Source organism: Syzygium oleosum, unplaced genomic scaffold (genome assembly GCF_021117445.2).
Source record: "Syzygium oleosum isolate NSW1041296 unplaced genomic scaffold, Sole_v2.1 Sole_v2.55, whole genome shotgun sequence".
NCBI classification, from domain to species: domain Eukaryota; kingdom Viridiplantae; phylum Streptophyta; class Magnoliopsida; order Myrtales; family Myrtaceae; genus Syzygium; species Syzygium oleosum.
The window spans coordinates 263,614-334,816 of record NW_026607539.1 but is presented as its reverse complement, the minus strand read 5'-3'; the positions used below and the strand labels follow the sequence as shown (position 1 = coordinate 334,816).

At 41.3% G+C, this 71,203-nt stretch overlaps 5 protein-coding genes across 5 annotated transcripts; 4 read left to right on the top strand and 1 right to left on the bottom strand.

Annotated features, from left to right (window-relative positions):
• Positions 1-20,650: 20,650 nt before the first annotated feature.
• LOC115687731 (protein DWD HYPERSENSITIVE TO UV-B 1-like) lies at positions 20,651-38,639 on the top strand. The gene is given in 11 exon segments (XM_056307572.1): positions 20,651-20,864; positions 20,866-20,934; positions 22,597-22,663; positions 24,819-25,072; positions 26,388-26,973; positions 28,185-28,835; positions 32,155-32,595; positions 33,384-33,578; positions 36,641-36,697; positions 38,122-38,184; positions 38,280-38,639. Coding segments are annotated over 11 exon segments (2,487 nt in total). The 5' UTR covers positions 20,651-20,844; the 3' UTR covers positions 38,364-38,639.
• A 2,047-nt stretch (positions 38,640-40,686) lies between these two features.
• Positions 40,687-41,744, top strand: LOC115687740 (peamaclein-like). Its single transcript, XM_030613405.2, has 2 exons — positions 40,687-40,847; positions 41,223-41,744. The coding sequence occupies exons 1-2, from the start codon at positions 40,766-40,768 to the stop codon at positions 41,405-41,407; spliced, it is 267 nt and encodes an 88-aa protein (XP_030469265.1). The 5' UTR covers positions 40,687-40,765; the 3' UTR covers positions 41,408-41,744.
• Positions 41,745-42,722: 978 nt separating this feature from the next.
• On the top strand, positions 42,723-45,928 carry LOC115687767 (thioredoxin domain-containing protein 9 homolog). Its single transcript, XM_030613424.2, has 5 exons — positions 42,723-42,759; positions 43,980-44,059; positions 44,169-44,444; positions 45,205-45,363; positions 45,468-45,928. Exons 2-5 carry the CDS (start codon positions 44,036-44,038, stop codon positions 45,645-45,647), a joined length of 639 nt encoding a protein of 212 aa, XP_030469284.1. The 5' UTR covers positions 42,723-42,759; positions 43,980-44,035; the 3' UTR covers positions 45,648-45,928.
• Positions 45,929-50,494: 4,566 nt separating this feature from the next.
• On the top strand, positions 50,495-53,633 carry LOC130136932 (uncharacterized). The gene is made up of 3 exons (XM_056307557.1): positions 50,495-50,717; positions 51,136-51,185; positions 53,469-53,633. The coding sequence occupies exons 1-3, from the start codon at positions 50,495-50,497 to the stop codon at positions 53,631-53,633; spliced, it is 438 nt and encodes a 145-aa protein (XP_056163532.1).
• A 10,451-nt stretch (positions 53,634-64,084) lies between these two features.
• Positions 64,085-67,101, bottom strand: LOC115687737 (uncharacterized). Its single transcript, XM_030613400.2, has 8 exons — positions 66,806-67,101; positions 66,535-66,660; positions 66,377-66,433; positions 66,122-66,214; positions 65,320-65,398; positions 65,037-65,161; positions 64,757-64,900; positions 64,085-64,678 (listed from the first exon to the last, which is right to left on the bottom strand). The coding sequence occupies exons 1-8, from the start codon at positions 66,860-66,862 to the stop codon at positions 64,499-64,501; spliced, it is 861 nt and encodes a 286-aa protein (XP_030469260.1). The 5' UTR covers positions 66,863-67,101; the 3' UTR covers positions 64,085-64,498.
• Positions 67,102-71,203: the final 4,102 nt, after the last annotated feature.

Here is a 71,203-nt window from a genome sequence, read left to right as displayed (position 1 = left end):
ATGGAAAGAAAAGGAACAAACGAACAAAAAATAATAATAAATAAGCAAAAATAATTCAGGACTGAATTCCACTAGGGAATTCGACCAAGAAAACGAATTCCACTAGGGAAGGGAATGGAGCGGGGCTTGTATTTTGTCTAGGATGAATCGATGTGCACCCTACTCATCCCACTCTTAGCGGGCCCATATGATCTAATAACTCACCCGACACTAAGTATGGGCATGATTTCAAGGTAAAACCCGAAACCTGAGAACCAGATTGATGGAAACCTGTCGATTCCAAGTTTAAACTATGCAGGGTAGGTTTTAGGTTTCAAAAATTAAGGAACATGTTTCGACGAGTAGGTTCCAATTTCTAAGTAAGTAGAACTTGGAACCTAGAACCAGTAGCAAATTTTTGTATTCTTCTTGGTCTATGTCTTCACGCGATCCTATGATATTTCGTGGCATCCGATGATGAGTGTATAATCTGGAACTAATAATCTGAACTTTTATATTTTTTTACTGAGACTTTACTTTGTTAATGTTTCATCTTATACAGAACCTGAAACCGTTCTTCCCTATCTAATGCTAGCTTTGAAGGATGAGGGGTTATGATAATTGCTCCGCTTGGGATGCATGTGCATACTTGTCGCATCACGGTCTATTGGATCAAGTTAATCCCATGTGAGACTTGCTGTGCTCGGGAGTTAAGATGTGTGATCTTGTACCCAATCAGTTGCATAGTTTGTTTGTTATTCCGACCAAAAAAAAATTCCATAGTTTGTTGGCGGTAGTTTAGGATGCTCTCGAGAGTATGAATCGGGTGAACCCAATGGGAGTGGCCGGTTTATATGAATTGTTTATGCGAATGTCAAACATATCCCGACGGTTCAAGCGATTGAGCTCGCATAGATTGCGTTCACTCATCGAGTCTAAGCAGGACAACTTGGCTTTAGCATGTGATATTTGTTTGAAAGATTCTTATGACTAACAAGTTATGGTATTAGGAATGTTTTAGAACACAATTACATTGTGATAACTTATAGGTATATACATATATATATATATATATATATTGAAAAATAAATTGCCTTTTTGAATTATTTAAATTAAAGGTCATCAATATAAAAGTGTAATATCACCAACTTGATCAATCAATCACTCCATCCCTTTTCTCCCATTCTTCTCCCACTCTATCTTTCTCGCTAGTGATGTAATCAGAGTCAAGTGAAGCCAATATACCCAATATACTGCCTAGCTCGAGCTTGACTCAAACTCGAACTCGAGCGACTATTAACTTTCCTGATGGACTAGATCATGAATCATGATGCACAAGCTCAAATAAACTCGATTACAATCAATTTATAATTGAACTTGCGTTTGACATCAAGTTAAAAAAGCTTGAATATGATGTCATTTTAAGAATCTTATATCTAATTTTGCAACTATCAAAATATTATCAGAAATATATATATTGTTTAAAAAAGCTTGACGAGGCTTGCAAGCTTGTTGAGACAGAAATTGACGAATTCAAGCTTGAAACTAGATGAGTCAATCTCGAGCAATCATGAAACCAAGTCCAAACTACTTGAGAGTAACTTGTCCTAACTCGCGCCTGGCAAAAATTCAATCAACGGGTGAAATTAGTATTGATTACAAGATACAAATTAAGTTATGCATGTTTCTGTTAATTACGTGTTTCATCCTCATTGGATGAGCAATTTAAGAAGCTCCAATACAAGTTAGGGAAGAGAAAGAGAAAATATCCAAAAATCAAAGTATCTTAACTTTTATACGGTTCACATTAAATACGAAATATACTCGAATCGACAAAGAGAAGAAAGGTAAAGGTAGAATGAGGTAGTAATGGAATTATTATTAATCAGTCGTATATCCGATGTTATTTTCTATGGAAATTTCTCGATTTGCATTTTAATTCGCACAAATTATTGTATTCGAAATAGGAACCCACGGTACATTCGAAGAAAAAATCGCAATTTATTACCCAAAAAGATATTTGAAGAGTAATTGATGTAGTTGGAGCTCGAGGAGAAATGTTTGTATTACTAATGTGCCATTTTAGCAAGAGTGATCAAGTTCCAAAAATGAGAAGGTATCAAGGTGGAACCCACTAATTTTAATTGATTCAGATTCAGTTCGGTATATGCACTACGTTCATGTAATAAATTCTCGGAGACATGACCAAACAATTCTATTTCTTCACTTGGAAAGGCTTCACTCGAAAGATTAATGGGTTATTTCTTTGCAAAATTGTGCTCATTTTTATATTTGGGAAAAACTCACAAAAAAGGCCCCAACTATATCCGTTGTAACACATTTACCCTGAACCTTTTTTTGTGACATAAAAAATCTCAAATCATGTCTACCGTGACACATTTACCTTAAATTTTTTTTTTGTGATATAAAAACCCCAAACTTCTACTTATGCCACACGTTTACTTCCATCAATGCTCTGCTAAATAATTTTTAGCCAAAACAACGCCGTATTTATTCCACTTAAGTCAAGTGAGTGCTCTGTCAACACTGTTTGCTTATCTAGCGTCGATTTTTAGCGGTTCTCATTGACAGAATTTTGACAGAGGGTAAATATGTCAGACAGATACAAATTTGAGATTTTTGGTATCATATAAATAAATTTTAGTGTAAATATGTCACAATGAATATAATTTAGGATTTCGTTATAGCTTTTGCTCTTTATATTTTTGGGAGAAATTCATGAAGTTAGGGCAAATAAATAAAGTTGACTAGTATAATGGACGCTTTTGTAAACTTCATGACTGGTCAACGACACTTTCTGTGTCTTCCCAAACCGAGTCCCATCATCATTGGTGCTATGCAGGCAAAGGGCCTCAACTTTTGGTACATGATGGCTGGATTAAATCAAATGTTTTGGGCAATTAAGGTGGACAACTCAATGGCCATTGGCTTGTCTGACATGCTGATGCCTTTGAGAGGCAAATCATAGGAAATGGGGAGGAAAAAGATGCATATGTTGCTTAAACTGCAAGGATGTTCTTGTTATGGAGAGAGAACTTTGTAGTACAATCATAGATGCCATTTTGCATCATCTTCAATGATCATCCTCACTAATGGGACTCCGCAGTCAACACTTGATGGGTTTTAACCCATTTTACTAACCTGAAACTAAGGTTGTTTGACATGGGAATTTTCAGAAGAAAAAATGTAAATTAAACTATCCGATGTAGCACGAATTTCGATTGGATAATCGTTCGTTCGCATTTAACTGATTTGATCGACCGGATATTTATTGAACCTGTTCATTTTTATAACTTGCGACACGTGTTTGAAATTTAATTGAACATGGTGCCAAGTGCATTATAATTGGTCTAATTTTTTTCGCTATTTATAAATGACCCCTCGAGGCACGTTCACTCTTTTTTTTGTGAAGTGAACTTGTCTCGATCTTTTTGCAATGCTCGCCGTAGGAATGACTATTTCTTTTGCTAAAGGCTGAACTTCGGCTCGAGTTGCAATTTTTTTGTGATTCAAGATGTCTAGATATATAGAGATCAAGACCATTAGGACTCTAGAGAAGTTCAAAATCTATTGAACTTTCATAAGAAACAATAGACCTTATCCCAACTCAAGTGCAAGCGGGAATTTGAATCAAGATGAATAAGTGAAGCATCCACGAAGATCGCTATACAGAGATCTGGAGCACCATCACTGTCTCTGATCAAACATGCAGGTGTGTGTTCCTACAGAGATTCTGGCGACGTTCACCTACCATGCAGAGACATTAGATGTGTCAAAACGGGCCTTAAACCCATATATGACCTATTTAAAAATAAATGGATCATATATGGGTCACTTTAATTTTAAAAAGTCAACCTTAAATGGGTTATAAATTTTAAAGCTTAAAGATAAATGGGTCTAAATGGGTTGAGTTTGGAACCCATGTCCAACCTACCCACTAGACCCATCCACACACTCTCTCCCTCTTTACAAAAATATTTAAAAAAATCGAAATTTAATTATTTTATTTTTTCTCCTTTTCTTTTATTTTTTCTTTTCTCTTCTTTCTTTTTTTTTTTTTTTATTTCAGCCGGTGGTCGGCCACGACGACCGGCCACCGGGGCGGGACGACCTCGCCGGAGGCCGGCGAAGCTCGAGCCTCGTCGATCTGGCGACCTCGAGGCTCGCCCGATCCCGGCGACCTCAAGGCTCGCCCGATCCCGGCGAGGCCGAGGCCTCGCCGACCTGTGGTGAGGCTGGAGCCTCGTCTGAGGCCGGCGAGGCCTCGTCCTCGCCTGTGGTCGGTCGCCAGCCACGGCGGTTGACGATCGGCCAAAAATAAAGGAAAACGAAAAAAAGAAAAAAACTAATTAAAAATTCGATTTAAAAAATAAAAAATATTAATATTATTAAAATGAATGCACAAAGTAAAATCAAATCAGATTTTATATACCAAATATCGAAAAATATTTTCTAGTTTATTTTCAGGTTTCAGCCAAACGTCAGAATTTTTTTATTTTCTTGGATAATGACTTTATGGAAAATATTTTCTAGAAATGTTGCATTTTTTGTAAAACAAACAGAACCTCGATTTTAAAAAAAATTATAAAAATTTTTCACTAGCTTTGTATTGCATAAAATGTTTTAGCAGTATAATTTTAAAAAAAAAATCATAAGAAACAAGTATTCCTAGATTAGGTTAAATATAAAAATGTTTTAGCAATATGGGTCGGGTTGGGTATGAGTTGGGTATGGGTCGGGTCGGGTATGGGTCGGGATATTTATATTATGAATAAATGGGTCATAAACGGGTTAATGGGTCAATTTGGGTCGACCATTTATGACCCGACCTAAACCCGACCCGACCCACCCGTTTATCAAGTCAATTCTCAATGGCGTCGTCTTCCCGCCATGCAGTCAATTTTGTTTATGATGCGAAAGCAACTCTTTCTCGTGTTGTCATTTCGCACCCGGCTCCTCGAGCTATGTCTCGGATTGGTGGATTGTAAGTTATGAACATGAACCACGTGCAAACTTACTGAATATTAATACGGGTGATATCTGTATTTGTAGCGCACTGATCATCTCCGATTAGAGATGGTGCAAAAAGATGACATGCATCCGTACTAGTAATTTGCCAGTGGACCGTGCAAGAAATGTAGGTCATCCTGAAGTGCATTTTTCGCGTGTGATTCGAAACAAGCTGCTTCATGGAGAATTGCAGCTTAATATCAGCAGAACTCGGTTACACTACTCCAGGCTTCTTTGGGAGCACATCAAACCCTCCCGAAGATGCAACTTCACAAGATAGATGCGGTAAATCGAAAAGCGGTCTCCACCTCCTTCGGGGCGTTATCGAAATGGATCGCGGTGCTGCGACTCGTGGGAAAGGGGCCGCCCATCACCATTTTAGCTCACGACCAGGATGGGTCCTGGATATTCTCGGTCGGGAGAACACTGGCAACAATGGATCCGGAATCGGCTGAAAGCCGAGGCATGACGCCTTGCGGGCCTTGAAGCATTGAAACGACAGAGCTTCTTCTGCGACATTCGACAGCGACTGTGTCAATGTATATTGAGCAAATCGCGTGCGCAAGGAAAAGGAATTGAACCTTGGCAAAAGCTCCCACGTCATCTTTAATGGCATACACGCACTTTTTAAAGCCTTCATTCTGCTTAAACTAAGAGGCCATGCTTGAAGAGCTCGGAAAGAAGTCTTCTTCTTCCTCTCATCAGACGACGTTTGACAAAGGTTTAATGGAGTTCCGCTTCGGCAAAGATATACGATAATCAGGCACGGTGGAGGACGATCGGTGTCCTGAGCACCCTCACGCCCACCGATATTTTCCTCCATCTCTGGTTCGAGCCTCAAGCAAGGCAACTTTCCTCTTGGCCCATCCCCGCCTCGCGACGACATTGGGCTCTCATCTTGACCCCGGTATCATCCCTGAAAATTTTATTAAGGAAATACGGAAAATGATCGCCATTGGAATCAATTATTAAGGAGTATTTGATAAGGATTCATTTCTTAATTTGTAAGTAGTAAGAACCACACAAAAGATTAAAATGAATAGGGAAAATGACACCACTAGTCCCTGAACTTTGTCCAAATATTCAATATGGTTCATGAATTTTTAATTTATTCAATATGATCCTTGAACTTTTAATCGAATGTGCAATGTGATCCATAAACTAAATAATACATAGATCATATTGAATCCAGAGACATAATAATTCGGGGACTAGATTTAACATTTATTAAAAGTTCAATGACCACATTGAACAAATTAAAAATTCAAGGCCACATTGCACATTGAGGTAAAGTTCGAGAACTATTTGTGTAATTATCCCAATTGAATACTACACAAGATTTGAAAAACATGGTATGTGATGGAGGAGACTTGTTTGAGTCATTTAGGGCGCGAATGGTAACCATTCTGCTCCAGAAATCAAATTCTTGCCAGAAATTGATTTCCGGAATTCTTGCCAGAAATTGATTTTTGGAGGAGAAATCTGTTTGATAAAACATGACTAATTCTGCTTTAGAAATTAATTTCTGGAATAGAAATCTATTTCTATTTTTTTATTTTTTTGGGCACCTCAAAAAAAATAAATTTCACTCAAAGTGGGTGCCCAAAGGTATTCTAAGCCATTTTGTGAAGTTTTGAAATTTTTGATTTTTTTTATTTTTTTGGGCACCTTAAAAAAATTAAATTTCACTCAAAGTGGGTGCCCAAAGAGGTATTATAAGCCATTTTGTGAAGTTTTGAAATTTTTGATTTTTTGATTTTTTTGGGCACCTCAAAAAAATTAAATTTCACTCAAAGTGGATGCGCAAAGGTATTCTAAGCCATTTTGTGAAGTTTTGAAATTTTTGATTTTTTGATTTTTTTTGGGCACCTCAAAAAAATTAAATTTCACTTAAAGTGGGTGCCCAAAGGTATTCTAAGCCATTCAGTGAAGTTTTGAAATTTTTGATTTTTTATATTTTTTGAAAAAAATTCACCAAATTTCCTATTTTCCCGAAATTTGACTTTTTTTTATTTTTTGGAAATTTTTATGAATTTTTCTGGAATTTTTCAATTTTTATGCATTTTCTGAAAAAAAAATTAGTGAGAAAAAAAATAGAAAATAGGGAGAATGCATTCTGGAAGAGAGAAGCTACAAAAAGTAGATTCTCTTTTTCTTGCCCAAAACTCATTCTGGAATAAAAAATGCATTCTGGAATCAAGAATATATTCTGGAATTAAGTATTTTTAACAAATGCATTTTTATTCCAGAATGCAAAAATTGCTCCAGAATGCATTCCGGAAATTTTTTAACAAACGCATTTCTGTTCTAGAATGCATTCTGGAGCAGAATTTCTACTTTAGAATGGATTCCATACGCGCCCTTAGATGCACAACGGGGCTCAGATTTCTCAATAGACTTTTTCAAATGCAAACAATTTCGTATTTGAGCCATTTACTAAGGCTTTCGGTCAAGCTTTATTTGGCTTTGTTATTAGGGGAATATTTCATAAGTTCTGTCATCTATCTAAAGTGGCATCATCATCATAACAAAAAAAATAGTAGCGCTAATTAATAGAAGAAATAAGAAATCCAACCAAATTTATGTGTTTGGGAGAGAGAGAGAGTCCATTGAACGAAAAAAGGAAATTGTTCAATTAGTCCTAAACCTATTATACGGACGCTAATTCAGTCACAAACTTTTCAATATTGCCAATTTAGTCTTCAAGCTTTGCGCAAATTTCTAATGTAGGCCTTCCGACAAGTTATTTCCGAAATCGCTGACGTGGCAGTGTACCACATAAGATGGTTGACAATGATTGGATGGCCATGTTAGTAATTTCCAAAGAAAATTAACCGGAAAAACGGTGACGTCCCTGAGTGTCGCTTACTAGCGCTATTTTTTTAATCTTTTCACTTATAGCGCAAGCGGCAATTAAGACACATCATTAGACAATTTTACCCTGAACAACAAATGGGCAAAATGAACATACGATTTCCATTCATCATCTTCTTTTACATTAGGTTTACATACATAACTGTCATGAACAAAAAGTTATCTAAAAAGGCGCCCGGGAGGTCAAAAACAGGTATACTTCTCTACCGTCAAACTACGCCATTTCCCTAAAAAAATAGTCTTAGATGTACATCTTTACGGATCGCTCACCCATCCCCCTAATCATGAACGCTATCATCGTCGCTGCTCCTGCTGTCGGGAAGGTATGGTATTGGGCCCAGAAGTTGCCCGTCACGACGCACATACAGCGCCACGAAACAGCGTGGTACCCAATCCGTCGCCAGGCCTACATCAATCCATCAAGTGGACGTGTATTTGGTAAACACAATGTCAGGAAAAGGCGGGGTCCGTAAAGTCGTCCAAGGAACCTTCGAAATCAACAGGGCTCCATATAGTATACTAGGGGTGGCGGGAATTGCGGCCATGCTAACTAATTATCTGAAAGTTTAAAAACAATAGAAATGAGCTAACGCTCAACAAATGAAATAACCAATTCCTATACTGATCGATCTGTATACCTCACAGTCATGGTACACGTCAAATATCAATAAAATAAAATGAGCACGACAACATGAGACCAAAGACAGTACCCACGACTCGCACGCCACCATCCATGAATTATTTAAGTATTATTATTATCAACTTGCAGGATACGTCGGTTTGTTGTCCGGCCTTCCAAGGTTTGCCGTCCTTGGGCATCGCACTCCGAGACATCCCAGACACACAACAGGGGCATCCCAGACACACAGCATAGGGGCATCCCGACTCCTCCGGGGCATCATCGGCGCTAGGACCGATGGCATTTCTTATAGTAGTTTCATATCAAACAATTCATGCCCTTTCTTTTATTCATACACAATAAAATCATTTCACGCCCTACGATTCACCATATCTCGCAAGAACATTGAATAACATATGCCATAAGATTAATTTAACATCTGACTATCACACACTAGACATTTATAACCAATATTTCCAGAATCTAGCATCACATAGGTGATCCTATTTGCCTCATCATTTGACATCATATCAAGACCATTCATACCTCATTGGAAAGCTCAAAGTGTGTATGTTTTATCTTCAGAAGACATCAAATTGAGTTTTGAACGTTTTCACATAAAAAATAGTGCATCTTTGCAATTTGGTAAATCTAGGCAGTCTTACACAGTAGACAAAATCCATTCTAAAAACATAGTAAATGAATCCCAAAAATTCTGAAATTTAGATATGTCATAGGAAAGCCTTTGATAAACATTTCTTATGAGAACACGAAGCCTAGTTCATTTTTTAAGCATGTCTTTTTGTCACTCAAAGACATACCAAAATTAGTCTGCTGGAACAGATTGCATACCCCTCAAAAGCTACTCATTTCTCAACTCATACCAACTCTAAATGCTTTACAATTTTTATATGTTGTAGACATGGTTGTCCCTAACAACTTTTGTGAAGAAAGTATACTCATATTCGAATTATAGAATTTTTGAGAAAATCAAAAGTAAAGATTGTAGCTTATCCTCCAGTGACCTAGTAAAACTGGTAATGCTCAAGGGCTTCGTACCAACCCATTCTACTCCAAAATTTTTGAAATTAAAGTATGTTATTGTTAAAGATGTTGAACACAACTCTCATGAAGGAAATGTCTCACAGTTTTGAACACAAAGAACCACACAAAAATAGTAAACAACAATGGTCAGGCAGCTTCTAATCCAGAATAGCAGTTCGGATGTTCCCGGTTCATCCCAATTTAGACTTTCCGAAGATACCATCCTCATAAATCCACCAATCTAAGAAGGAACATCTCTCAGAAGGTGATGAAATCAACTCTCTCGCATGAAGATCTTTTCTCTACCATCTGGGTAGCTTCCCTTACATCATCAAAACCCTAAACTAAACCCTAGCGTCTTCTACTCACAGAAATGGAGCAATCAGTTTGCCCTATTCGTTGTGGGTAAGCTTTCCGTCAACCCTTTATCTCTTTCCCTAACCCTAAACTATATCCCACCCCCGATCGCTACAGATTTCCACATATACATCCTTCAACCACAACAAATTTCCACAAATACACATGACAGCATCACTCAAGGAGTGCAGAGAATAGAATGTTCTCGGTATTGTTGAAATGTTCCTGTCGTGAATGGATGCTACTTGAAACATTACTGGGTCGAAGATCTCTGGCCAGTTGGTAAAGGATTCTCCATTTGGGTAAGTATATTTAAGAAGAAATATTTTGGCAAGAGCTTCCTCTGGTATTTCTGTAAGTAAATTTCGAAGTTAATGCTGTGAGTAAAATACATTATGGGAACTGAAAATGAAGCAGAGAGGCATATGGCTGCCCTTTGTAGAAGATTAGGGCATTTATGGCTGAACATGAAGAAAGTATATTTGGATGATGTGATTTCAGAGGATAAACTAAAAGAATGTGAACGTACCTTATTTGGTCGGTTGTATGGTAACCTTAATGTGAACTTCCAAGCCTTCCAAAATACCATGTTAAAAGCCTGGAAATCAGGAAGTGTGATCTGTAAACACCTTCAACCAGGTTTATTTTCTTTCGAGTTTCCTTCAGTTGAAGAGAAAACCAGGATTTTAAAGTCTGGCCCATGGTCCTTTTCGAGTCATCTCTTGGTCCTCAAGCCTTGGGAGCCGAGTACACCTCCTCATTGTATTGCATTTGACTCTTGTGATTTTTGGATGCAAATTCATGGGTTGCCTCTAGAAGGAAGGACAGAAGAGGCTATTAGAAAAATGGATGAATCCGTTGGAATTGTCTCGGAAGTTAAAATTGAAACAAGAGGCATTGCGTCAATTGTAATTGGAAAAGCAAGGGTAACTTTGAAGCTGTCCATGCCTTTAATATCTGGGATGACTTCTAGGTTTCGGGGAAAGGAGCATTGGATGGATTTCAAATATGAGTGACTCCCCCACTTTTGCTATTCGTGCGGGAGAATTGGACATTATGCAAAAAACTGTGAGGTGGTGCCTTATGATGAGGCTTGCTTTTCTGCTAATGAGTCTATTCTGTATGGTTCTTGGCTAAAAGCTGAAGCAAATGCCTATAGTCCATTTTGGGAGGCTTTTTATGGAGAGAACACTGAGGAGGAGGAGATGGATGAGCTGGTGCCTGACAATCCAACAAATCCTGGACAATTAACTGCAATTGTGCAGGAACCAAGTAGCTCCCAAGTGCAACAAGAAGCCCCACAAGAGGATAGAGGAAAGAGGAAAATAGCAGAAGTTGAAGTTGAACTGAGAATGGAGGAGTTACCTTCCAATTCACTGGCTCTTATATTGCCTTTAGAGATCCCTTCACCACATGGTGTTGAGGAACAATTACAGAAAAAACAAAGACAGACAACCTTGACGATTAAAAAACAAGGTAGAAGATACTCTCCTTATGAACAGCAGGTCAAAACAATGCAGGTGTGGGATGAGAATTCACTCATGGATACTCCGATCCAGATGGTGACTGATTCAGGAATATGGGCTTTGGTGGCTAGCCCTAATAAGCCACCAGATGACAAATGAAGCTTATATGCTGGAACTGTCAAGGGTTGGGCACACCCTTGACAGTCCAGGAATTGAGAGCCATTACGGCTCAAGAAAGGCCCAACTTGGTATTCTTAATGGAGACTAAAAACCAGGAGATGGTAATCCAAAGACTAAAGTGGAGATTGAAGTTTCAGCACTGTTTTGTGGTTAATCCGAAAGGAATTGCAGGAGGGTTGGCTCTCTTTTGGCAGGATGGAACAAATATAAAGGTTGAGTCAGCTGCTGAGGAGTTTATTGATGTCATTTACGAGGATCCTGAGAGAGGACAGAAGAGTAGGTTGACTTTTCTCCATGCTCCAGCTACATTTCAGGCAAGGTTGGCTTTATGGGAGAAAATTCGAAGCCTAAACTTGCAGAACCAACTACCATGGGTTTGTCTTGGTGATTTCAATGAAATTATGTATCACTGGGAGAAGGTGGGAAAGAGAAGGGCTGAGAATTATAGGTTGAATGCTTTTAGAGAGTTTCTAAATGACTGCCACTTGTTGGATTTAGAGAGCAAGGGATGTGCTTTCACTTGGGCGAATAATCATGAAGGAGATGAATATGTTAAAGAGAGGCTGGATCGGGTAACTTGCAATATGGAATGGAGATTTTTGTATCCCGAAGCAGAAGCCTTTGCACTACCAGCCATCGAGTCGGATCATAGCCCCATTCTATTGTCATTTTCAGCAGAACCAGCGAAGAGAGTAAAGCTGTTTAAGTTTGAAGCTTTCTTGCTAGAACATGAAGAGTGTGGCAGTATAGTAAAACAAGTTTGGAATTCTACAACCTGTGCTGACTTGAGCTTAGCAAGAAAGCTAAAAGTTTTAACAAAGGAGTTGGACAAGTGGAGCAAGAGGACGTTCTCTAATAATAAAAAGAAAATTACAGCTTTAAAAGGGGAGCTCCAGCTTTTGATGAATACACAAAGTATAAACTTTGAGAGAGATGGAGTGAAACAGATAACTGACCAAATCGAACAATGCTGGAGGCAGGAGGAGATGTATTGGGGGTTGCGTTCAAGAATTAGTTGGCTGAAATGGGGCGACAAGAACACAAAGTATTTTCATGCCACAACTATACAAAGGAGACAGAGAAATAGAATTTCAGCTTTGAAAAAGCCAGAAAATAGCTGGACTCGGGAACCTAAGGAACTGAAAAAGATGACAGCCGATTATTTCAAAGAATTATATAGCACAGTGGGGACTAGTAATTTTGATCCAGTTATACAAAAGTGCCCTATTCTTGTATCGAATGAAATGAACCAAAAGCTGAATACTGAAGTAACATTAGAAGAAGTGAAAAGGGCATTATTTCAATTGGGATCCTTGAAATCACCAGGTCCGGATGGTCTAAATGGTCAATTCTACCAACATTACTGGGAGGATATCAAGATGGAAGTTGTCCAAACAGTAAGAAATTTCTTTGAGACGGGGAATTTCGATCAAGAAATAAATAAAACATATATCTCATTGATTCCAAAAGTGCCTAACCCTGAGATTTTGGATCAGTTTCGACCTATCAGTTTGTGTAATTTTGTGTATAAAATCTTTTCGAAGGTCTTAGCCAACAGGTTGAAACCGTGGCTTCCGGAAATTATAGATGGCAAGCAAAGCGCTTTTGTGGAAGGAAGGCAAATTCAGGATAATATTCTAATAGTGCAGGAGGTCCTTCATCAATTGAGAATACGTAATCGTAAGAAGAAATTTCAAGCAGTGCTGAAACTTGATATGAAGAAGGCATATGACAGGGTAGAATGGGATTTCTTAGAGGCGTGTATGCTGAAGATGGGGTTCAGCGAGATTTGGGTAAACAGGATAATGACCTGTGTTCGGACTGTTTCATTCAGTGTGAAATTCAATGGGGAGCCTTTACCCTTCTTCCAGCCCTCAAGAGGACTTCGACAAGGTGACCCTCTTTCTCCCTATCTATTTATCCTGATGGCTAACACAATGTCATGTCTCATTAAATCAGCAGTAGAGGAGGGAACTATCACTGGAATAAGATTAAACAGGCATTGTCCAATCCTCTCACACTTGTTATTTGCGGATGATTCCATTTTCTTCTTGGACGGTAAGATAAGTGAGTGTCAGAATCTGGCTTTAATTCTGAATCAGTACTGTTATGCTACCGGGCAAGCCATTAATTTGAACAAATCCAGCATATCGTTCTGCAAGGGATGTCCACAAAATTTGAGAAGGAATATGGAAAACGAATTGAGAGTCTCTGAAGTTGAACAGACTGGAAAGTACCTGGGAATACCATCAGAATGGGAGGCTTCGAAGAAGCAAATGTTTTCATGGATATTAGCCCGAGTCAACATGAAATTAGAGGGGTGGAAAGAAAACTTGATATCCAAAGCTGGCAAAGAAATCCTACTCAAGACAGTGGTTCAAGCGTTGCCTCAATATGCCATGTCTATTTTTAAAATCCCAATATCTATTTGCCAAGCCATTGAAAGGCAAATAGCTTCATTTTGGTGGAAAAATAGTCAATCAAAAACGGGACTACACTGGAGAAAATGGGAATTACTGAAACAACGAAAAGACTCAGGAGGAATGGGATTTAAAGATCTTACATCCTACAATAGAGCTATGCTTGGTAAACAAGCATTGAGACTTTCACAGAATACATCTTCTTTATGGTGTAAGATTCTAAAAGGAATCTACTTCCCTCATGGCTCATTTTGGAATGCTGAAAACGGATCCCGACCCTCTTGGGGTTGGCGAAGCATCCTATTGGGCAGAGAAACTATTTCACCTTTAGTAATGTGGTCAGTGGGTAATGGAGAGAGTATTAATATAAGAGAAGACAAATGGCTTAAGAGAGGAATCATTGGCAGACCAGCGAATTGTGGTGAACCCACACGAGTTTCTGAACTGATTCTAAAAGAGGAAGATAAATGGGATGAACAATCTCTTCGTAGACTGTTTGATGAACAAATTGTTAGCGAAATTCTAGCAACTCCATTGAAAAGCCAAGACACACAAGACAAGTTGGTGTGGACAGGTTCAGAAAATGGCCATTTCACAGTTAAGAGTGCCTATAATAAGGATCGACAAGTTGTTTTGCAGAATACAGGAGAGCGTTCATCAACATCGTTTCAGCCACCCCGGGAGTTATGGAACAGAATTTGGCATATGAAAACCCCTCCAAAAGTTAGAATCTTTTTGTGGAGTCTATGTCAAAATGCAATCTCAACCAAGGCGAATTTATGTAGAAGGAATATATTACCTGAAGATTTATGCCCATTTTGCAAATCTGAACCTGAGACGATAGAGCATTTGTTTTTGCTTTGCCCCTGGACCTCACAGATCTGGGCGAATCCTATATTAAAAATTAAAATCTCGCAAGTAGGCTTGTCAAGAATTGAAGAGTGGTTACTGAAATTCAGGGACAGAGCAGAAAACACACCGTCCTTCGAGATTGTTGCAGGAGTCCTCTGGTTTATATGGAGGGCAAGAAACGACTTCATTTTTCGGAACCGACGCCCAAATCCAGAATTTCTCGTGGAATCAGCACAGAATATGCTTAGTAATTGGTGGAAATGGAACAGCAAAGAAAAGGAACCCATAGCAGGAGAAGAAGCCCTACCTCGACGCTGGACGCCTCCAAAGATCGGAACTTTAAAGGCAAATGTTGACGGATCCTTCGTCGAGGGGTCGAATGTAGGAGCCTTCGCCTATGTCGTCCGAGACGCGACTGGAATTTTGGTGGATGGAGTAGCGGATCTGGCTGCGGTATCGTCTGCAATACACGCCGAAACCCTAGGGTTGCTCGCAGCTCTCTCTCTCCTTGAAGTGAAAAGAGACGAAGAGATTGTACTAGAGTCTGACTGTTTGACTTTAGTTAACTCAGTGAATAGTTCAGATCATGGAGTTTGGGAAGTGGACGCACTTATCTTAGAAGTCAGGCGGGTCATGGGCCGGTTCAAGAATATCACTTTAGCCCACTGCACTAGAGAGTCTAATAGAGTAGCTGACTGGATTAGTAAAGCCCATAGATTGAATGTTCTACCTTCTAATTGGGTAGCCCAACCGCCTCACCTCCTTTGGGATTTACTCTGTTTTGATGCCTCAGTAGTGGGCCATGGAAGTTGAGACTTTCGGTTTCAATAAAATTTTGTTTCGACCAAAAAAAAAAAAAGAAGGAACATCAATATTCACGTGCCCATGACTACGATTTTATGTTTTTTAAGCGATTTAAGCGCTGAACTACACCGCAATTTCATCGAACCGTCTTCAATTCGGTTGGCTGTGAACAACTACTTCTGAAAACCCTAGAACCGAGTCGCAAGAAGATCAAGGAGTCTAGGAATTAGAGTTTCACTTGCCTGGAAGTTGAACCGTATGAGAATTTGCCGCGGAATCCTCTTGATTCCTATCGGCGCCAACGGATTTGCAAAGAAAAAGCAAGAGAAATTCTGGTGTTCTCTCTCCAATAGAGTAACCGTGAGTGAGAGTGTGTGTGTGTGTGGGGGGGGGGGGGGGGGGGGGCCGCGAGAGAGAGAGAGGGATGTCTTCATCTTCAGCAACCCTTCATGCATGAAAATCCATGTGTGACTTGGCTGGGGTGACACTTGGTGTGGTGGCGGTGACATTTGGCGTGGTGGCGAAGGGACAAGTGGCGCGGCGTGTGGCGTTCCCGGTCTAACCTGGCCGGCCATGATGCCAATTTGGTCCTAACTAGGCTCACTTCCACGTAAATTGGACTCTAATGATCATACATTATTATCAAAATTTGTCCAGTGGATCATATAAATAATCTGTCATGGCATATACTAACAATCGTCGTCCCGAAATTCAACAACCATTTCCACATTCAATTTCCTTCGCTCACTAATCGGGTGTGCGAAATTTGGGATGTCACAAAAACTACACTGGAATTTTGTGCAAAAGTTTATGACTAGATTGGAAAAATTGAAAAATTTAGGACTGAAGTGACAACAGTACAATAAATTTAGGATTGATTGAGTAATTTTCTCAACCAAAAAATGACATCGTTTTATCCATGGATGGAAACACATTCATTGACATGTAGGCAACCCACTGGGTTTCATTGAAATGAGACAATTGCATTAAGATGTAAGAATCCAAATGGGAATTTTAGTTTAGAAATGATTACATTTGGTGACACATTGGAATTAAAAATATATATATATATTAAGATTTGAATTTCTTCGGTTTATGTTGCTATACATAGTAGCAAATTAAATAAGTTTACTTACCAAATCAACTTTTTCCATACAAAAAAAAAAAAAACCAAATCCATGGCTCGATCACTGACCCACATATCTACCACCGCAATGGTTAATAAAGTAGTTCAAACTTGATTTGCAAGTCGGAAAATCACAAATTTGATTCCCAAGTCTATTCTTGGTCTCAAGGGACTTCGTTTAGTCTGCGAAGCGTGGGCCTGCATTTAGGTGCATTGCCTGTCTTGGGCTTTTTCTCCTCGTATTGCAGTGGGGCTGTAGTGACGGGTTTGCTTAGTAGACAATTGGTACTTCGTTAGCGTCTTAAACCGATCATTCCAACAATGACTGGGCAGGTTTTAATTCAATCAAAACCTTCAGCTATTAATGTCCCACATATTTTCTAACTTCTTTTTATCGAGTTATTTTTGTTAACCTTCTCAATTCCATATTGGAAAAATGGTCCAAAAAGTCATAAATTTATTATATGAATTTTAATTCAGTCCCAAACTTTCCAATTTGACTAATATAGTCCTAAATCTTTTGATGATATCCTTATATGATCCATCTAGCCAATTTAAGTCGGAAATCATTGACGTGATGGCAAAAAGAAAAAGAGACCAAGAGCAAAAAAAAACTGATCCAGCAACGAAAAATAAAAAAAAAAAAGATCGTTTTTGGATCTCAATTATGAAAACATCTGGCTTTTGAGAAATCCTCATATTTCGAGTTTTTCCTTTCTTCTTAAAAATAAAACCCAAAAATCAGAAATTTCTTGTTTATTTTATTATTTTGTTAATGATAGCATCATTTCGATAGCCAATAATTCACGTCAGATTTGGCCACGATACTTACAGGATCTCCACATCAAAATCTCGCGATTTAAGTTAGCCGATGCACTACTTTGAGAAAATCATCAAAAGATTTAGTACTAAATTGATGGAGTTGGATCGTTACATCTGGCGTCATTACTTGAAAGCTCTCACTTATAAACCGCTTTACAAAATAACTCCTCTTCGTTGTGGGCTTGGGGTGCTATGCCATGTCTATTGACATTTATGCAATTAAATGAACACTTATGGATAGCAAAGATAGTGGAGGCCCATATTATTGTACGGACAAATCTAAGTACGCCCTAATATATATTTTATAAATTTGTACCCAACGTAAATTACTTGTGATAATTGATTTTTGTTAATATATCTCTTTTAATAATAATGCTCCTTCTATAATTATTTCAAGGAGGTAATTTTTAAATAACAAAATTCATTAAGTAAAAATCATTCTTTTCAAGATCCAAAGGTGGAAGGTCGGGCTCCTTGCCAAAAAATCAATGTGTGATCCAAGAGAGGAAGAAAATAATTTTCTTTTGGAAAATATCGTAATGAGATTTTTTTTCAAACCATTAATTATATCACTTAAGTTTAATTACCCTATCTCACCAAAAGTTGGGGATGGAAATTTCGAGAAATAGATACGAAAAGTATCTCTCAAAAGTAGGAGCACATCTTCTCATTGTACAATAGATGAATAATTATGTCAAGACGACCCCAAATAAAAATTTGATTTTCGTGAAACACTCATTGCATTGCGTGCACTTAATTTATTATGAGCGTATTGCATGTTGCTCCTTACAGTAGACGGGTTTAACGTCGATCTCTACTATCTGAAGGGTTAATATCACACGAAAAATCCTAAACTAATACACTTGTAATAAATTTACCCAAAACTAATTTTTTGACCACCAAAAACTCCAAACTGATACACTTGTGATAAATTTACTCTCCGTTAGTTTCCGTTAAATTGGATTAATACAACGAAAAACCACAAACTGGTGAACATATGACAAATGGGGGTAAAACCCCAACCTGGTATACGTATCAACTGTCACGTGTCATCCAACTCATCAATTTAACGGTAAAATTCAACGGAAACTAACGGAAAGTAAATTGTCATAGGTATACTAGTTTGGGATCTTTGGTGGTCAAAAAATTAGTTTTGAGATAAATTTATCACATGTATACCAGTTTTGGGTTTTTCGTGGTATTAACCTAGTTAGGCTCACGCAATAATTAGACTTATTTTTTCTTTTTTTTTTAAAATTTTCCTTCGTGTGTGTTTTGCTCGAATTTCTCCCGCAACGAAATATCTTTCACAGAAAGTAGATTTTCGGCTTTTAATTGAAAGAGATTGGGTTCTGTGATGATCCAAGATAGGAAATATCCAGGTGAATATAGAAATCGAACACTTTGCTCCCAATGGAATTATACAAACACATATTATGCCAGAATTCAATCGACAATAAGACTTGGAAAGTACAATCGATACAAACGAACCAAACTTTGACAGACTCTGCCGGAATTTAATTGACGGCAAAGCTTAACAACACGAAGATACTACACCGGAATTTGATCGACGACGCAACACCCGGGATGGAGACATATGCCAAAATTTAATTGACGAAGCAAATTTGAAAGCTATGACTAAGAAAAGTAAATTGCAATGCAAGAAAATAAAGATAAAGATAAATTTGTTTGATTTGTGTAGGGGTATGCAAAATGGATCGCCTGGACTGGACTGATCCGTTTGGTCCGATTCCCAAGAGTGTCGGTCCGGTTCTTGATTTCTAAAAGTAAAATCGGTGTCTGGGCGATCCGATTCCCGGTTCCAAGTGGGGATCGGATTGGACCGGACCGTCTACATATTCTTTTTTTCATTTTTTCTTTCTTGAAAAAAATTAGTTAAATGTGAACTAAACTCATATATGACGCTTTCCCCTTATCATCGCACCACAATGACTCTTTAACTCATCGTCGCTTCCGTCAATATGTTGAGACTTGTCACTTTCTCTTGTTGTGGTGGGAAAAAAAATAAAAAAAAGTGATCGGTTTCATTGGATGGGACCGGACATCGATCCGGTCCCCAGTTCTCAAAATTAGGAACCAGTCCTCCTAGTCCAATTCTCGGTTCCACTTTGGAATCGGATCAGACCAGGAACCGATCACTCCTACTATCTAGTAGATGACCGGTAGTATTTATAGTGGGCATGCAATAACTGTCTCTAGACGGTTTCCAACGGTTGTGTCTTTTGTGGTCGGTTTCCGTCGCTTGACCAGATCGGGAGCCGATCACCCCTACTATCTTGTAGATGACCGGTAGTATTTATAGTGAGCATGCAATAACTGTCTCTAGATGGTTTCCAATGGTTGTGTCTTTTGTGGTTGGTTTCTATCTATGATTCTTAGATCTTCTTTCTGAACAATTATCTCCCTGAAAATGAGCATTAACTGCTCCCATGATGTTGCAACTAATGATCTCTCATCGGTAATTGTCCCACGATTATACCGCTTCTTGGTTCTGTCTTCCATATTCTTTCATTTCCATACTCAAAATGGCAACTGTTCCCTCCAAGGATGCGCCCATCTCTTCCCGATTTCAATCATGGTCTTGGAACCGTGCCTCTTCTCCTTTTTACTGGTTTCTCGTGTCCTAAAGACCTTCGGCCATTTGCATCGTTGCCGACATTCATATCCATCGATGTTTATGTCCCCAACATGTGTTTATCGACGATCTGACCATGTCTATATGTAAACAGTATTACCGAAACGTGGATATCATTGAAACTCTAGAAATGGATTTTCATTCAAGAAAGTGGATGTCACTCGTTCAAATCTCACCCGACTCGCAAATCTCATGATGTGAAATTTATTAAATATCTAAATGAAGAAAAATTGCTATTTTCAATACAATGGGAATCGCTTTTTGGACAAATACTAAGTGAAAAAATAATAACAAGAATATTTGGACCGGACATCATAGTATATAATATTTTAATATAATATCTATAAATACTATATTTCTGCCACCTGGGCTTGTCGCTTTCGTGCGTGGGGGTTACCGGCGGGTTGGTGGTGCCCCCTCTCTCTCGCTCTCTCTCTCTCTCTCTCTCTGAACATGAAGCTCGTGGCTAGCGAGCGGCGTCGCGTCGACCCACCAAACGCGAGAGACCAAACGCCACGCAAAGTTGCAACGTAAACTGAAACTGCAGCACAAGACCCATCTCTCTATCTATCTCGCTCGCTTGCAATCATTCTTGATCTGGGCACGTTCTTGAAATGCCTTCTGGGTCGGCGACGGGGCGAGCTGGTTTCATCTGATCGTGCCTCCGCCTCCATCGCCATGGACATTCAAACTGTAGAAGAGAGGTGCGCCTCCTCCTCCTTCTCTCCCCGTCTCGTTTTGTTTCTCTTTTTCGCCTGCTCATTTCTGTATCCGCCAGGAAAATTTTGGTTTTTTTCATTTGTTTTCGAGGCGGGTCGATGGTTTATCTTGTTCTGCTGTGGACGTTCTTCGTGGGAATTCAGCTGATTGAGCTGCGACGTCGTTTTTCTTTTTGCCCCTTCTCGGGTTGTTTGGTTGTTGTCGTCTCTATGTGTAAAAAGAAGGCTCGTTGTTAGTTCATGTTGTTGGAGGAATTTTAATGAGACTGAGGAAGGTGATGGGTTCTGCTGAATTCGATCCACCTTTCTTTGTTCGTCTACTTGATTTGGCCACTTTACTTATCGATATAACTGAAATTTTTATCGTGGTCTAAATTGCCCGTGTTCTTCTTGGGTCAATGCTGAAAAGGTGAATGCCGACTTGGTAACAGATACATTTCTTGGACAGGGAAAGAGTATAGACACGTGGGAATGTGTTTGGGACTCTCTGTAGTTTGCTATGTTTTGATCTTCTCGTTTTAATTGGGCGAGTCCGGGTTCTTATGATAATCAGCGGATGTCGTTGTTTGTCTGGTCTCCTACCCTTTATCTATTGAGTGGACAAGGATTGTTACGCAAAACCTTCCTTTGAATGTGAAGAGATCATATTTCACAAATATTAAAGATTCTGGGTTTCATTGTTTTGGGTTATTTATGCTGATCATTTTCCCTTGTGAACTGTGTTGACTTGTGTCACTGTCACACTATAATTCGTTCAGCATGATCAGTGGCCTCAGGAAGCTGCTTGTAAATCTCTTGGATGATTGTAGCTCCTAAGAAATCTGATCACTTTAGCCTCATGACCACATCGTTTTGGTTGATATAATGATAGAGCGAGTTGTACTGAAGGAGTGAGAAGATGCTTCCTAGTTAGATGTAGTGATATAGGTTCCTGTTTGCAGTGGTTCTTTGAATCATGTTTCTTGGAAGCCTAGGTTGCAGATCTTTTTCAATTCGCTGGTTATATGGGACCCGAAAATTTGGTGTTAGAAGCCTTTTGGGTCAGAGAAATGTTGTACCGGCGCCCTAGAAAGATAAGTCTCTTGCATTTTTAATGAGCTCCAAATATGAGTAGGTGTTGGTTGTTGCACTCTCTACATATCCAGGAACTGGGAATCTAGAAATGTTGGATAAACTTTTGGGTATAGTCAGATGAATTAAGTGCTGAGAGATGATATTTTCAGTGATTGGAAGAAGGGTAGGTGAATAAGGAAACTATTATCACTTGGAAGCAATCACCGAGGGCATCATAGTAAATATACATAAATACAATAGATAATTGGTGGGATTTCATGAGAGTATCAGTCTAGAACAAATATTCATGGGTTTGATAGCTTGTTTTTTCACGGTAATGATTTTTGTCATCTACTGAGACTGTTTAAGGGTAAAAAAGAGGGCAAACCACAATAAATGTTTTCATAAAGCTGGAGGACTTTAGTCACCCTTTGGTTCATCATCTTTGGACTCGTTCATCTAGTCAATCCTTTTCGGCCATTAGTTGGTCATTTTCATTCCAAGTGATCTAGCAATATCAATTTTCTTCAGGATCTTGATTCCAGTGGCTGATTGATCTTTTGAAATGATTAATAACATTCTGTTTTGGTTCAGATATATTAGTCGGTGCAGAGACCATGGCGCCCTTCCTAATCCTACACTATTGTCCGGCTTCTTCAAGGTTGGTGTTAAATATGGTAATTTCTTTATTAGAAATCTGCATATCAAACCTTCTCCCGTTTTTCTCCCCTTGTCAGATGTGGAAAATGTTTAAAAGGTAGCTTTTGGATCATTTTCGCATGGAAGAGATAATTCTTGTATAATAGGAACTTGGACTAACGACATCTTTGTTGCATGCTCGTAATCTGGAAGTTGTCACTTGTCAGTGCTGAAATATAGTAGACAATACAGATATGAGCTATTCTGGAAGTGGAAGTTAGGGAATTAATTCCCGCATTTTGAACCTTTCTTGCAATTTCTTCTAGCAATTGATGGAAGAGTTCCCAATGGAAAAATTTGGCTCTACAAGCAGCTATACTTGAATTGATTTGTTGAATACTAATATGGATTTTGCAGCATGTGTTTATGAAAGATAGTTGTCACCCAGTGTTTGGGCAAAGGAAATATTGGCTTTGTATTTAAGTCATTGTACTAAACTGAATGGGATATTGAGGCCGAAGAGAAATACTTTTACAATCAATGAATTTCATATCTCACGAAATGATTCTGTTCACAGGCAGTCAAAATGCCCAGTTCTCTAGTTTGATTCTTTTGTGAATTTGGATTCGTGTGGTCTTTTTCTTTACTAGAGTTCTCACCATAGTCTCCTTATATGATCATGTTATATTCAGTGAACTTATGTTAGCATCTTGAGGATATGAACAACTTAACTGAGTTACATCATCTTGGAGATAATAAGTTGTGTTGGCTTTCTGTTTATGCCTCCTGACTCCTACGTTGTATAGATCAAAGGAACAATACATTCTTTTCTAGTGCTTATCTTATTATTTTGGAACTTGTTCTTGCCTTCTTCCTACCTTGTTCCAAAACATGCTTGTGATTTTCGTTTTCCTTAATTCTTTTTCGTTTTTTTAACTTGTCAACTGTCTATGACCCTTGTGTCCCTTCTTTCCTTTGCATTTCTCTCTCATACATTCCCATTGAACAAAAGTTTCTTATATTATGATTAAAATAGTTCTAAAAAAGGTATGTATAGTTAAAATATCTGTCTCGTCCCCCAAACTTAAATTCTTGGTCCGCCATTGCGTATTCACCTTCTCATGAGAAGTGACTATCTGTCCAGAGTAAAACTCATTTTTATATTAGGTTTTTGGGCACTTTATTTTATCACAGATCTGCAACTTTGCCAACAAGCCAACTTTATTCAATTATTTCTTCTCTTTCATTTTGTTGCCTGCCTTGTTCTGCGGCCTGTCTGCAATGTCCCCATTCTCTGACTCTGCTACCATATTTTTCCCTGTTCCTTTGTCCTCTTGTTCTTTGACTTGTTTACCATGCAAAGTCTCAATTTAAGGCGATGAAAATCAATTTTTTCTGGAAGTTGAATATGTCAATCGTGTACTGCTGTTGGGACTAGTACACTGCAGGGGCTTTCTCCCTCTCTTGTTTTCTCCCTTGGGTGGGGGGGGATCTCCAAGGGTCCTCCTTTTCATGTGATTATTCTGGATTAAGTCTTACCGGCTCATTTCTGCTCACTTATTTGCTCATCTAAGATATCTGATATGAGTCCTGCTCTAGTTTTGACTTGGCCTTTTTGGGTGGTAAATTTTCTTGAGGTAGTGAAAAAGGGTTTCTTTTATCTTATTTTTTCTATTCATCAAATTCACCATCTCTTCTCTAGTTGATAATAGCTAAAGTTCCCTTTATCAACTTATTGTGCTTTAATAGTGCCATAGTGCTAAGCAGTTAGTGGAGCTTGCTTTACTAATATAAGAAATTTTGTGAATTCAAGTCATTGGAACCCTACTTAGTGACTTTGCCCACGTGCTTGTTTCTTTGATCTATCTTCGTGTGCTTTTGGATGTGCATGTGTGCATGATGGAGCATGTGCACACACATGTTCATATCATGATTGTTTTTAGTGGTAATATCTGTCAATCGGATTTTGATTTTTTGCACTTTTTAGCACCAGACATCTTGGTAATATCCATTGTACAATTGTGTTAAGGATGTTCAATTAACTTACTTTCTTTAATGGACTTCATTATTAATTTTCTTTGTTCAATTGAATCTCTTTAAGCATGCTTTATTTATTTGTTTTCTGCTCCAGAGGGGATGCTTCCTAAAGATAATTCTTTCTTTTCTTTTATGTTCAGGCTGAGGTAAAAAAAACTCGCCACGAGTTATGTACACTAGAGATCATGCTAGACCGTCTCAAGGATATAGATTTCCATCCACTGCTTGATGTAGTGGTCGACATTGAGGCATCTGAAATTGAAGCGGTTGACATATATAATAAATCATCTGGTGAATTAAAGGGAGAGTATGCTTTATCGCTGATTCGTGCCCTGAATAATAAACTTCGTGTGGTTGATCTCCAGGATTTCTCCTTGGGAAAGGACTTTTGCCGGTACATCCTAATGTCCTTTTGATCTCATGAGTCATAAAAATTTGATGACATCACATGCACGGTCTAGTATGTTTTTAAGTCCAAATTTTTTGCTATAAGAGTTGTGCACTTGATAAACAAGTTTTGAGCAGTTTGGAAGTGCGGTAGCTGAGAAACAGATTCCTAGCTATCTTTGGCTGTGGAGGGTTTGAGGGCTTGAGATGAGATTGAGAGTTGATATTGGTTTTCTTTTCGATTTTGCATTCGATATGCTGCTTTAAACCTGAATAGATAGTTATCACTGAAATAGGAAAACAAATAAAAATAAACTGGAGTCACTGGATCAAGCCATTTTATGTTTTCCGGCCATTTTTGCTTGCATGGACACATTTTACTTGATGGCTGCTCTCGAATCTGCAGAGCCACTTCCACTCAAGTGCCCATACCTTTGTTAAAAGATCTTTTTGGAGGAAGAATGCAATTTTTATTTGCATTAAGGATCATTTATATTTATCACTATTTTGTACAAGTTATTATTGTATATATCCGTTGGCCATTTATTATAAGCATATATGAGGTGCATGGGGTACATAGGTACCCCAACTTCTCTCTTGTTTTTAACCGGTAAAAAGGAAGAAATGTGGATAACTTATGTTGAAGCACAATTACATATCAAATTGTGCATAATTGAAATAGATTGAAAGAAGTGGAAAGTTGGACTTTCAGATACTTTACACATGTTTAAAATAAACTTCTGTAGTCTAGCATCTGAGAACCATAAGATTATGTCTGCTTCTCTCATGTAAACACCCTTATTGAGCTACTTGTTTGATAAGGACAAACTCTGAAAATAAGAGTTTTGACTTGTTTTAGGAGCCTCTTGTTCAACAGTGGCTTCAAATAGGTTGTGTTTGGTGGAGTTTTGGAAGATCCATCTTAAACAGTGGCTTTTTCTGTTTCTGAAATCTACAGCTGGAGGAGTTAATCATTAGTTGTGGGGGTGCGTGGGTGGATGAGGTGTTGGGCAGAGGGAGGGAGTGGAGAGGAGGAGAGAAAGAGAAGAGAGGACGGTGTGGGGGTGGAGGGTCGTCCCTGGGTTCTTTCTGAAAATAGTAGAATTTTTCTAGTGAAAAAATAAATGGGTGTAGAACTGGAGTGAAGTTGTAGGTGTATTAGAGATAATGAGAGGAGGAAATTGCAGTAAGTAGGTCGTACTAGCATCTAAATGTTACATGGTGAATTATTCATCAATGTTCTCTTATAAGGTAAGGACCGATTTTTTACTAAATTTACTTTGTCAACATCATAATGTTTTTTTGGCGGCTCTTTGAATTAGGGATCTTTCAAGTAGAGGCTTGACATGTGAAGTGTTAAACATGAGGTCTTCCCATTTTCGCAAGCTCAGTATGGTGGGGAAGTTTAGTCGAATACACACTTTGAATTTGGATTACAGCACTTCGCTAACTAGCTTCCATAAAGATTGTTTCGCTTGCATGCCGAATCTAAAGTTTCTGTCGATGTGTGAGACAAGAATTGCTAATCTCTGGACAACTACTGCTGCGCTTTCCAAACTGCCTTCTTTGGTGGAGCTAAGGTTCCAAAGACGGTTATATTATGAGGATGTAGAATCTTATATTGCGTCATCAAGTGGCAATGAAGATGGCAGAGTTGGTCCCTTTCCAGAAGAACCAATGATTGATATTGCGACACTCGTAGATCAGAATTTAATCTCAGAGACTATGCTCAACAATCTAATGACAGTCGCTAATGTGATGGGCAATCCTGAACTACAAAGGGAAGGGGAGGAGTCATCAGATGATAGTGAGGTTGATTTCTCAAGTCAGAGGCAAGAATATGGTTTCATGCATGAATTAACCGCGGCAATCAGCGAGTGGAGTGGGAGGGCCGATGTGCATGATGAGGTAACGATTAAATTTATCTTTACGTACTTGGCATTTATGTCGTATGAGCAGCATGTCATGGTTGTTAAACGGAATCTAGTTAACAGTTCAATATTGTACTTGAATAGGAAACAGAATCAAGTCTTCACTTCTGATTTTGTGGATTTGTGTGAAGAGAACAAACTTCTGATTAGATGCGTAACAGTTTGGAATTTCCTAGAAAGCCATCATGTAGTTAAAGCCAAAAGCCATATTTAATGTAAACTAATGTATACATAAACCAAAAAATACTCCTAGAATAGGCTCTGAATAATGGTAAGGAGGATATGGTAAAAGAACTTTTTGAGAGTTAATGATACTGGTGCAATTACACCTTTTTAAACAGCTTTTCTTTTGTGTTTCTTTCATCTGAACTTTATTTTCCACCAAAACTTGATTATCACAGAAGTCATCGAGTCTCCCATGCGAAAAGAACACCAAAAAGATTTGGATTATCCTTTCATATTCGTGATTATATTAAAGTGTTGTATCCTCGAGCTTAAATAATATAGAATTGATTGATTACATAGGTCGGTACTACATTATCGTTGGATGTGTTACTTTATCCAAATACTATACCCTGCCTTCATTTAACAACTTAAACTTTTGGAATAATTGGTAGTAGTCCCTCCAAATTAACATGGTATCAAAGCAGATGGTCTTAAGTTCAAATCTTTCTTGCTCCCTTAGTTGCCGCTCCTATTATCAATTTCATGCTTAGGCTTAGGCCAAATTCAAGCCTACGCGTGAGGGAGAGTGTTACAATATTTAAATATTAACTCATGTCTTCATCTAACAACTTAAGATATTGGGTTGGAGATTCTAATAGGAAAATCAACCCAACATAATGAGATATACATTAGCAACCATCATAGGTTCTACTTGAATTGTACTGGGAGTGAGTTGAAAAAATGTCCCAAGTCAAATTGAAAATTTCATTGTCTTTATAAGACATTCAGAACATCTTGGTTTCCTTTGCTTGTTAATAAATAAATACATATTGGATGTATTTAGCTGCAATGAAAATGCAGGTAGAAATGACTCTATTAGCATCATGAAAATCATCATTTAATGTCATGAATGACAACAAGCTGCAGTGAATGGAAGAGAAATCATCTCTTTATTGTTTGACGTGATCTTGTCTAAAGGTCGGAAAATCTCATTTTCTTTTCCAACTGTTGTCTGTCCTATAGGTTGATTCTGGAGCATCTCTCAGCCACAGTGAAGAAGAATCTATTGGTGCTTCAAGCACAAATTCTTCTACAAATATTGCATCGAGATACATTTCCTGTTGCTCTTCACCTATATGCTTCAAGAAACACTACAGAGAGTTCATGATAGCTTCTTTACCCCATTTGAAAATGCTCGATGACTTGCCCATTAGAAAGAATGAGAGGGAACAGGCTGCTGCTACCTTTTCACAATACTTTGAGCACCTCCCCTACAGAAGGAAAGCTAAAGAGAGTGTTCTTAGTATCTTGCAAAACCGTGAAATCAAAGAAAGTCGGAACCTGGCTCGCGCAAATAAACAAAAGAATGCATATCCTTCTGGAAAGTCTCAATATTTCTACACCAGGTCACTTTGTGCTGCCAGAGTAGGATCTTGTCCTTGGCCTTCCTTGCAACCACTTTCTTGTTCTAGTTCAGGAGATGAAGCTCTGAACTTTCGGCCAAGACAATTCGAGTATCATCCTTCGGATTCTTCCCTTATGGTTTTTGGAACATTAGATGGTGAGGTGATCATTATCAACCATGAGAATGGTAAAATTGTCAGTTGCATCCCATCTTATGGAGCGATGAGTAGTGTATTGGGACTCTGTTGGCTCAAGAAGCACCCCTCTCTGGTAAGTATGGATTATCTCAATTTACTTAAGACTAGATCTACATCGGAATGAGTGCTACTTATCTTGTCACGTTGCTGCAGATTTTATTACAACTTATTACTACTTTGGAGCATGCATGTGCCATTTTGAAGCTCTTGATGTGTGAAATTAAAAATTGAGAATTTTGGCTGCTCTGTGTGTTTTCGGTCTAATAATATCCACTTTCTTTTGAACTAATTCTTGCTTTATATAGCATTATGTTCAGTTCCAAGCATAAGAAAATGGGTAATTATGTAATGTTTATACTGAAATTGTAAAAGCAGTGGAGATTATTTAATTTCATCTATATTTTGTTATAAACTTGATTTTATTTGACTTTGAGGAGGAGACTTTTTGGCGAGTTTGGTGTTTGTGGTGGCTGCAGCTTTTAATCGTGACTAGCTTTTAGCTTGCTGTTGTTTTTTGCCTTTAACGTTTTTGTTCCAACTTTTATGTTATCGAGTACAACTCACTGTGAATGGTATAAATATTGATCTTTCCAAATCTTTAAAGCATATAAATATTTACATTTAGAATCGGATTTTTTTCCTAAATATATACACATAGTTTTTTTAACTAAAGCAAAAGGCCACCTTTTGACTTTTGTGCTGAAAGCAGTTAAGTGTTGTGCAAAAGTCCTCTTCCCCACCCGCGCCGCTGGCCCCCCCCCCCCCCCCAACAAACAAGGCATGAAGCTATAAGTTGTCATTAAAAGGATATTTAGGATTAGATTGCTAGTCTGTGTTCCTTTCACCAATATCTTCTTCATTACTTTTGCTAGGATTTGAAATCCCAGAAAGCCACCAAGGGGAGAGGGATGAATTGGTTGAAAGTAATAATGCCTAGTCTTCTTTTCCTTGAATAAAACTGCACGAAGTCAAAATATTCATAGGGAACTCATTTCCGTATCCCTACTTCTATGTTTGTGGTGCCATGAATTACCACACATTTGATGATGTAACCTGTATTTGGAGCAATATCAAATATTGCGAGTTGCTGTGTTACCATCAAAATTCGTATTTAAAGTTCTAGGAATAGAAGGAGATTTGTCAACAGGATCTTCTTCATTATACTCTTTTAGCAGGTTTGCCCATAGAAATCTATCTGCCCATTTAAGAAACTCTTGAATCATTTGATCACAAACTTCTGTTTCTTTCTTCTTAAATAATAAAATGAATAGCCTATCATGATTCGAAAGTGGAAAGGAAAAACATAGTGTGAATTCTATCATATATCATACCAGATATAACACCATAATTGTCAAACATTTATCCATATGAAACAGTGAGCCACAGTATGGATTATGATCTATAGTAACATCCATCGGCTTATGACTGGCCGGAACTGATCTAATAACGGATATCTAATATAAGATACAAATAGAAAAAGTAGATAAAGTGGAGTTTTGTTATTAAGTTAGTAGTCACACCACCACAAAGATCTACTTTACCATTCTTGATATTAATTAGAACAAGAAAAAAAAAGATTACAACATTGATAGGACAATCTTCTACCTGTAATACGTGTAGTTTATCAATTAGACTACATTTGATATAATAGTTAATAAAATTTTATTTCCTATTGGGAGCTTTATATGATTATTCATTCATCAGTCACATAGGATAAAAATCTGATTTAACTTTATTAAGTTTGTATAAGAGTCACAAAATTAGTGCAGGGTTGTACAACTTCATGGGCGTTACTGATCTATCTTTAAATGTATGTATGCACTTGCATAATCTTATGTCACAAGTTACAACCGTCACGCATTTGGAAAAAAAGAGAAATTGATATGTTGTATATGCTTCTTTAGCTGTATAAGTTTTTGGGAAAAAACCACCAAAAACCCCAAACTTTGCCATCTGTGACACATTTACCCCGAACTTTTTTTTGTGACACCAAAAACCCCGAACTTTGCTTTTTGTGACACATTTACCCCAGTGTATTTAGTCCATGGGCATTTTCGTCTTTTTTGCTTTTTCTTTTTTTTTTTTTCTTTTTTTTTTCCTTTCCGGCGAGGGGCCTCGCCGGCGTCGGGCGAGGCCTGCCCTCGCCCGATCGGGCGAGGGCGACCCTCGCTCGACGCCGCGAGGGCGGCCCTCACCCGCCTAGCCCAGGCGAGGGCGACCCTCGCCCGACGCCGGCGAGGGTCGACCTCGCCGAGATCGGGCGAGGGCCGCCCTCGCACGGGTGGCCCTCGCCCGATCTGGGCGAGGTCGACCCTCGCCGGCGTCGGCGAGGGCCGCCCTCGCTCGCCCAGCGAGGGCGGCCCTCGCCCGACGCCGGCGAGGGCGGCCCTCGCCGAGATCGGGCGAGGCGACCTCGCTCGACGCCGGCGAGCGCGCGTCGGGCGAGGGTCGCCCTCGCCCGATTTGGCGAGGGCCGCCCTCGCCGGCGTCGGGCGAGGGCCGTCCTCGCTCGCCCGAGCGAGGGCGGCCCTCGCTGACGCCGGGCGAGGCCCCCTCGCCGGATCCGGCGAGGGCAGGCCTCGCCCGACGCCGGCGAGGCCCCTCGCCGGAAAGGAAAAAAAAAAGAAAAAAAAAAAAGAAAAAGCAAAAAAGACGAAAATGCCCATGGACTAAATACACTGGGGTAAATGTGTCACAAAAAGCAAAGTTCGGGATTTTTGGTGTCACAAAAAAAAGTTCGGGGTAAATGTGTCACAGATGGCAAAGTTTGGGGTTTTTGGTGGTTTTTTCCCTGAGTTTTTTGGTCGAACTTTAGCTTTGTTGATAAGAGTCCCAAAAGCTACATAACTTCCTAATTAATTTTATAATTTTATTGTATCGATATACATATCCATGCATTTCGTATTATCATACCCCATTGCAACTCCATATTCGCTGTCTTCATTAGTTACTATTAAAGATAAATTATAAACAGAAATCCCTATTCAAAACTAAGTACAGAGTTTTATTGTTTAGTCAATTCCTATGTAGTTTCCGTGTACATGTCATGAATTTAATAGAAAATTTCTATTCACATTATGTCGGTTACCAACTTATTAACCATAATAGAATATTAGATAAGGTAATTTTCAAATTCATGCAAGACATGGGTCTTCAACTAGTAACTTGATTAGATCACGAGTTGGAAGCATGCCGGTTCCAGTTGTGATTTCCAGAATGTGAGATGTCCCTTTTCTTAGTCTGATGATTTTTAAACAAATAAATTGTGCATGCAAAGTTATATTTGGGAGACAGCGAGGTGCATGGGAAGACAGAGAATTGCACCTATGCTGGTAATTAGGTTGTGTGGTCGTTTCCTTTTAACTCACTCTTTTCCTCTGTTTCAATCTCAGCTCATTGCTGGTTCTGACAATGGTTCACTAAAGCTGTATGATATCCACCAACTACCTCCAAATAATTCAGGAACATATTCAGGCACTGGTTCTGTCACTTTTGATGACTTTGATCAGTTGACTTCAGTTCATGTGAATTCTGCGGATGAGTTGCTTCTTGCTAGTGGATACTCCAAAAATGTTGCACTGTATGATATCAACAGTGGAAGACGTCTTCAAGTATTCACCAATATGCATCAAGAACATATAAATGTTGTAAAGTTTGCTAACCATTCCCCATCCCTTTTTGCTACTTCATCGTTTGACCATGATGTCAAACTGTGGGATTTGAGACAGAAACCTTTTCTTCCTTGCTACACTGCGACCAGTTCCAAAGGGAATGTTATGGTTTGCTTTTCTCCGGATGATCATTATCTTCTCGCATCAGCTGTTGACAATGAGGTATTTGTTGTTACTAGTAAAAACTACTTGTGAAATCCTGAATTATGCACTTATTTCATTCAATTGTAGATATTAAACTGAGAAATCATCTTGCTTTTAGATTCTCAATAAGCAAGAGATCTAGTCTCATACGTGTCGACATAGATTTAAAGAATCTTTTTAAGAGAAATTGCATATGTAGTCCAAGCAGATAAGTATAATATATGAAGCCAAATATGCTAACAAATGCATACTAGAAGATAATGCTCAATAAATGATCTATACAATTTATGTGAATGTCTTTATTCAAACAGTCAAAAAAAAATCCATTAGCCCATAATATTTTATGATCACTTTATTAGTTGTATTGGTGACAATTCCTCCCCTCTTTATAAATACCTGTCGCAAGTGCAAATGTGGTGACCCGTGTCTCAATACTGGAAGGAAATAAATGTACCACCTTGTTTAGTGCACTCCCTGGCCTTTCAGAATGCTCCCCGTATTGAATGTCCCAAGCCTTCCGATTTTGAGACCTTTTGAGCTCAATCGGGATGTCCTCATAATAGGCCATCTCTTTAATTATGTCAATCCTGGGAACACCTCCAGAAGAAATCATCAAAGTATTATTTATATTTGTTGGAAGTACTTAGTACCATCCAATAGATGAGTTTTGGTATAGTAAGGTCCCAAGCTTTGTGTATTCAAAACTCCCTCCTAGTTTCATCTGTTTAAGCATTCACATCTTTGCTGCTATTGTTTGAGATCTTTCTTCACCCATTTCTTAGGCCATGCTATTTGATATCTGACAGGTTAAACAATTTCGGGCTGCTGATGGAAAGCTGCTTTTGGATTTTGGAATCAATCCAACAGGAAGCTCCCAGAATTATACACGGTCGTACTACATGAACAGCAGGGATTACATTATCAGCGGGAGCTGCGATGAGCATGTTGTCCGTATTTGCTGTGCGCAAACTGGAAGGCGTCTTAGAGACGTTTCCTTGGAGGTAAATCAATGACATTTGCGCAATATGGAAATTTTATGGATTTAGCAAGTCACTAGCAATTTAGGCTAACTTTAGAAGACTGTGAGTTTGAGATGTGATGTATCTTGCTTTCGTACAGAAGCACATTCTGTTCATAAACTTAATGGTGTCTAACTCCTGTCTGATACGCTCTGTTTACCATTTTACCAGAGCTAGTAGAACACGTCGCAGTTCACGATTCAATACTTGTACGGCAGAAGGATGTGTTGTTATGACGGGTTAATTATGATTTAGCTTGGTTGTAAATGCTATTCAGGGTATTGGTGGCTCGGAATTTTACTTTCATGTTGTTAAATGATAGATCTCACTTATGAGCTTCAGTTATAGGAGTTATGATCTTTAACAATCAAATAAATGGAAATTAATGATTTCAAATGGGAGATTGAAGTTACAAACTTATGCTATTAAACATTAAGGCACTTGAAAGTACTAGAATGCGACCTTATATAAAGGCATGTCTCAGTGTCTCTCTATCTAACACTTTGTCAATATGCATGGGCTGTGGAACACGGGATATTTCTTTTTGTGTCCTCATATGAGGCTAAGTCACAGTTGGTTAAGATTCTTTATTGTTTGAGAACATGTCCCAAAAGATCTTGCTCAAATTGTCTAAAAAACTTTAAAAAAATATTTAGGCATTTATGAAATAAGCAACGAGGAAATCCTTGTGTACCGTGTCTGATAAATAGCTCACATAAGTGATTACACTTTGAGTTGGTAAATATATATCTGTTCTATGTGAGGAAATATTAGTAGCCACCATTGAAAGTTCTACATGAAAAGCAAGAATAAGGCTGATAATGTATTTTCTTATTATGTAGAATGGCTGCACAAGTTCCTGTATCGTTTCACTTATTGAGAACTATATCTTCAGTGAAACCCAATTGTTCGATGTCCTTTAAATAAGATGATTTGGAACCCTCCTGTAGTCATATATTCTGATTTGAGAATTTGAAGCCATCTCCTCACATGACATTGCAAACGAGTTTCAATATTACATATTGTTACATATTGGTAAATATTGAATTGTGAAAAGAATTGAATCGAGCTGTGAATTAAAAGATTCGTGAACTTTGTTCTCGAATAAGTTAAACATGAAGTGTAGCTCACTAAAACTAGGTTTAGAGTTCAAGAATGAAATTAACGAATAGATGACTTCAATCATAACAAAAAATCACTGCTTCAAGAATGATGTAGTTTCTCAAAATCTGATATCATAATTGTCCTCTCTCTCTCTCTCTCTCTTTGTGCAAGAGTTCTTGTGGAGAATGTTAAGTTAGTATAGCCATATCCTTGCTTTTTCATACTAATGTGGAGAAGATAGAGATAAGTCTTTCTTATTAGGAAGATTAAAGATCGCATTCTGGTTATATGCAAACAGAATGAGGTGGAGATTCAGATCCCTTGAAGTCTCTTAGTTTGTTTCCCTTTTAAAAGCTGTACATAGGAAAATGCGGAGCTGCACACCGAGCCTTTTTGGAAAGGTGCTTTATCCTCGAAGTAAGCGTAGAATGGGCTTTGGCACAACCCAACAAATACTATAGAATTTGAAAGTTGAATTGCTAAACAAAAGCATAGTGTAGAAGCAATTGATGTGTAGATTCCTTGGATGCTTCATGCAAGTCCAGTCAATTAGAATGTAAGTGTGCTTTGGAAGATTCTTAAAAGTGAGGATTCTTTGCCAAGAAGCTGCCAAAACAAAATGAGAAGTTTGGTGGGAGATTAGGAAGCCAGATAGCTTTGGGAGGAGAAAGACCAGAAACATTGAAGTTAAAATTGCTAATAGCTCTATAATAGGATTTAATGGAGAGGACTTTGCTTTTAGAGAGATTACACAGAAGCTTCTCTTCCTATGGATCGCCAGGATTGCTACTGCAAAGGCAAAGCAGAAGGAAGAAACATGATCATGCTCCAATCAGTAAAGTTCTTGATAAAAATGAGATTCGGTATGATAGATGCAATAATCAACATACCAAAACTTAGAAATCATGACAGTTTAATCATTGATTAGAGAGGAATGAAAGCAATCTAAATTTAAGGGGAGAACTGTAGCACCAAGCATTGTGCCAGAAATGTACTATACATCTGTCAATCGTCACCAATCTCAAATCAAATGGGGTTTTGTTTTGCTTAACTACCTATTTAGAATTGATTGCGGTAACTGCTTAACATTCATATGCTTAAGACGTCCTTAATATGTCCAAGTAGTCGTAGCCCTAAATTGAAATGCACTTGCTAAGAATTATAAAGCCAAATAGATGGGCTAATTTTAATCCGTGTTATCTATCAATGTTATATGACCCATATAAGTTGATTAAATAGACTAATTATGGATCATGCATGATCTGAGACCAAGTGGTATTCATTTATTAGTGAGGCTATATAGGTTGACTTTACAGTGACAAGGCGTAATTAACCCTTGAATTAGCTAATTTCTTGTAATGTTGACTGGTATCCAGGTTTTTTCAGTTTGAAACTGAAAATGTCCACCCTCTTTATAGAATGCCTAGTGTGATTGGCACATGCATAGCAGGATATGCCAATTGGGATATAGTGGTGCAATCAACTCATTGTCAGTGTCCTATTGTTGTCTCCGTAATTTTATTAAACAATTGAGCTTCTGTTGAAAAAGAAGTCCTTATCCCTCATGCAAACCCACCAAAAGGAAAAAAACGTTCATACTTGTGGACACAGATGAAGAGAAAAGAACAAAAGAGATTCAAATGGAAGAAAGATTGACAAACAGAATTTCCTCTGACGTGCATTGTAATTAAAATAGAGTAGAGAACTGCTCCTTTCCTGGAAAGCAGATAATTAATGATCAAAAAGGTAATTGCAAGATGCTGATTGCTGAAACTTTAATGGTCGTGTCATCAACTGAAATCATAATCTTCTGAAACTAATGAGGTGGAAGGGAATTATCTGTGAGCATAAACTAAATTCAGCTTTATTCCTTTTGTTATGAAATCCTTCGGACCTGTGATGGAAATTTAATTTATCTAATAATAAATGTTTTTGTGCAGGGAAGAGGTTCAGGATCTTCCATGTTTGTGCAATCTTTGAGGGGTGATCCTCATAGAGTGAGTTATGCTCTATTTTGCTATTAGTCTTCGATAACGAGAGAATGCATTGTAGACCTAATACATTATCTCAAACTGATTTCTTGTGTTACCGTCAGACTGATGTCTCCATAGTTTTCTGAGAAAAATGTCCATGCAACTTCTGTCCATTTTTGGTTTCTGTTGACATGCTTTTTACATTTTTAGCCAGAGGATGTTTTATATTCAAAGAAATCTATAGTGACTTTTGTAATGATTGAGGTAGCACTTAAAGTATGGATTTGGTCCATCAACTGTAGCCTCTTGCTAAACTTTTTGTAATAATGTCTTGCACTCTACTTTTACGTTTCTAATTACTTCATATGTTACATGTGCCACTGGTGCGTTATAGAATGTCCACGTGTTCAGAGGATGCTGGAAATGATTATTTATATACTAATCTACAAATTTCAATGAAAATATGAGGGAGAAACTAATATCATTAAATTGTTAAATTTGGGGATAACTTTGCACAATTTTACTAGGACTCTGCTGGTAGAACGTCATAGCAAATCAGTAATTCTTCATAAATGGAATTGTTCCAGCTGTCTCTTGTTCCTTATTAACATTTAGAATAGTTGAGAGCCTCTCTATGCCCTTTTTGCAATCACGGCCCATTAACATTTTATGCGGTATTTGTATTTTAATATAATAATTGAATGGTTGAGGATCTTCATGCATATAACTTTTAGATGTGGCAGCTGGTTTTCCTTCTATCTTTAGTCCTGTTGAGTCTGGAAAGGTTTATATAGGGCTGCATCAATTGATGGAAAGAAAGGCAATTGCATCTTAGACAATTAATTTTTCTGCCAAATAAACTTTAGATATCAATTTTAAGTACGTTTTACTCATCATCTCTCAGGCATTTTTTCAAGCAATCCTGTTTTTGATTCCACATAACTTTTCGAGAGGAATCTCCTGGTAGACATGAAATTACTAGAAAATAAAGGGAACCAAGTCATTAGAATGTGTCTCTTGTTGTTTGTCTGGTTGCAAGAAATTTGAGAGGGCAAAACTTCGGGAGAGAATACCTCACCTTGGAATGTGAATCCTGCTTATATGGTAGTTAATAATGTTCACTTGCAGACTAATTTATACATTTGTTGCTGTTGTTGCTTCCTGAAATTCATGCATTATTTGCTTGCTACATGTCGGAAAGATGGTTATTATTTATTGCATTGGTTACCATCCAAGTGTTAAGTACTCTGGCACGATCAGCTTTTTATTGCTTCTCTCATTTCTCAAATCCCTCAATTATCATTTATAAGCAGCAAAAGCTCACTCTTTGAGTGATTGCTTCCGAAGCAACACACTGTTAGCTGTTTGCTGTCTATTTTGCACTTTCATTTAGTGTTATATTATCTCACGCCGTTTCCATCCTCATTCACTTAAACTACTGTGATCAGGATTTCAATATGAGCATTTTAGCTGCCTATATGCGTCCAAGTTCAAAATCAGAGATTGTCAAGGTGCGATCCGCCTACAATTTGTTATTTCATATGCTCTCAAAATTTTGTGTTACATATTTTTTGGATTGTGAGTTGAATCGAGCCATAATTGCCAGGTCAATCTGCTAGCATCTAGTGATGATACGAAGGAGTACTCTAACAGTCAGGATGCTCCCGTATCCAACAGCCTGGGGGGTTGATGATTCTTAATTCGTAAAAATTGTTGTATATTCTCCTACCTTCAGTATGTGTAAATATGGAGTTACTGTGTTAACATCGAATGATGAACTCATTTAGCAAGCCTGTTGTGTTGTAAATAATTCACTGCAGGGCGAAGAAACTATGTTTATAGTGGAAGGTATGGCGCGGGTGATACAAAGTTGCTGTGTTAAACATTGAATGATGAACTTGTTAAGTGCGTCTGTCGTGTTGTAAACAATTCACAGCATGGCAAAGAAACTTTGTTTTTAGTGAAAGCATGGTGCGGGTATCTTGCATGTATGTCTGCTACCCAATTACCAGTTGTGTTGTTATGTTGGGGATTCCCAAATTTATCTCTTTAGTAAGCTAGATATCTAATTTATACTGTGATTAGCATCTGCAATAGTAATCATTCCCATGTAAGCATCACAAGTTTACTGTTAAGCTCAGTAGTTCATTGTGTTTGGGGACTGTTGCATCTGTTTCCAGGGGAAGACTGGAAGGACAAATTAGACTTGAGAAGTGTGTGAATGCCTGTGCAAAAATCTTTCTGAATCTACCTGGGTTCTGCTGAATTGTTTTTGCTTTTGTTGCCATGTCATCTTGCCATGAGGGTTAGTGATAATTGAACGAGGCAATGAGATGACTTGCTTCAGCAACAAATGAATGGGAAAAATGGAAAGTTTTGTGTCTGTCTGCATCTGTAACCCTCGCGGCTGCGCAAGACTGGCTACCTCTTCTGCTATGTATTCTTGATAACAGTGTATTCTTTTAAAAGAAAAAAGTTGTTTAAGAGTGCTTGAACTTATACTTAGTCTCATGTACTTTGTCTAATTGATTTACTTTAATTGATACATGAAAGCAACATAGAATGTTTAACAGAATGCTTTTCAGGAGTAGATCCAAATTTTATTTTGGGGCATCGACCTTTCGAGGAAATTGTCATGTGATACTAGTGTTTTGAACACTATATTGTATTATATTATTTACTATGGAGTAATTAAATAAGTATATAACATTTCAAATCATTTTCTTTGAGAATTAGATTTATTGATTGAGACTATGATCGTATATGAAATCACCTGAACAGTCAATCTCAATGTTCTAGTCTAATGTCAAGCTGTCAAATCGCACTTTTGTTTTGGTCACTTTCAAAATAAAATCTGTAAAATTTCTCTATTTCCATTCATTGATTTAGCTTTGTTATTCATTTGGTTTTTCGGTCCGCAGCATTGTGTGGGGAGCTAACTAGTAAAATGAAGAAAGCTGGGGCTTCATTGCAAATTCTGCGATAATACGACATGTTCATGCCTTAATCTTTCTGTAGTAAATTTTGAAGTTCAAGTCTGTGGCAGAAGATTTGTCCCGCGAGTTCTTCTGTAGTAGAATCAGACCCTGCTCGTGTAATGCAAAGTCTTCGATACAATGCTGAGCTTGTTTCTTGAGTTCTGCATAAGCATTCTTTAAGTGAGCTTGTGCAGTTCTTCATTGGTCAAATCTTTCAGCGGTCGTGAGTAGTCGTATTCTCAGGGCTAAAAACCCTTAATTCTCAATCTTGCCCCCAATTTTCACTTTAGTCCTAAATTTGCCTATGCAATTAAAAATCGCCATCGACTTCTTCAATATTATCAATGTCAAGAGGTTGCAGTTGTTTCATACGAAAGTGATGGTGTTGATGAAGATGCAAGTTTTGATAATGAACCTCTAACCGATTCTAATGTTGATACTTTCGAAGAAATTGGGACGTAATAGCAGATTTGGGATTAAAGTGAAAATTACGAATCTTTTTTCGACAAAAAAGAAGAAGTTGGAAGTAGAGTTAGGATTAGATCATTTTTAAGGGTTTTTTTTTCAGAGCATCTTCACAAGCTGCTACAGTTTTATGACAGTTCCTAGAACTCTGTCACGTCCGGTTTTTTTAAGGCTGTGTCAGTCGAGTCTGCACCACCCACCGACACCTGCGCCTTCATCGCACCGACCACCACCCCTCCAGAATCCCACCCGCTACGCTACCTTCTCTGCCTCCTTCACGTGTGACTGACAAACTATCGGACGATGCATACCATCACCAAACAATAGTAAACCACAACACCCGCGACAGCACGAGAAACAACAGGAAACAAAGAAGAAGATGGAATCACTTCTCATCCGTCGTTCAATATATAGAGACATAGTTATTACACGAGAACAACATATAATGCTAAACTGAATCTGTACCGTCAAAAGTAACGGATCTTACGTAGAATTCACGTGGATCCCATTACGGCGAACGGTTTCCATTGAGCTCCGTCCCTCTTTTTTTTATTTCATGTATTGCTTTTATATAAGGGCCACATCTGAACAGGACGAGACCTCCATTGTTAGCCGAACCCTGAAGATAGAGAGAAACTAGAAGGAAGCCATGAAGCTGCTGGCTCCGACTCTTCTGCTCTGCTCGCTCCTCCTGAGCTTCGCTCTCTTGGAGCCTTCATCTGCAATGTCGCGTGAGTATATAAGCAAGCATACCCTCTTCTTGGCATGCTAGATTTTTAAGTCATGTCAATACTTGCAACTCTCATCTGAAGCTCCATCGTTTTAACCATGAGTAACATCCAATAATAGATTCTTGCGAAATGCTTCTTGGATTGTGGTTATATGGTTCCGATTGAGCAACTCCATGTCAGCCTAACTAGGGCTCTCTCTCTCTAAGATGAGGTTTCCTCCCTACTCTTCACAATCCCATATCTCCACTAGTTCATTCTCTCTCAATCCACAGTCAAGCCCATCTCTCGTCCCCTCTATCTATTCGCAATGCGTGTCGCGCCTTCATGTTCTTTTGCGATGCTAGCGATTATAGTAACGAGGTGAAATTGTTGTAGAATTCTGTGGGGACAAGTGCAAGGGGAGGTGCGCGAAGGCGGGGGTGATGGACCGGTGCATCAAGTACTGCAACATCTGCTGCGAGGAGTGCAGGTGCGTCCCGTCCGGGACCTACGGCAACAAGCACGAGTGCCCTTGCTACCGCGACAAGCACAGCTCCAAGGGCAAGCCTAAATGCCCTTGATCACCGTATGCCATTCTCCATTGATCTAGAGACTCTAGGCTTGAGCTTCAGTTGATGGCTTTGATGATGAATAAGAGAGTGTAGAATGTAGACTAGGGTTTAGTAGCATGTTATGGATATCTCTGCTTTGATTGTGTTTTGATGGTGTGCTTGTAATCTTGTCATGGGGCCTGCTGCTGCTGGTCATCTTGATGAGGACCTGTTACAAGAAGTGGATGTGGCAAGAAATGCTTTATACAGCTGTTGCTTTATATTGCCAGTATTTGGTGTTACTGAAAAGCGAGCCTTTTATCTCTTTTGTCTATTGGAAAAGAGACATTAGATAAATTCATTCTAAGCCCGCCTTCTTTAGATCGTTAAAAGTCATAATAGATCAATGAACTTAAAAAGTATATGCTCGTTAATTGTGCACCGATTATTTCCCAAATTGAATGAAAATTTATCGAATGATTCCTTTCAAATTAGAAACCAAATTTTATCGACTATTCCGTTCGAGGTAAAACTTTCGTATCCATCTAGTTTTGCATTAGTTTCAAATTAGACCTCGAACTTGAGCTGCGTGCATGCCAGGTTTGTTTTAGGTGAGAATACAATTTTTTAATTGATTGATTTGCAATTACTTAAGAAAATTATATGTTTGACATGCACTAGGGTTGAGTGCCGGATTTGGTTCATTAGTCGAGAATCGGACTGAACCGTTTCAATTCCCGGTTGCCGGCCTCGGATTGGTTCGGTCTCTAGTTCCAAGGCCGGAGTTCTACTTGGGAACTGATTCAATTAGTCCGATTCCCGAGTTAAACTGGTTGTGAAGCATCTTTTTGAAAATAAAAATTTTCTTTCACCCATCAAGAATTGAACCATGGTCTTCAACATAAAAAAAAAATATCAGCATAATCACTTGACCAACAAATCTTTTTATTTTATAGTGAAACGACCCAACTTTTTATGTTTTATCATAAGGATTTGCTTTTTTTTACCCAAAACAAAAGCATCCCGTCTCCGAATAGAACCAAATCCAAAACCGGCTAGTTCAGGAATCGAGTTCTTGAACCGACCCGATCCGGTTCTCGGTTCCAATTTTTCTGAAACTAGAGTTCTCATAGTTAGTCAGTTCTCGGATTTTAGGCCGGGAATTTTACCCCCATCCCGCAACCGATCACCCCCTACCGAAAACCGATCTCATCGAATGGGTTGGAGGCCCATACAAAAATGGGCTCCATTCATCAGGAAAAGCCCACAACGCTCAAAAACGACACCGTCCTCTGTCTCTCTCTCTCCTATCATTTGGTATTTCGACATATTTTGAACACACCTTCTCTCTCTCTCTCTCTCTCGCTCTGCGCATTGCCATCTAGGGGTGTCAGAACCGAACCGAAAAACCGAACCGAGATACAAACCGAACCGAACCGAACCAAAAATTTTGTGCATTTCGGTTCGGTTCGGTTTCTTCGGATACTAAAAAACCATTCTTTTTCTTTCGGTTCGGTTTATTTCGGTTCGGTTCGGATCGAACCGAACCGAAAATACACCCTTTGCTTTTTACCCTAAAAGGCTCTTCGACCGGTGCTACTCTCTCTGGCTCTTCGTCTTCCTCGGCCTTTACTTCCCGGATCTTCCGGCCCGTTCCGTCAAGAAGAGTGGGACACTATCAACCTCATCCTCGTCCTCTTCGCCATCATCTGCGGGTTCCTCAGCAGATCCAACCACGGCGGAGACGCGGGATCGTCGGGCTCGTACCCGAGGTCGGACTCGCGGAAGTCGTCGTCGTCGTCGAACCCGGCGACGCCGTACAAGTGGTACGACAGCTACGACCGTCGGAGCTCCGATCGGGGCGAATATGGGTTCTCCTCGAGTTCGTCTGAGAGGATGAGAAACAGCAGCTCGTACCCGGATCTGAGGGACGCTTGATTTACCTTTGTGTCTCTTCTTCCCTCTGCTTCACCAAAGGGATGCGGAGGTGGAGGGGCTGAGGGAGTGGGTTAGGCAAGCTGGTGGATGGCCTCGAAATGGAGAGGGAGGCTTTGAGCGACGAAAACCTGCAGCTCCTTCCTATATGCTGAGTCTCATCAGGGCCCCGAGACGGGGACTTGGCGGATTCGAACAAGCTGCAGAGCCTCTGGACCTTACCTTTGATGGAATCGCCGGTGGTCATGAACGATTCGAACGAGCTGTAGATGCACGGAACCAGCTCACTCGAAAGAGGGCTTACCGCCACAGGGCTTTTCCGCGGGCTCCGCGCACATGGTGACCGACCGGCGATCTCCGCTTCCGTTCAGAACGAGAAGTTGAAGTTGCAGAATGAGAAGTTGGTCAGGGAGAAAGAGGAAGGGGAGAGAGCGAGCGATCCAGGCGGCGATGAATAAAAAGCAAAAAAAAAAAAAAAAAAGAAGAAACCGAAAACTGATCCGAACCAAACCGAATTAAACCGAACCAAATTGATTTTTCGGTTCGGTTCCAATTCGGTTCGAGGGGATTTTGGTTCGGTTCAAGAGGGCACCCTTAATGGTTCGGTTCGGTTCGGTTTTTCAAGAAAACCGAACCGAACCGAACTGTTTACACCCCTATTGCCATCGCCATTTCCATTTGCTTCGGCAGAGCAGAACTTCCCTTCGTCGCCCCGACCCATCAATGGCGAACCCCATAGTTCAAGAGGTGCTCCCATCTTTCGATCCCTCTCGCGAATTCGAATCGTGGGTCCTTCTCCATCTCCGAGAATTCCACCTAATTTCCTGGCTTTTCCATTTCTCTCTCTCTGTCGCAGATCGTCGAGAAGCAAGTCCTGACCGTGGCCAAGGCCGTGGAGGACAAGATCGACGAGGAGATCGCCGCCCTCGACCGCCTCGACGACGACGACCTGGAGGCGCTCCGGGAGCGGAGGCTGGCCCAGATGAAGCGGATGGCGGAGAAGCGGGGCCGCTGGATCTCCCTCGGCCACGGCGACTACTCCGAGATCCCCGCCGAGAAGGAGTTCTTCTCCGTCGTCAAGGCCAGCGACCGCGTCGTCTGCCACTTCTACCGCGAGAACTGGCCCTGCAAGGTGAGTTTCGCGCCTCTGCATTTTGGAACCCATGACGGTTTTGAATAAATTTTGTTGATTTTTAAGGGGTCTTTGGGGGATTGAGCAGGTGAAGTTTGCGTCTGAGGTAAGTCCCCTTGGCTTGCCATTGCTCTGAAAAATATTGGAGTTTCGTGTTGATGTGCGGCTCAAGATTCAGTCTTGTTTTTTGAAGTGTTGCGGACTCGTTAGTAATGCCTGCCGTTTGCAATTTGGCAAAACACTGCCGTGTGGTTATTGAAGTTGGTGGGCTCATTTAAGCATTCGACAAAGTTACAGAGCTTTGCTCCGTTTCTTTGTAAACCAATATAGCATACCGATCTCAGCATCTTTCGCATTTTTCTTTGTAAAAAATTGGATTAGTGTGTGCTTACGATGGATTGTGCAAATGCCGTCAGCATAAAGATGATTTTTTGCTCTCACTTGTCCCTAGGAACTAAAGATGGAACAGAATTATCTTATAGATAGATGATCTAGCTGCTACCTCTACGGTGAGATGAAGGTGATATCGGCACTGTGTGGGGGTATATAAGATAATTAAAGCAGCTGTTTGAGTTCCAAAGTGCGACGAGTTTACTTGTGTTGATTGAATTGCCCAATCATCTTTTTGTTGGGGGGTTCAATATTTTCCTGCATGGAATTAGAACATAAGTTGTGGAATGGAAGGATTCGAACGTTCGAATAGTGTGGGTGGTGTCCTGAACTCTAGAAGGAACAGTATTTGATCACAGGTGATTTGCAGGTGATGGACAAACACATGAGTATATTGGCAAAGCAACACATAGAGACCCGCTTTGTGAAAATCCATGCAGAGAAAAGCCCTTTTCTCACTGAAAAGCTTAAGATTGTTGTTCTCCCTACTCTTGCTCTCGTAAAGAATGCAAAAGTGGAGGATTATGTGGTATGATTTATGACTTTTGCAGTTCACTCTTTAGAATAATGGACATCCTTATTGAAACCGACGGTATCTTGTTTCTTATATTGCTATACTCAATTTGTGATTAGGTGGGATTTGATGAGCTTGGTGGGACTGATGAATTTAGCACAGAGGATTTGGAAGAAAGATTGGCCAAAGCTCAAGTTATCTTTTTTGAGGGTGAATCCTCATTAAATTCAAGGTCTGGTGCGCAAACTAGGAGGAGTGTCCGGCAAAGCTCAAATGCTGATTCTTCTGATTCAGAGTGAATATACTTAATTGATTACTAAAATGTGATGTTATCCTTCCAAGTTATCCATCAAGTGTTGTGCCTGAGTTAAATTAGTTATATCTCTGCATATTGTTCTATTTGCTAGTGAATCTTTGATGCTCCTCATCTTGGAGTAAGATCATTAGTTCTATGAAAGCTGTTTTGTCCTTTCATATTTTAATTTTGTTAAGTATACCGAAAAACAGAGTTTAGGTCTTCTTCGATCTACAAGGGATGAATCTGGAAATGGAATACCATGCCTCAGGTTCATAGTTTTCAGAGTCTTGTCTATCCTTTATATACCTATTCGTTTTTTATCTGTCGATGGCAATGCAACTTAAGAGTTATTTGTAAATGCTGCAGATTGTTAGTAATTTGCTCTATTCATGGAGGCCGTGTTTTCATGGTTTTCTGTTTGTCAATACATAATTGCTAGGGTTTGGGTGTCATGCCCTGGACCCTCGAGCGCGTGGACATCCTTCCTTGGTCGTGGAATTGCGACGTCCAAGGATGCGTCGCCGACCCATTCATTTTAACTTTCAATTAAACACAAGCAGAAGCAATCATAATCCACCCAATCACAGCAATAGGGATAGTCAAGAAAACATACCTCAATATATATAACATCATTAGCAATACATCGGGTTAGCGTATTACAAGTCTGCTACATTGATCTTTCCAATTACAACTACAAAAAGTAGGGGGTTAACCTAGCTCCTTTATTTACGAGGGCAACCTCAAAAGGTGTTTCCCCTTAAAACAGCCGGTTCCCATGGAACGTAATGCGTACTCATATCTGAGCACCTAAAAAATGGTTAACAACAACGAGTAAGATAAATCTTAGTAAGTTAACGGCCTAAGTCTCGGTTAGGAAGTCAACTTGCAAGCAACCCTTGCTTTGCCTTAATTATAAACACAAGCGGGTTACCCAGGCCAACATAAACAAACGTGCTATTAAACAATCGCAGGTATTCTTACCTTGTCTTGGCACAAATACATGCTCTGCATATAATAAATCAACATGTGCAATCATAATGTAACAATCAAATAATACAATCAGAACACGCTTAGTAATTGTCATGTACAAGGTATCCACACGAGTCCTGATTATGAAGTGAAACCGTTTTGGCCCATCCCATACCGTGCCTCACAATTTCATTCCATAATTAGGCGCAATGCAACATACTCTTTCACGCGAGTTCCGATTACTACGACATCACAGAGCCACGGCACAACCCGCGTTACTCGCATCAGGTGGACCCTCGACTAACCATCATAACTCCGCAATCGCTCCAATGAGCATATAATAAGATCACATGATTGCATAAACCAGAGGCATATCATAGTGAATAAGCAGGCACAACATCAATTTAATAATCCAGACACATATACTTATCACTTTCAGGCACAATGCATTCATCCATGCACGTTGTACTCATAATAGTCTGGATTATTAAACGACCACTCAGGGCCACAACCGAACTCCCGCCGGTGTCTTCCAGCATAACCGGGCATCGTCCCGCTCCATCGGGCACGACAACATCTAGAACCCCCGCCCGGACGGCATTCCATAAGGACCATCGGTTCGGCCTCAACCGTGATACGGCATCGTCTAGAATCCCCACCTAGACGGCATCCGAACCCCCGCTGGGCATCGTCTAGAACCCCCGCCTAGACAGAATTTCATGTGACTATGCAGGTACGCCAACCACTCAAGCCAATTTTTTTATCTTTAAATTTAGCCAATACAACGGGGTATATGATGTGCTATTCTCTTATGCACAGTGTCACTTATTGCACTCACTTTTCGCACAATATCACACATTGCATCCCCAGACCCCCACTGGATGATAGGTTCCTTTATGTGATCACACGAGCGCAACAAATACACAACTCATTTATATCTCAGCATTTAGCTAAATGCAAACGTGGTTCGTGCTCACAAAACAAATTACTGCAACTTCCACATATAAAAATGCGGTAATAAATTCACACGTGATCACATACACATAATCAACCTATCAAACTTTGCATGATTTCCTTTTTAAACATCCTTGCCTCATTTAACTCATAAAACTGGATATATAAATCCAATACCTCGGGATTTACTATTCATATGCCTACAATTACATCCTTAAAAATAGCAATACAATTCATTTAGCTATACAAGCTAATTTATACGGCAATTTCCAACATAGGCATCACAATTCAAGCCTAAAACAATCACAATTCATTATTAAACTCTACACAAAAATATTAATATTTAAATTCCGAAAAATTAATTTATTTAGTAATAAAATATTAATTATAAAATAAATCCGATAGCTTATCGTCAAATCCTTGATAGCTTATCGCAATATCTTTGATAGCATATCGCAATATCGGCAATAACTTATCACTAAAAATTCGATAGCTTATCGAGTCCACTTATTACTTATCGCGATAGCTTATCACTTCTGCCTATTACTTATCGTGATAGCTTATCAACTAATCCTTCATTAATTAGCAATAAGCAAGATTAACTTAGTCTAATCAAACCCTAAGCAAGTTTAACGTACTAATCAAGGGATTAGAGCGTTAACTCACCCAGAAACGATTCCGATTACATGAACGTGACGGCGACGGCCAAAATCGACCATCGCCAAGGTCGACGCAAGGTCTAAATAACGGCCAAATTCGATCGAATGCGATTAGCGAAATCTCAAGATTTAAAAATAATAACCTGGAGTGACTGGGCCTCTCGGCGAGATTTTACTATAAGCGCACGACGAAATACCCGTTTATAAATCCCAAAATGGGTCAAATCCTAATGTCACGGTGACGGCGAGGTGCTATGCGTGGCAAGGTTTGAAAACAACACGGAACGACGACGACGGCTGGATCTCGGCTGAACAGCAGCTGTGGGCGGCTGGTTTGGCTCATGGTGAGGCAATCCGGCGGTGGAAACGACTTAGACGGGCGGCGTACGGCTCCGGGCGGTCACGGCAAGTCAGGCTGCTTCAGGTGGTGCACGGCGGCAAGAACAAGCCCAAAGTCTATTCTACGGCTTGGCGAGAGGAGGAAGAAAGGAAGGGAGGCGGGGGGGAATGGTGGTGATGATGGTGGTGGGCTGAAAAGGTGAGTGCGTGAGGGAGAGTAGAGGGAGAGAGAGAGACAAAATGAAAGATAATATCTCATGCAAAGCTTGTCCTTCAAGTCCAAGTTCATCATTCCCTTCCATAAATGCCAAGACCCAAAGTCTTCATGCATTAAACTCTCTTGTTTCTTGGTCATAAATGTTAGAAGGATAAAATGGTAATTTCACAAAGTATAAAAATACTATATACGTATACGAGCTAGAATTTTGTATGGGCTCGTATAAATCAAGTTTGGGCTCAAATGGATAAGGAATGGGCTTGAAAATGTTATTGGGCTCAAACTTGGGCTTGAAAATAGAAAAATGAGCTTAGTGGGCTTCACTGGGCCCACTTGGGCTTGTCTTGGGCCCAAATGGCCGAACCACATTGGGCTTGAGGCCCAATGTGCCTTTGTCCGGCCCACTTTCTTGTGGGCTCCAAATTCTCGGCCTATTAATCCTTTTTTGAGAATTACGAGCAAACCGATAAATCGGAGAATTAACGAGGCGACGTCCAATAGTTTAGTCTTGAAATCCTCAAAAGATCGACACCCAATTTCGGACTCTAATTCATGGTCAAAATTGATCGATTGCGACTTTAGTATATCTCAAACTAGCGGGTGGCTTTTAGGAATTATGCGTATTTGACCCGTGGTTAACTTAATATCAATCCATGTTTAAGTTTTCTCGAACTATGGATGATCTCGGTTGTTATGTAATTGTAAGGGGTCAATCGCTAGTTCCGAAGTACACGATCGTTAGGAATTGGTTTAAGGTCGTTTGCAATCTATACAATGATCAAGCGGAATCACCTGCACTCCGATTGTATACTATTGACGAAACATTCTATAACCATTCCTTGATCGGTTTATGATGGCTCAAAATTGTCCATCGTCAATCCTTATGGTCGAATTGTCAATTCATGATTGAGTTCTCAGGTCGAGCGTACTTAATTCTTTAATAGCTTTTCCCTAATGGTTAGTCTCTCATGAGTGATTAATTCAGAGCGAGATTTAACTAACAGTGCATCGATGAATAATCACTTCGTTATATCCCGAATAGGATCGAAATTTGAGGATGTCACATTGGGTGACCTTGACTTGGAGTATGCTTAGTAGGAGTCTTCTTAATAGCGATTATTGCATTGTCCCATAGATTTTGAAGAAATAACTGAGGTCAAATTCTTTAGTTCAAATGGTAATTCTTCCTTGTGGTTGGAGCTGTGTATCCTCTTCAAGCGATTCATATATCACATTCGAAGAACTGTGCGAGGATGTCTATTACAGAGACGAAACGAAAGGTTGTCGAGAAATTTATATGCTATCTTTGCAATTATGTGGTCAGGTCAAGCTGAATTGGAGCAGTTGGCCAGTTGAATTAGATCCAATTAAACGAACTGCGAGTAATAATAAGCTGGGGAGCGATAGAAAGAACATGATAGAAACGGGCAAAGAAATCACTGATCGATGTGTATAAATAGTAGATCCACTGATACACGAAACTGGAAAAGAGAGCTCGCTATCGAATAACATGAACAACAGATTGGTGCCCCCCTTACGTAACACGAATAACACATAAATTGGAAACACAATCTCGCAAAACAACACACGCATGCCAATTATTCTACAAACAGAAGGAGCACCCCACACAAGTTAAAAGTACACTGAGATAACCGTACATGGTACTAAAATCTTCAGGGGCTGGTGGCTGGAGGAGGAGCGAGAACAGGAATGGAAGGAATCTTAGGGACAGACATAGGAATGCTCGGCAATGGGGGCAAGGTGGTTGGCATGGTTGGCATGGTTGGCATGGTTGGAAGTGGCGGCAGAGCAGTGGTGGGCAGTGTTGGCATTGTGGGCAGAGGCAGGGTCGTCGGGATGGTAGGCAATGTGGGCATGGATGGTAGGGGCAGCGAGGTCGGTATTGGTAAAGTTGGTATTGTGGGAAGAGACGGTATAGATGGCATAGTTGCTTGCAGCAGATGACGAGCTCCCAAGCTCATATTGGCGGTCGAGAAAATTAGGGCGATGAAGAGAACAAACCTCTTAGAGGAAGAAGCCATACTGGTAAATTGAGTCTGGCTTTAATGCTGTGAAGGCTCGAAGGACTGGAAATCAATGAGCTGAGAGGAATGGATTGCTAGTTGTGTCTGAGTAAATGGAGGAAGGGGGATGGGAGTTTATATAGCAAGAGATAGTTACATAGAATTTTGGGCGGTGATGATAAGTTGGTGACTGGCCTTTGGGTATGGTTAGGAAATAAAGACGGAACATCACTTTATAAGTTCCTTGTTAGCTCACCTCCTCAGCTCAATCTCCCACCTGCAAGAAGAAAAGACAAATGTCAAATCTGCTGATCTTTGTTCTGACAGATGGCCATGCTTTCATGAAGTCAAGCATCGCAGCTATGTCTTTGTGGAAGGTACCTGAATAACATGCTTCCCAACTTGCTATTTCTCTAGTTTGATTGTTAACTTGCTTCTTGACATCAACGTATTATTCTAGGGTTGGTTTATTATTCTAGGGTTGGTTTGTGTTGCATGGACCTATCTCTCCAAAATTTGGACTTCATTAATTAACCGGTCTACTATAGGTACTTCGTTTTCTTTTTCGTTACACAAATGATGAAAAGAACGATTAACACCATAAAAAATCTCAAATTGGTACATCTGTACCATATTTACCCCAAATTAATTTTCGTATAAAAAAATTCATAAAATGGATACAAGCGTATCAAATTAACCCCAAATTTATTTTTTATGTCATAAAGAAATCATAAACCAGTACATTTGTGCTACATTTACTCCAAACTTTTTGTGTGACAAAAAATTCCGAATAGAAACTCTTAACTATGTTAAAAGCTAATGATTTGAACTTGAGATATGAGAAGTGAAACGTATAGGCAAGAAAACAAGGTATTTGTGAGTTATCCAAGAGTTTTCTGAAATCGAAGTAATCAACGAAGTCCATTTCTAACGGAATATCTGGCTTAAAAACATGTTGATAAGGTTGGATTTTGGAATAGAATATAGGTTAATATGACTAGTTTTGAGTTTTTTTATGATATAAAAATAAGTTTAGGGTAAATGTGGTATGAGCGTATCAGTTTGGGATTTTCGCGATATGAAAATTAGTTTGAGGGTAAATGTGATATGGGTGTACTAGTTTGTAATTTTTTGTGATACGAAAATTAGTTTGGCCTAAATTTGACGCGATATATCAGCTTGTGATTTTTTATGGTATTAACCCTAAAAGGAATGAAAACTGGACGCAAACATTCCACGAAAAAATAGTTCCGGTATTATCTCCTTTGAGATTGCTGACAAGTGTTCCTTCCTGTACTTGTCATGAGACACCTCTCTTTAACTTTACACTTGTCACATGGCTCATTGCTGCTTATCGATTATTTACGTGTCATCGTGCATTCCTATATGTTACTTTAAAATGTTAATAATAGATAAAGCCAGTATTTAATCATCTTCGAATGCTTAAAACAAATCCAGAGTAAAATTAGTCAAAACAATTAATTTTAAACTTATCAAAAATAATATATTTTAATTAAGAATAGGATATAGAGGTGTGTTTTCTGTGTCTTAAAATTGTAAGAGCACATAGAAAACCTGTGATTGATGCCAAAAGATGTCTAGAACTCCAAAATGTGGGGATGATTCTGAAGGACGCGACACAAGTGCAGGAAATATCCGCCTCAAAATTCTAATAATTTTCTAGATCTTTTTAAACCCTTTTTCTGTCTTCATAAATTTTCTCCAAACATTGATGATTGGCAGGAAGCAAAATGTTCATCCAAATCCGCCCCTTCCTTAAGGTTTGTGGTATTGTTTGTCTTGGTTATTATCTACCTTCTCTCTTTTTATTTTTAGACTGATAGGAATAGGAAATACCTTGAAATGCAATTTGAAAAAAATACACGTCAGCTTGAATAACATTAATGATGGTAAAATTATGCTAATCAATTTAAATTACTCAAGCCTAAGATAATAAAATTACTAATACGATTTTAATTACAAAATGTATCTAAAATTAGTTTGTTGAAGTATCACGTGGTTTGACAATGGATCATAGATGCTTTTTATATATGTGTGGTGTTGGAAATACGTCACTCTTTCACTCTATATACCTCATCCCATTTTCATTTCTTCCTCCTTTCTCTTGTGTTGGAAATACTTCAATTCACCCGCTTTACAAGTTTCGCATTTTTGTGTCTCATCTTACCTAACGGGTTAAACTTTTGAATCGAATATTTGTGGGCAAAGATGATTCAAGTGCTATGAAATTTGACGCGTTAGTCCGAAAATCTTTCTTGGCCTCATAACATCAGTCACGAAATTTTGTGTCGCCAAAGATACAACAGCCCACATAATTTTCGTTGCAAAAGGTTGGCCCTTTGGCCACGAAATAAAATTTGTCGCTATTGAGTGTCTATTTTACGCTTTTTGCCATGAAATATTCCGTGGTGAAAAGTATACTTTCTGCTATAAAAGAAGGTACATACAAGATACGGGAAAAACATTTATTCTCACCAAAAAAGCTAACTAGAAAACAATGTGATTGAGAAGTATAATTCCTAAAGACATCTCACGACACATCACACACATATGCGAACAATCTTACAAAGAAAGGGCGGACCCCAACAGGTCAAAGATACACTGAGGTAAGGTAACCTCATGTGGTACTAAATCTTCAGGGGCTGGTGGCTGGAGGAGGAGTGAGGAAAGGAATGGAAGGAATCTTAGGGAGAGACGTAGGAATGCTCGGCATTGGGGGCAAGGTGGTTGGCACAGTCGGCATGGTCGGCATGCTTGGAAGTGGCGGCAGAGCAGTGGTGGGCAGTGTCGGCAATGTGGGCTGAGGCAGGGTCGTCGGGATGGTAGGCAATGTGGGCATGGACGGCAGCGGCAGCGAGGTCGGTATCGGTAAAGTTGGTATTGTGGGAAGAGACGGTATGGATGGCATAGTTGTTTGCAGTAGATGACGAGCTCCGAAACTCATATTGGCGGTTGAGAAAATTAGGGCAATGAAGAGAACAAAGCTCTTAGAAGAAGAAGCCATATTGGTCAATGAAGTCTGGATATTGTGCTGTGATAGGCTCAAGGACTTGAGATCAATGAGCTGAGAGGAACGGAATGGATTGGATAATTGTGTCTGAGTAAATGGAGGAAGGGGATGGGAGTTTATATAGCAAGAGATATTTGCAGAGAATTTTGGTGTGTGATGATAAGTTGGTGACTGGCCTTTGGGTATGGTTAGGAAATAAAGACAGAACATCTCTTTACTTTGTTGGTTCCTTGTGAGCTCACCTCCTCAGCTCAATCTCCCACCTGCAAAAAGAAAAATAAAGGTCAAATCTGCTGTTCTTGTTCTGACAGATGGCCATGCTTTCATGAAGTCCAGCTTCGCTACTATGTCTTTGTGGAAGGTAACTGAACAACTTTGCTTCATAACATGCCATTTTCTAGGTTGGTTGTGAACTTGTTTCTTGATTTTTGACAAGGTTTCTTTGTGTTGGCTTGACTGATCTCTCAGAACTTTGGACTTCATCAATTACATGGTCTACCGTTAGAGTGATGAAATTTAGCCTTTAGGTACTAATGTTTTTTCTCTTGGTAACCACAAGGTTTCACGAAAAAATAGTTCCGATCTTATCTTTTTTGAGTGTTAAGTGTTAGCAAACAAATTATCTTCACATGATCAGATTCATTATTGTCGCGACCGACCTCCTTCGTTTTTTTTTTAAACATGCGAAAAAAGGGAGACTTCGCCTGGTACGTGCTAAGCCTAGGTTTAGGATTTAACTCAGGCTCTCCCAAGCCCATACCATATCGCGACTTAGGGTTTAAGTGTTTAACATACGAGTGGTTTATATCAAGGAGTCGCCACTAATCGATTTGGGGTGGGTCGATTAGAAACCCAAATAAGGTGATGTGAGAATCACCCTATTCCTGCGAACCAGAGATTAACCGAGTTCGGAGATTTGGTTACACTAGTTGGATAACTAATGCCCTTTCGGTACCTTTTTATCCTGTTTATTTCATGAAAACATTTGTCAAGCAGTTTAGATTGATCTTAGGATCTTTCTCCTAACATGTGAGGTGATCAAGCGAGTACATAATCATAAACGATTAGCAGTCAGGATAGATATGCAGCCTAAGGTTCTAATCTTAACTAAGTGAGATGACATCCAAAACACAACAATTTATGCAATTGTATTAAAAACATGCATAATAATATAACGGTAATAACATGCAGAGTACTACCGCGTAACCTAGGGCTTGTCTAATTTAAACAAGACAATAAATTGTATAATAATACAACAATAAATTAAAACATTTAAATCTACCATATAATTTTTTTTAAAAAAATCTTTTCTTTTTTTTTTAATTAATTTTTTTTCAAAAAAATAATAATAATACAGAAGACGAAAATTTTCTTTTTAAAAAAAATAGAAAAAAATATTAATATAATATTAACAAACCGGGTTGGGTCGACAGATCCAGGTCAATCAAAACCTACCCGAGTCAACGAACCCGACCCATAGCGTTGACCCGAGTCTGATCTCCGGATCCGAACCGGGTTAGGGGTCAACCCGGGTCATTGACCCAGGTACGGACCGGATTGGGCCCGGTTGGGGCCCGGTCCGAAGGATAAAGACAAAATAAGGCCGGTTCAACCCGGTCGAACCGGCCCTATTTGTTTGTAGATCGGTTGAACAGGTCTGTAGACTGGTCCGGTCTAGGGACGGCTTTCGCGTGTCTAAGCACGCGGGAGCCTCGCCGGTGAAATCCGGCGATCTCGCTGAACGACCCAAGGCACCCATGGCCTGAGTCTTCACCCCACAAGCCCCACCTACCTTTTTCGACCACCCCGCTCGCCGTCCGACTGCCTGTTCGCCGGCCGGCAAACAAAATCAACTCGGCCTCATTGAGGCATTTCATTGAAACGGTTGGCATGCACAGAAAAAAACGAAGGACTTCGACCTCTTACGGCAACCCGGTCGGCTCTAGCAACTGTGGTTCATCTTTGACTGCGAGTGAGGGCCGGGACAAACGGTGGTATGAGCTGGGATTCGCGCGAATCAGCCGGCGCAAGTCCCAACCCAACCATGCCAAAAAATAGAGGAGAACAGGGGAGTTTCTCGACCGGGGAGGCTCACCGGTTAGTCTGGGGGCGTCGACGACCATTGTTGGTTCTTCTTTAGCTACGGCGTGACCTCGATTTGCTCTCTCTCTCTCTCTCTCTCTCTCTCTCTCTATTCTCTCTATTCCCTCTCTGTTCTCCCTCTCCGTTTTTCTCTCTAAATTGGCCGACCGGCCTCTCTCTCTCTCTCTGGCTATATATAGCCGGCGATGACGCGTCTCACCTGCTCATGCATGGTGACGATGGCCTGCACCGGCCTACTTTGGCCCGTGACTTTCGCGGGCACTTAGGCCGGTGCAGAGCAGGGGGGCCGGTTCTGAGATGGACAAAGAAGAGAGGAAGGAGGAGAGAGAGAGAGAGACCGGGAAATGGGGGAAGACAGGACTGGCATTAATGGCCAGTCCTTCTGGCGTGCTGCCTCGGCTCGGTTCTGACCAGACAACGACGGTGAGAGGCCGCCGCCGTTCGTCACTCTGCAGCCGCGAATAGGGGAGAACAGGGGAAGAGAAAGCGACCGACAAGGAGGGGAAGAAGGAAGGAGAAGGGGAACTGGGCCGGGCTAGGCCCAGCTTGAGCGGGGAAAAGAAGAAAAGAAAAGGAAAGCGGGCCGGGCCCGCGCGAAGGGGAAAAAGAAAAGAAAAAAGAATGGGCTGGGCTTGTGCGGAGGGAAAAAGAAAGAAAAGAGAAAAGGGCTGGGTCGACCCAGCCCCGACCCGGCCTAACTCGGGAATTTTTTTTTAATTTTTTTTTAAATATGATCTAATAAGCCCTATTAATCCAAATATGCCTAATGTCTATATGCAATGCAATTAGAAACTAAATAATTTTTTGATTAGGAATTAAGGACATTAATTCCTAAATTTTTGTGTAATTAATTTTGGGAAATTAAAAATAGGTGTTAACAGCTGCCCCTCTTTGAATGTGAGCTCACAGAGATTGAACTCGCAGAGGTTACGTTTAAAGATAAAATGACACCTAAATTTGGTCCATGCATACTCAATGAATGTTATTTTTGGCGAGACCGTGAGTCTCATTTTTTATGATGCGATAAGATTTTTTTTTTTTTGATAACCCAGGGAACCCCCGCATGGTCGACAGCCGGGGAGTAAACCCTGGGGGCGACACGTGCTAGCCACCACACACGTGCCACCGGTTAAGTCACCTTGCGGCGCTCGGGATTCGAACACTCAACCTTTTGCGAGAGGAAGAGTGCGCGCTCCAGCAGCGCCACCCAGGCGGGTGGTGCGATAAGATGATATATGCTAAAGCAAATAAAAACATACCTGAGGCTACTCACCTTAGCAAAGGGTAGAGTAATTCCAGATAGTTGATATTGTGTGTCGAGGACTCGAACCTGTCTTCGGTCGCCTTGACAGGGGGAAATGGTTTGTCTAGGACCCAAACCTATCTTCGATCGCTTTGACGGGGATTGTTTTGCCAAAATACCTAAGGGTCCTCGCCCGAGGATTTGATGGTTTGCCTGGTGGGTCCTCGCCAGCAGGTCTTGGAGAGACTCAAATAATGAGCACTTCGGGGTTTTCGCCCGAGGGTTTGTTAATTTGCCTAGTGGGTCTTCGCCAACAGGTCTTGAAAATACTCAAACAATGAGCACCTGGGGGTCCTTGCCCACCAACGGGTCTTGAAAATACTCAAACAATAAGCACTTGGGGGTCCTCGTTTGAGGATTTGTTGGTTTGCCTGGTGGGTCCTCGCTAGCAGATCTTGAAAATACTCAAACAATGAGCAGCTGGGGGTCCTCGCCCGAGGATTTGTTGGTTTGCCTGGTGGATCCTCGCTAGCAGATTTTGAAAATACTCAAACAATGAGTACCTGGGGGTCCTCGCCCGAGGATTTGTTGGTTTTCCTGGTGAGTTGTGACATCCTCGATTTCGGGCCTAGGAAGCCGAGGGTTGGTAATAAGTGGATGAGCGGGTAAGTCGAGTTTAGCGTTATAATGGAATGGACAGCACGATCAGAACGAGTGTACTGAGGGTTGGTTGTGGTTTGATCGAAAGATTGTCCATGAATTGGCCTAGGGATCGACAATAGAATGACCCCTGACTACACCAATGATTAGAGTAATATGACCGTAGAATGACTCTTCGACCATAAGGGCCGTTAGTGGAACGGTCCGGGATAACTGTGGATCAGTCTGGTGTCGGCATGTATCGGTCGTGGGTGATACTACACGGCCATGCATTAGTCCCGGGTGACCATGAGTTAATCCCGGGTACTAAATTCCATAAGGCTACATGACAACCGAGGGTCGACCATGGGACGTTGACACTCGAACGTGGCCCGGTCACAAATCGACCACGGATCGTTGCGTTGAGTCGGGCAGGCCATGGATGAGACATGTGCCAGGCCATGTGCCTAGTAGCTTAGTCGCGGCCCGAGCAAAATTTCCGGTCGCGACGGCCAAGGCCATACGCCTGGTCATGACCGGTCATCTTGCCCATCAGCCAGGCTACAGACCGGCTACGTGTCCGGTCGTGTGCCGGCCATTGTGCCTGACTCTCGTGCCACAAGTCGTGCCTGTAAAATCCGGTTCTGATCTCGTTCCGTGCCCAAGAAATGTGGCCATGAGTTGCGCATCGTGCCATTCATGGGCCAATGTGCGTGTTTGGCCGTGAATCGACCCCTCCGCCCGTACGTCCCGGCATGGTGCTCGGCACAGTGCCCATTCGGCCGGCTAAGCACTCGGCATGTCGCTCGTGTGGCCCGACGAGCCACTCGGCATGTTAGCCGTGCAGCCCGGCGCGGCGCCCGTGCAGCCCGGCCACGAGCCCAGCCATGCGCTCGTGCAGTCGACCACTTGCCCGGTCAGGCCGGCGAATTTGCCCAGTGGCCCGGCCGTGTGTCCAAGCCACCCGAGAAGGCCAAATTGGATTATTTTGGTTTGGATTTTTGTAAGGCCAAGTTTGGGCAATTGTGAGGGTATTTCCACATTAAATCTCATATTTTAAAATATTATTAGAATTAATGTTATAAGAAAACCCTCGGGAAAAGTTTGAGTTTTAGTATGATGCGAGGTTCGTTTTGGGCATTACGTGCGTATTTTTCCGAGACCTGTTTGATCCGAACAAATTGGGACAGGAATCAGCCAATTGAAGAAAACCCTAGAAAGTTTGACCAAGTCAAACCTTATCCATCTCATCATTTTTCTCGTTAATGCTTGGTCTTCTTTTTCAAAGTAGCCATTATGATCCATTTATGAAGCCTTACCCACCAAGCATTGATCAAGGGAGAGAGAGGAAGTCACGGCAAGGAGGGAGAGAGAGAGAGAGTCATGGCCAAGGGTGAGGAGAGAGAGGGAGAATTATTGGCCACTTCATCATGACTTTTGGCCTATGCTATTAATAATCAATGATACGTGCGCTTACTTCATCAACTCAAGCCTTGTTCCTCTATAAATAGAGGCCATTAGGAAAATTTTGGCCTCACCTTTTCGCAAGACACAATCGGCCGAGAGAGAGAGAGAGAGAGAGAGAGAGAGAGAGAGAGAGAGAGAGAGAGAACCGTGAGGGAGAGAGAGAAAACCGAGAGAGAAAGAAAGCCGAGGGAGAGAAAAGAAAGAGCCGACACCGTGAGTCGCCCGAAACCCAAGGCTATCGCCCTCACCGTCCATATTTCTACTCTCTAGTTCTTGTTCGGTTAGAGTAAGTGAAATTTTACTATCGAGAAATGACGTTGAGATACGTTGTATCATGAGCTTTCCTCGTTCTCGGTTCTTGGTGTTCGATGTTGTGCTTTCCATAACTAGTTGCCTTGTTTCGTGTTTTGTTTTTGCATGTTACTTAACATGAAATAGAAACCGAGGCGCGACACATGAGGTAAACCGTGAATTAGCGATGCCTGAAGTTCTTGTTTTATGCTTGCTATGCACGCCATTGTTTGATCGGCTACTTAGGCCGGTACGGTAAGAATGCTTCGTGTAACGATGATCGATATGTCCTCGCTTGTTAGTAAAATTTTTACTTGCTGAGTCTCCTCGACTCACTCCCCGTTATTTCTTTTTTTTTTTTTCAGGTCCGTAAGGATGGCGTCACCCGCGGCCCTATTTGGCAATCCGGTCGAAATGAGAGCCAAGCTCCTGACGGTAATCGATGCCTGTGAGAACTGCGCCTACCGCAGAATTACAACCTACGTGATGGTTAACGAAGGCCGGGAAGACCTTGTCCCGCACTCGTATGTGGCTTGGTACCGCCTGGACAACGAGGACTGGGTCGGCCCCCTTCGTGGATTTAATGGTCTTTTCACTGGCATGGGTGGTTCGGCTCCGGGAGCGGCCATGGGCAGGGCGTGAGGACGGCTGTACGGACAAGAGAGGGGAGGAGCGAGCGAGAGCGAGAAGATAATAGCCATAGTGAAGCTAAGGATCCAAGCCAAAATTTTGTTGTTTAAATGGCTTGTTTTTCAAAAGTGCCTTTGAAATAGGCATGTAAAAAATATCGTCTAAGGCTTGTTTGCGCGAGAGAGGGCACATATAATAAGAACGAATCCATCTTGTAAATACAATGTGCACCGTTTCCTTTATTTGCTTGGTTTTGTCTCGTTGAGTTGCTTCCGCGTGCTTTTCCATTTAAAATCAACAAGACGTTCTAACAATTATTTATGCTTCACGGGCTCATTCCAGTCATGGTCGGTTAACAGTATCGGCCGTGAGTGGTTTAAGACGTGACAGTGTGGGTGTCGTGTTGTTTTGGTATCAGAGCAGGTTTTCCCTCTAGTAGGTGCAGTTTGTGGTAACTTGTGATTGGACGATCCAACGAGGGCTAGGAGTGGCGTCGGGGCCATATGACCTGAACATTGAGCGGCCTCTTAGGAGGTGGCACCGGGGTCCTGAATACCTGATCATTGTGCGTCTTCTAACCAAGGAGGCGCTGGGGCGGGTAGTCTGATCATTATGCGGCCTCGGGAAAGAAGTGGCGCTGTAGTATATATATATACCACCTGATCATTGGGCAGCTTCTAGAAGGAAGTGGCGCTGGGGTGAAGCGCCTGATTATTGAGCGGCTCCTGGCAGGCTTCTAAGATGGCCAAAAAAAAAAACTGTGCACCGAAATGGGGAAGACGGTTTTGAAACCAAGCGAAAATAAAGGCCTGGAGTGATAAGGTGCGCTGAAGTTGGGGTAGTTAGTTATGAAACACCCCGTGCATGTGAATGTGTGTCGGTGCACCTGATTGATTGGTAAGTAGGTCTTGGATTATTAAGTTTAATTACTGATATGTTCTTACGTTGTAGAAAGCCTTAGTATATTACCAGCGGCAATATGAGTGCTCTGGACCCGACCTCGACCTCGAAAGGCAAATCAAAGCAAGATCCTCGAATAGACGGAATTCTGCAGGCTCTTGCGACCGTAGGAGAATTGCTAGGACAACAAGCACAGCAACGACTGCCTATTGCTAGGAATGCAGCGGCAGCAAATGGAAATGGAAATGGTGACCGTACAATGCATGGACTGGTCGAGCAATTCCTGAAGCTACGACCCCCGAAATTTGCTGGAATTGGAGATCCTGAAGAGGCGGAATCTTGGATCGATGAGTTACAGAAAGCATTTGAACTTCTGCGATGTTCTGAGGAAGATAAAGTCACTTTAGTAGCCTATCAACTGTAAGGGAACGCCAGCTATTGGTGGAAAGCGACTAAGGAAACTGTGTTCCTAGAAAATGCTGCTGTAAATTGGAATACTTTCGTTGAGGCATTCAGCGGGAAGTATTTTTCTGAATGTGCTCGTGATCGGAAAATGAAAGAATTTTCGCAACTCCAGTAGGGAAATATGACGGTGGACCAGTATGAAGCAAGGTTCGCTCAGTTGTCGAGGTACGCTCCTAGACTTATTGAAAATCCCATCGACAAGGCGAAACGATTCCGTGATGGTTTCAAACCTGACATTCGGAGTCAGTTAGTGTCTCTGAACCTAAAAGATTATAATGAACTATATGAACGGGCGCAACTGATCGAGAAAGATTTGTTGGAGAGGGTCCCTTCCACAAGATCTTATTATTCTACTCCCCGAATGGATCAACATTCGGGCAAGAGGCCAGTGACGAAGGGAAAATGTCCCTTTGTTTCCAACAAGAAATGAAATTTTCAGCAGACAGCTACTATTTCTGGCAACACTTGTTTTGTTTGTGGACGACAGCATAGCGATGCCCCGTGCCTCATTCGTACGGGAGCGTGCTTCGAGTGTGGCCAACAAGGTCACATGGTCAGGGATTGTCCACAATGGCGACAGGATACGTCTTGACAGCAAAGACAGGCGACGGTAGCAACTGGAGTCCAACCTTGTGCTAACAATGGCGATCGTCCTCCTGCTCAAGGACGAATATATGCACTTACCCAAGAGGATGCTGAGAACTCCGACGCAGTGATCACAGGTACGGTTTTCCTCAATAACCATGCTGCATATGCATTAATTGATACTAGAGCTACACATTCATTCGTATCTAGTCAATTTGTGCGTCTGGCCAAACTTGAGACGAAACAGTTAGAAAATGTACTTAGTGTTTCTACTCCGATGAAAAATGAAGTGCAGACTACCCTAGGATGTCAACGGTATAAGATAATTATAGGCAGATTGGTGGATGTTATAAATCTTGCAGTATTGGCCATGTATGATTTTGATATTATCGTTGGTATGGATTGGCTTAGTAAACAACGAGCCAATATAGACTGTTATAGCAAGGTGATTCAGTTTCATCCCCTTGATCGCTCCTACTATACGTTCATGGGAAATGGAGGAGGACCTTCTACTCCTCTGATTTCTGCTTTAGAAGCAACCCGACTATTGTAGAAAGGTTATCAAGGATTTCAAGCAACAATAGAAAATACAGCAAAGGAAGACGAACCAAAGTTGGAAGATATCTTGATGGTACAAGAATTTCCGGATGTTTTTCCAAAAGAATTACTAGGTCTACCTTCGGAACGAGAAGTAGAATTTGCTATCGAAGCAGTTCCTGGAACGGAGGCTATTTCCAAAGCTCCCTACAGGATGGCTTTGACCGAGTTGAAAGAACTCAAGGTACAACTACAAGAATTACTCGATAAGGGCTTCATTCGTCCAAGTGCATCTCCCTGGGGTGCACCAATATTGTTCGTGAAAAAGAAAGAAAGTGTGGGAAGTTGCACGAAGCGAACAAGATATTCAGCCGAATGAAAGCTTCGAATGTGGCTCCCAATACCGTGACTTACAATACTCTGATACACGGATATAGCGAAGTCGGTGACAGCGAAATGGGAGAGAGGATTTTTGAAGAAATGTCGAAGTACGGAGTGAGGGCCGATATATTGACATATAATGCATTAATATTGGGACTCTGCAACAATGGTAAGACAAAGAAAGCTGCTTATCTGATTAAAGATCTCGATAGCAAGGGCTTAGTTCCGAACAATTCCACCTTTTCCGCTCTCATTAGAGGGTAGTGTGTCAGGAATAACCCCGACGGCACACTTCAGCTGTATAAAAGCATGATCAGGAGCGGGCGTCATCCCAATAGTGAAACTCTTACTATGTTGATGTGTGCTTTCACGAAATGAGATGATCTCGACGGGGCAGTCCAGGTGCTCACAGAAATGGTCAATAGGTTGATGCTTCCCAATTCAGTTATGTTGTCTGAGGTGTGCCATGAACTTCGCCAGTGTGGGAAAGATCAGTTGGCGATGAAACTGTGTGGTGAGTTGCAAGCTAGTACTCTAATTCCAGTAGGTTTTGATAAAGGGCTTATCTTTAGAACCGAGTGATTGAAACTCGATAGCAGCAGTTGACTTGGGACGATTCTTTTGATTGGTTCTTCAAATGTAAGTTCTTTCGATTCGTTTTTCTTGTTGATAGCAGGCAGATCAACATTACAGTTCAAAAACAAATGATTAGTGTCTTTCTCGGTGCCCAGAGGAAAATTAAGCCTCTTCGCTTTGTAAACTTGAAGGCATGATACTCTTTTTGTGTTGCATTCACTGCTTCCACTGAGAGCTCATCCCTTCCCTCGTCTCCTATTGAAATTTTATTAGATATTTCGACCCAGCTCATCGGGTTTCATCGACAGCTCGCAAGCTAAGCAATCCGAACAGAGAATAACATAACCCAGTCTAAGAAGAAATTGTGCATTCTTGATCTGGCATTTAGTTTGCTTGGCAAACTTAAAATTTAAACCAAAGAAAGAGGGTGCACCAAGAAGCATCTACTGTGGAACTGGATGGCCAAAAAATAACTTAGACGGACAACCAATGGGAGAAGAAAGTACCACCCCAACAGGACCTTTGAATCCTATTACTTGTACACTACCTCATTCTCCCCAAAATATTTATCGAATCATAACCGTTTTTTCAATCCGAGTAGCTAGTGAGGACAACAAATTGAAGACATTTCCCAGCCACATGACACTGACTTGTGCTACAGGTAACTGTGGATTAAATTAGTAAAGGAAGGAATGTGCAGCATAGCGCGGATATCTCGGAATCTAACAGATGGATTAGCCATTGCCCAAATTACCAGAAAGAACTTTAAGACTTGTACAAGAGCATCATTCTTCTTCAATGGCTTCAGCGGCGGATATCTCAGAATCTAACCGATCGATTAGTTATTCGCTTACATGCTTAGCCACAGATATCATATCCAGTATAACACTTGGATCCAGACCTGCACCTCCCCGCTTGCTAAGACCACATATTAACCCTTTCCTGTTGATAGAAACAGAAACGGCAGAGCTCATCTGTGATTCTTCCTCCGAAGTCGCATCTACAATGTAATGCCTGCCCACCTGGACAAGGAAGAAGATGAGAATTCGACAGCGAAGGTAAACAACTCTGGAAGTGGAGAAATACTGAAGCTTTTATACCTTCGTTAATGTAACAATGACAGGAACCCCAGATGTGTCGAATTGTAAAAATTCTTCGTCACTGATGTCAAGTTCAGGTTGATCTTCACTGGATGCTTCGGCAATGACGTGCACTCTGGGGATGCCTGTGTTCCTCAGAGCAGCCTCCAATCCAGAAGGAGCAATAGAAGGGATGTCAGATCAGGACAAAATTAATTACAATGTTGAAGGAACAATACATATCGAGCCCAACCCGTCTAACAGAAAGTTTGACAGAACAGAATGCTCGAGAAAGGTATACCTTGATGGAAGCACCAAGAGCATCTAAGAGATTGCCATCTGAACTGACGACAAGACCATCGATATACAGATCCCAACAGACTTTTCCTTCCACAACTATCAGAGATGACAAATCAATTCCAGCACCTGTGAAATACAAACAGTCACAACTTGTGATTTAAAGACAGGCACTAATACACATTTGATAGCATGTGGACAAAAGAAAAAAAGAACATGTTTTCAGTAAGAAAATGCAGAGAAAGAATGTATAGAGCATGTCAAACACTGTACAAAATATTTCAAACCTGCTCCACTTTTCCCACCCAAAAGACATCGCTGAAGAGCAACTGAGAGTTCCGTTGACAACTCCTCACCCCCTCTACCCTGCATAAAATTGCACTGCTGCGTTAAATTGATGTAACTATCAGAAGTTAAGAACAATATGGTGAAGGATAGTAACAGTGAAATGTCCAATTTTCAACCGAGTGTCCACAGAGGAAAATTTAGGTTTCTTTCGAGCAACTCCATAATAACCAAGTCAAAGTTCATTTTGAAGGCAATCGGCCAGCTATCAGTTAATTTAAAACCGATATGGATACTTATTCTCTGATTGTGTACCGGAAGCATATTCTAGCAAACATAATGCAGCTCATAGGAACAAAGTTTCAAAAAGTCAGTATTTTTTTTGGTTTCTGTTGACCTTGCTCAAGGGGAGAAAATTGAAAGCTAATTTAGAGACCAGATACTGTCTAGAAGCATCAAGCAACTCCATACGAACCAAGTCAATGTTCAGTTTGAAGACAGCAATCAGCCACATATCAGTTAATTTAAAACTAATATACATATCTATTCTCTAATTGGGCACGGGAATTATACTCTACCAGACATGGTGCAGCTTATACGAATAAAGTTTCAAAATGTCAGTATTTAGCTTCAAACCCACCCTTTCAATTTTAAAAACTATCGGTCCACTTATTCTGCTAACTTGATAGTCAGGGACATTCAAAAGAAACATGAAGGGGAGAAAAATTAGAACTAGCAGATCTATGCAAACTAAAATTACCAGAATAGATAAGTCGGGAAGCAGCAGAATTAAAAGTATAGGACCTCAAGCATTGGAGCTGCAGTTGGGCTGCAATCAACATACATGGAAACCTTCCCTTTGTTGGGTTGTAGTGGACTTGGTCTTCCAATTTCGGCCTGCGTTTGAAAACATCAGGAGGGAATAATGAGTACCACACTACAAAACACAAACACCAGGATCCGTGCCCAGATTGAGCAGAAACAGAAAGAAAACTCCTCAACACCAAACGGTTAAGTCCTATAAAAAGGAAAAAAATAAAGAATCATGCTTTAAACTACCTTCACACTGGCAATGTCATCAGTTCCGCCCATTCTAACTCTGGCTGAGCCATTGGCCTGTTATATGTGCAAAACGATAATTGCATTGGATAAATCTCACCACATAAGACATCAAAAGTGCTGTTTCTATGTACTGCAAATCAGCAACTATAAAAAACCTGAGGAATGACGCCAGTTTCGACATATATGGGTCGGTAAGTTAATCGTTTACGACCATCGGAGCGGAGGTCTTGAGCGATGCCCCCTTGTATGAATTGCTTTTCTCCAAGAGATAAACCGGTCATCTTGCATATGCAAAAAAGAACTATGATTATTGTCTCAATACTGGAGCACAAGGAGTAAGACATGTGATGCAAATTCTGTAACCATAACCACTTATTCTTAGATAAAGAACGCAGACAAATCTGCACAGCAGGCAACAGCTCTCACCATCAGGAGCATCAGCAGTTTTACCGTCACCAAGGCGGACATAATCGTCTTATCCATTCAAACAAGCCCATCAGTTTCCATGAAGATGACAAAATTGCCGCAACCAACTCAAAAATCAAGAAAAGAGCTTATCACGAGCACATGATAAACCAACATCGAAGCCAACAGATCGATCCCACCTCGAAAGCTATTCACCACGTACACCCTCTCGCAGTCAGACAGAGAAGCAATTTCCAACAAGATCATGCCAACGTGCTTTTCTGAGCAATGACCAGTTCCACATAGGTTCTATGCGCTCTTACAACTGCGGAAATTTGTGAAAAAATTGGAATTTTTGCACTACCAACCTAACTAAAATGATCACTGAAATTGAGGGCATTATTAACAAATACCATAGCTATCACACATTCATACCTTGGTCTCGACAGCGAGTCGGCGAGCTAGGCGTGGGCACTGCAAAGGCTGGCGGCGGCTCGGGGCCGGCGAGCTGTAAAGAAGAAAGGAGAGAGGCGGAGCTGGGCTGCGCAGGCGCGAGCGGAAGCCGTAGACCGAAAGAGGTCCGACGGCGACGGCGGCGGAGGCGAGGGTTCCGCCGGCGAGAGAGTGCGACGGCGCTGTGCGAGCGAGAGGAGAGTAAGAGAAACTGAGAGACGAGAGGGGGGAGGCTGGGGACGTTAGCATAAGAGTGTGGTGTCAATGGATCGGGTCGGGTCGGGTCGGGGTTTCATGATACCCAACCCGACCCGAAATATATAGAGTCTCGCTTGACCCGACCCGGCCCGACGCAAGACCCTGTTAAGCATATACTCCAAGAATGGGGTCGGTCCGGGTCGGGTTTGAGGTTTGTTCTCTGCACCTTGTTCTGTGTCTCCTCCTCCTCTGGCTCTCTCTCTCTTTGCATTTACGTATCCAAAACCGTAAGATCTCCCCCCAAAAATCATAACAAACATAGATCAATCCGACGCGGTGAGGCGGCTGACGACGGCGCTCCAAGCCTTGACGTGGGGGAGGTACCCAAAGCGGAGCATGGACTTGACCACGAAGGAGGCGTAGACGGTATGGCCGGCCTTCGCGGCGGCCACAGCGAGGAGGCCAAGGGAGTTGGCGTCGAGGCGGCGGAGCTGGCGCTCATCGCGGAGGCGCGTGAGGATGGACTGGGCGCGCGCGAGGCCCTCGGGGGTCTTCTGGTAGGACAGCTGCAACACCAGGCGGCTGAGGTAGGTGGGGTTGGGGAGGTGGTCGGCGTGAGGATGGAGCGTACGCGAGGCCCTAGGGGTCTTCCTCCGTGGACTTGCAACACCAAAGTCGAGGTAGGTGGGGTTAGGGAGGTGGTCGTCTTGAGCGTACGGCTTCGGGGTCAGCTCCGTCTTCCCACCGGAGGGAGGGTTAGGAGCTTGCATCGTGACCTTGACGTAGGCACGAGTACCATCGGGTGGCTCGAGAGGTGGCGCGGCGGAGGGAGGGGGAGGTCTCGCATGGTGGCCGGCGTCGCTGCGGCGGAATGGCCAACCGGGGATGGGCTCCACGCAGTGATAGCGGTGGTGGCGGGGGCGCGAGAGAGAAGAGGCGAGGGGGCTAGGGTCATATTTGGTACTAGGCAAAAAACCCTATCCTAATAAATACCCACATCTAAAACCCATATCCATATAAAATAAGACCTGACCCCAAAATATCCTAAAATTTTGGGTCGGGCCGGGTAGGGTCGGACCGGGCCGGGTCGGCTCGGATTTTTTTGACACCCCTACATAAGACTATCTTATTTAAATTAGTCCAAGGATTTTTGTAAATATCAATTAGGTCCCTCCCCTTTTATTTGTTTGTGCAATTGGATCCTCAAATGATACATACTTCTTTTCAAGTTGGTCCTTCAATTGAAATTATACACGGAAATGTGCAGAGGTGATTGTTGAATGCTGATGTATCACCTTATGTTGCATCTTACGAGGCATTTAGCCAATTACTTTACCAAAAAATATTGGGTTAATACCACGAAAAACTCTAAACTGATATTTGATTACCCCTTGTATGAATTGCTTTTCTCCAAGAGATAAACCGGTCATCTTGCGTATGCAAAAAAGAACTATGATTATTGTCTCAATACTGGAGCACAAGGAGTAAGACATGTGATGCAAATTCTGTAACCATAACCACTTATTCTTAGATAAAGACCGCAGACAAATCTGCACAGCAGGCAACAACTCTCACCATCAGGAGCATCAGCAGTTTTACCGTCACCAAGGCGGACATAATCGTCTTATCCATTCAAGCAAGCCCATCAGTTTCCATGAAGATGACAAAATTGCCGCAACCAACTCAAAAATCAAGAAAAGAGGTTATCACGAGCACATGATAAACCAACATCGAAGCCAACAGATCGATCCCACCTCGAAAGCTATTCACCACGTACACCCTCTCGCAGTCAGACAGAGAAGCAATTTCCAACAAGATCATGCCAACGTGCTTTTCTGAGCAATGACCAGTTCCACATAGGTTCTATGCGCTCTTACAACTGCGGAAATTTGTGAAAAAATTGGAACTTTTGCACTACCAACCTAACTAAAATGATCACTGAAATTGAGGGCATTATTAACAAATACCATAGCTATCACACATTCATACCTTGGTCTCGACAGCGAGTCGGCGAGCTAGGCGTGGGCACTGCAAAGGCTGGCGGCGACTCGGGGCCGGCGAGCTGTAAAGAAGAAAGGAGAGAGGCGGAGCTGGGCTGCGCAGGCGCGAGCGGAAGCCGGAGACCGAAAGAGGTCCGACGGCAACGGCGGCGGAGGCGAGGGTTCCGCCGGCGAGAGAGTGCGACGGCGCTGTGCGAGCGAGAGGAGAGTAAGAGAAACTGAGAGACGAGAGGGGGGAGGCTGGGGACGTTAGCATAAGAGTGTGGTGTCAATGGGTCGGGTCGGGTCGGGGTTTCATGATACCCGACCCGACCCGAAATATATAGAGTCTCGCTTGACCAGACCCGGCCCGACCCAAGACCCTGTTAAGCATATACTCCAAGAATGGGGTCGGTCCGGGTCGGGTTTGAGGTTTGTTCTCTGCACCTTGTTCTGTGCCTCCTCCTCCTTCTCTGTCTCTCTCTCTCTTTGCATTTACGTATCCAAAACCGTAAGATCTCCCCCCAAAAATCACAACAAACACAGATCAATCCGACGCGGCGAGGCGGCTGACGACGGCGCTCCAGGCCTTGACGTGGGGGAGGTACCCAAAGCGGAGCATGGACCACGAAGGAGGCGTAGAGGGTCTGGCCGGCCTTCGCAGCGGCTACGGCGAGGAGGCCAAGGGAGTTGGCGTCGAGGCGGCGGAGCTGGCGCTCATCGCGGAGGCGCGTGAGGATGGACTGGGCGCGCGCGAGGCCCTCGGGGGTCTTCTGGTAGGACAGCTGCAACACCAGGCGGCTGAGGCAGGTGGGGTTGGGGAGGTGGTCGGACTGAGCGTACGCAGCCCAGGCTTCCTCCGTCTTCCTCTGGCGAAGGAGGGTTAGGAGCTTGTCGTCTTGAGAGTACGGCTTCGGGGTCGAGAGGGCGCCGCCACCGGAGGGGAGGGAGAGGTCTCGCATGGTGACCTTGCCGTAGGCACGAGATGGCCACCTGGGTGGCTTGGCGGTGGCAGCGGCGGAGGAGGGGGGAGGCGGCGGAGTGGGAGGCGGTCGCTGCTCTGGCGGAAAGGATCAACAGGGAGATGGGTCTCCACGCAGAGATAGAAGAGAGCGACGGGGGAGGGGGGGCGCAGAGAGAGAAGAGAGCGAAGGGGGGGCTAGGGTTATATTTGGTACTAGGTCAAAAAAGCCCGGCCCGGCCCTATCCTAATAAATACCCACATCTAAAACCCATATCCATAGAAAATAAGACCTAATCCCAAAATATCCTAAAATTTTGGGTCGGGCCGGGTAGGGTCGGACCGGGCCGGGTCGGCTCGGATTTTTTTGACACCCCTACATAAGACTATCTTATTTAAATTAGTCCCTGGATTTTTGTAAATATCAATTTGGTCCCTCCCCTTTTATTTGTTTGTGCAATTGGATCCTCAAATGATACATTAGACGTGGCCACGGGCCAGTTTTGGCCCGGAACCGGACCGGAACCGGCCCGGTCAAACCCGGGCCCGGCCCGATGCCGGGCCGCGGTTCGAACCGGAACCGGCCCGTGGCATACGGTCCCGATTCCGTTCCAAAATTTGAACCGGCCCGGAATCGCCGGCCGGCCTTCTGGGAAAAAAAAAAAAAAAGGTGCAGGTGCTACAAGACCCTGCAGCAGCCACGCACTGCAGCAGGCACGCACTGCGGGCCCGGGAGAGAACGGGCCAACGGCCCAACAAAAAAAATAAAAAAAAAATAGATTTATTTGCGGCGGGGCTGCAGACGTGCGAGCCTGCCGCGCCGCAGAG

Coding starts and splice junctions, on each gene's coding strand:
- LOC115687767 (XM_030613424.2), top strand. CDS start 44,036: ATGGCGAACCCCATAGTTCAAGAG. Junction 44,060..44,168: donor CGAACCCCATAGTTCAAGAG/GTGCTCCCATCT, acceptor TCTCTGTCGCAG/ATCGTCGAGAAGCAAGTCCT. Junction 44,445..45,204: donor GCGAGAACTGGCCCTGCAAG/GTGAGTTTCGCG, acceptor GGTGATTTGCAG/GTGATGGACAAACACATGAG.
- LOC130136932 (XM_056307557.1), top strand. CDS start 50,495: ATGGAAGGAATCTTAGGGACAGACATAGGAATGCTCGGCAATGGGGGC. Junction 50,718..51,135: donor TGGTATTGTGGGAAGAGACG/GTATAGATGGCA, acceptor TTGTTCTGACAG/ATGGCCATGCTTTCATGAAG. Junction 51,186..53,468: donor CAGCTATGTCTTTGTGGAAG/GTACCTGAATAA, acceptor CTAAATCTTCAG/GGGCTGGTGGCTGGAGGAGG.
- LOC115687737 (XM_030613400.2), bottom strand. CDS start 66,862: ATGGATAAGACGATTATGTCCGCCTTGGTGACGGTAAAACTGCTGATG. Junction 66,215..66,376: donor ATGACATTGCCAGTGTGAAG/GTAGTTTAAAGC, acceptor TTTCAAACGCAG/GCCGAAATTGGAAGACCAAG. Junction 65,399..66,121: donor CTGCAGCTCCAATGCTTGAG/GTCCTATACTTT, acceptor AATTTTATGCAG/GGTAGAGGGGGTGAGGAGTT.
- LOC115687740 (XM_030613405.2), top strand. CDS start 40,766: ATGAAGCTGCTGGCTCCGACTCTTCTGCTCTGCTCGCTCCTCCTGAGC. Junction 40,848..41,222: donor GCCTTCATCTGCAATGTCGC/GTGAGTATATAA, acceptor AAATTGTTGTAG/AATTCTGTGGGGACAAGTGC.